At 35.8% G+C, this 72,089-nt stretch overlaps 4 protein-coding genes and 1 long non-coding RNA gene across 5 annotated transcripts; 3 read left to right on the forward strand and 2 right to left on the reverse strand.

Moving 5' to 3' along the window:
• Window positions 1-26,174: 26,174 nt before the first annotated feature.
• On the reverse strand, window positions 26,175-27,775 carry LOC113692517 (uncharacterized). Its single transcript, XM_027210938.2, has 3 exons — window positions 27,279-27,775; window positions 26,802-26,949; window positions 26,175-26,415 (listed from the first exon to the last, which is right to left on the reverse strand). The coding sequence occupies exons 1-3, from the start codon at window positions 27,666-27,668 to the stop codon at window positions 26,180-26,182; spliced, it is 774 nt and encodes a 257-aa protein (XP_027066739.1). The 5' UTR covers window positions 27,669-27,775; the 3' UTR covers window positions 26,175-26,179.
• Window positions 27,776-28,834: 1,059 nt separating this feature from the next.
• Window positions 28,835-37,058, forward strand: LOC113691881 (protein PLANT CADMIUM RESISTANCE 10). Its single transcript, XM_027210208.2, has 4 exons — window positions 28,835-29,194; window positions 29,572-29,798; window positions 31,820-32,046; window positions 36,721-37,058. Exons 2-4 carry the CDS (start codon window positions 29,591-29,593, stop codon window positions 36,883-36,885), a joined length of 600 nt encoding a protein of 199 aa, XP_027066009.1. The 5' UTR covers window positions 28,835-29,194; window positions 29,572-29,590; the 3' UTR covers window positions 36,886-37,058.
• A 138-nt stretch (window positions 37,059-37,196) lies between these two features.
• On the forward strand, window positions 37,197-41,229 carry LOC113696812 (heavy metal-associated isoprenylated plant protein 45-like). Its single transcript, XM_072053835.1, has 3 exons — window positions 37,197-38,183; window positions 38,757-38,871; window positions 40,592-41,229. Exons 1-3 carry the CDS (start codon window positions 38,088-38,090, stop codon window positions 40,909-40,911), a joined length of 531 nt encoding a protein of 176 aa, XP_071909936.1. The 5' UTR covers window positions 37,197-38,087; the 3' UTR covers window positions 40,912-41,229.
• A 5,621-nt stretch (window positions 41,230-46,850) lies between these two features.
• On the forward strand, window positions 46,851-47,468 carry LOC113693236 (uncharacterized). The gene has a single exon (XM_027211799.1). It carries the CDS (start codon window positions 46,851-46,853, stop codon window positions 47,466-47,468), a length of 618 nt encoding a protein of 205 aa, XP_027067600.1.
• Window positions 47,469-58,358: 10,890 nt separating this feature from the next.
• LOC140008090 (uncharacterized) lies at window positions 58,359-61,153 on the reverse strand. Its single transcript, XR_011815498.1, has 3 exons — window positions 60,830-61,153; window positions 59,270-59,358; window positions 58,359-58,600 (listed from the first exon to the last, which is right to left on the reverse strand). It is a non-coding gene; the product is annotated as an uncharacterized lncRNA (long non-coding RNA).
• Between the last annotated feature and the right edge of the window lie 10,936 nt (window positions 61,154-72,089).

Below are 72,089 nucleotides of genomic sequence, written 5' to 3' on the forward strand. Positions count from 1 at the left end.
TAACAACAGGCACCATGACATAACTGATAACTGTTACAAATATTGCTTGTTTATTTGTTACCAACCTTATATATGGTCTATGTTTTAATTTTCTCTAGTATCCTTTGTATAAGTTTTGCCCAAATATCTATCGGATTTGATGCATTAATTCTTGTTCCACTTGCCTTTTTAACATCAATTTTCTTTGTGTTCAAGTCCTCGGAAAAGTAATAAATTTTGTTTTGTTCCGTTGGCTTTGTGACAAGCATTTCTATGCTTGAACCAAAAGAAGAATAAGACTAGTGTTGTGAGGTTGCCCATTTTTCCTCTCTATACTACTATTTTTTTTTATAGATTGGAAGGTTTGGGATGTTATTTAAAGCTTCAAGGTGGTCATTTATGGAGGGTTTAGGATTTTGTGAAACCATTATGCACAATTCTCCTCTCTGCTAAGTGCTAAATACTCAATAGTTTGGTTTTGACCTTTTTTTTCAGACTTATTATGCAAAGGGTTATTCCATGGTGATCTTTCATGTTCTCTTTTCAAATTAAGGGTTGCTTGTCAAATATCTTCTGCCTTTTATGTCCCATCTGAATTTTTTCACTCTTGAATATGATGATACATGTCTTGTACACAGAAATACAAGGCTTGTAATCAATGAAACAATGGGAAAATGAGAAAATGAGTTGGCATTTAGTTTGTTAGAAAGGGTAAATCCTAAGTATTGCATATTCTCCCGATCTCTTGCAGACTGAAAGTTTAATCTTGAAATACCAGCTCCTCAGGCCTACAAGTCCTCTCTTACCCATCCAAACAATTGCAAACACAAAAGGATGCTTTTTCTTTTTGCTTTTGGATTTATGGATGCTGGGTTTTGTACAATGAAGGATAAGAAAATCCCAGAACCCAATGTCGACTTTGATTCTGACAACTACAAAAAGCTTTCGAATGACTAATTTAAATAAGTGATTTTATGTATATCAGTTATCCTCTTAATGTGGATCTACAAGATCTAGAAGCATCTGTATATTCACATTAACGGTGTGTTTGTTTGGATGTAAAATGTTTTTCTGAAAAAATTTTTCAAAATTTTTCGCATTTGGTAATTGTAGGGGGTGAGCCCTCCCACTAGAAACCTATTGGGGATTTGTCACCTCGGCACCGTCTTGGATTTAAGAGCCTCCGGTGTCTTGGAGAGCCTCCCCAGGATTCGAACCCTATAACTCAAGTGGTACTAGGATTCAATTTTAAAACCCCTTATCCAAAGGGACCAAGGTTCGAACTTGAGCTTTCTTTTTGAGCAAAACTATATCGTTTTGTTTGTAAGTTGCTTTAAGTTTTCCTCACATTCATCCCCAATGCCCTAATAGCTGTTCTAATTTGACATTTCAATTTTTTCAATTTAAAAGAATACAAAATTATAAGCATTAATAGTTAGTTTGTGATATATTATTTTGACACTCACCTTTTTTTGTCTTGATAAAGTATTTAACATGACACTTATAAACAGGTGTTGTTATAGGTGTGTCAGGATAGGCATTTTTTCTTGTAGTGCTTATTATGTTGCTACTCCATTAATTCTTGTTCTAATTAGTATTATATCCCTAGAGTTTAATCTTGCAATGAATTAAAATGCACTTAAACACTTAAGTTACAAAGAAACAAATAAACACGAAAGCAAATTGCAATCAACGTACTCAAACTGCTAAATAGAGTTCAAGGAAATTGGTTAAATTCTCATGTCCTTACACTCTCCTCACCTTAAAAGATTTAGGTCCTCGAAATTCTCACCTATGCTTGTAAAAGTTCTGGATATACCAACGATAATATCCCGCTAAACCCACGAAACTACTAATTTTAGTAGGGTTTTTTGGCGATTTTAATCTACATTTTGATCTTGTTGATGTATATAAGTTTGAATGTCATGATAGTTGATGGTACAAAAATGTTAAATGTTGGAGTTTTTTTATTGCTTGAGGTTATGGTAATAAGTCCTGACGAGAGCTAAGCAGATGGCCCGCTAAACCTTAGGGTTCGTGTGACAGCCCCACCTCACCCTAAGGCAAACCAAAGGGTTCGGCGGACCGCCTATCCGGTTCTCGCCGGGATTATGAATCCGGAACAGATGAAAACCCTACCAAACGCTCCAAAGAACTTCGAGACATAAACATTTAGAACCCAATTGAGCCAATCTAGAATATGCAATAACTCTTTGGTACAACGCTCCCACAAAAGCAAAGCGAAATGGAAGGGTCGCTACCACGTCACAAGCCAACCAAGTACAAGTAAACTTTGTTTGCCATGAAAGAAAGTACATTCCGGAATACATATGTCACATAAACATGAGAGAACATTTTAAATATGCATATTAGTAAGTTTACAAATCCAAAAGGAAACATTGTATTAAGATACATTTAGGGTCTCCAAATTGTCGAGGAGCTATACCCAAAAGAACAAAAGAATTTCTAACTAACTCAACTCATTTTTCAAAACATTGAAGTTCCAAAAGATGGTTCCCTGTAAGGAAAACAAGGATAACGGAACGGGGTGAGTTAAAAGCTCAATGAAGTACCAACAGTATAAACAGTAGAATCAGTAGAATTCATGAGAAAGCACTTTGGAGGCACATATTCATATCAAATACGAGAAATGAATGGACATCACAATGTAAAGGATACAGGTGGCTCTCAGGAGCCAAATCCCTGTTGCCATACTTGATCCAGTCTCGTTGACTCTCCGTTAACGTTCAAATACAAGAACCAGTCCCGTAGAACACCACTTTAATGCCAAAACCCCGTTCACCAAATATACCCCTTACCGGGCCTGAACGCCAAACAGGAACAGGAATGGTAATACTCGAGTATACCGGAAATTTAGAGTCTCCAATACCTATAGATTCCCCAGGAACAAGCACCCATGGATTGTCAATTTCCTCGACCAAGCCCTTGCTGGCTCGATTCAATTAACTCCCCATGAGGTTGAGCTCAGGTTTAACAGGAAGGTCGTTGGATACACTTCCAAACGACATCATAACAAGTGCAAGTAACAAGTTCAAGAACATAACAAGTACAAGTAATAGATTTCAATTCATTCAGTACAGGCAAGAGAACGAGTATGATAAAGTACACCCTCGTCTTATACAAGATAAACAGTCAGGAAAGACATTCAAATAGCAATTTGCAAGTACAGAAAATCAGTTTAGCAATAATTCAGGAGAGTGGTGCACTCACCAGTTCAAGTACAGATACTTCAAAAGTTTTCACGCCAAAGTGGCTTTAATCGCCAAGAAACCCTAAAAGAACTAAAGTAAAACAATTGAAGGTTCCACATCCAAAATCGAGTAAACAGAATGCACAAGTGAGGCTTGACTACTCGTCGTATGCCTCGCCAAATAATTACTAATGCAAGGGTGCAAAACATGATATTTGGGAACAAAAAGGTAACATGAAGACCTAGGGCTCAAACAACCCAAAAGCCCTTCAGTTCTACCAAAAGGCAACTCAAACTTAAAGGAACCAAACGACCTAGAAAATTGGACAGCATTCCCCCTAAATTTGCTTACTTTTCCAACCATCAAGGCTTCCTTTTTTCCTCAATCAATCCCAAAGTCACACACAAAATAATTTCATTTCAATAGTCGTTCAATAGGCTCCAAGCAGTACAAGTACAAATTCAAGCTAGGGAAAAGTCCGGAAAGGAAAACAGGTTTGACGTTATTTTGCATAACGGACACAACTGAGGCTACGCTTATTGGATTGGAATGAAATTTATACCATTTCGAAGCTACGATAAAGGCCTACAACTTTGATGAAGACTACTCAGTCCAGTTCGTAGTGTAGCTAGGTCAAATGTGCAATATACAAAACTAGAATCTCACAAATAGGTTGGCTAACTGCACTATGGTTAGACGTCAATAACTCAGGCTACCAAAATCCAATTGAGGTGTATCTTATGGCGTTTCGAAGCCAAGACATATACCTATATTTCTTATGAAGACCTCCAAAGCCAAATCATGCATTTTTATGGTCAAAAATGGAAATTTCCACGAAAACAGAAATCTGGGCTTGAAACAGGGTGCATGGGCAGCTAAGGGTATTTCGGTCATTTCACATGCTACCATACTCAGATCGAGTTGAAATTTTTCAGGCAGCTATTTAACACCATTTTCTACAACTTTCATGTTTTAACCTAAGCCTGATTCGGTCTCTAACATGCCCAAATAAATCCGATCAGAACAGGGAAAATGTAAACCCTAAACCTAGAATTTGCTCACCAAACCAGAAATTTTCTACAACCAAACATATCCAACATATACCAACTTCATTTTACACCATAATAGGCTATCATACCATGAGTAAACCATAAAATACTATATAAAACAGAAAAATCCTCAATTAATAGAAAAATTAGACAACTCAACCATAACTTATGAAATAACCCACAAAATGACATGCTTCACCACTAAAACCCTTAATTGATCATTATTATCATAAAAGGGAAGATATCTAGACCACTCACCTTTGCAATTCCAAGAAACAAGATGGCTAGAGCTTGTTCTTCACAAATGGCTCCACTAAAGGCCTTAAACTAGCTTATCAACTCACTTTTGTGGAGGAATTTGGAATTTAAATGGTAGGTTTGTAAGATTCAAGCAAGAAAGGTAGGAAAATTGAAGAAGCTTTCTCTCTTCTTTTCTCTCTAGTTGCTCAGCCAAGAAGCTTAGAAATGAAGATGGTTTTTGGTCAAAATTGTTTTAGTAAAGGTGAAGAAAGACTAGTCAAATGTCCACCACCCAATGAAAATGCAACATGTGGCTCTCTCAAGCTTATCTCATTTCTTTTGTCTTCCAAGACTTAATTAACTAGCTAACCTCTAATTGTCTCCTAACACCTTGTAAAATAATATCACTTAATACAAAACCCCAACAAGTTGTCAAAAATATATCGCATTTACCGCACTAGCGGGTCCCACGTCCATAATACACTTCAAAATTGACCCGAACTAACTTATACTAGAAAAATGTTTTAAAAAACTATATTCACTTATAAAATATCTAGAAAATTAAGGTAGTAAAATAAAATAAGAAAAATGCATGTAAAGGAACAGAATTAAAGGGTAGAAATTAAGAAAAATTTTACGAGTCCTCATAGTTCGCTCTAGGGAAAGATGGGGTCATCATAGAAGTTAGACCGATTCCACCAAAGTTCCAAACATCTTAATTAAGCATCCAATGGGTGATTAGCACCAAAACTGTAATTGAAGAAATCCCGCATGGTGATGGTATCATGCCTATGCAATTTAACTACACAAAGTTTGCTGATTTGGTGAAGTATATGGATGACAAATCTAAATCTGTTGGTTGGTCCTTGCACAGATTGCAACCATTTTCCTCTCATTTTCAGCAATAGCTTTTATATTTAATTTCTTTTGTGTCTCCAAGTGGTCATCAATGCGCTAGAAAGAGGAACTATTAACAAAAATGCAAGACAGTTAATTGTTTAGAAGTTTGTCCTTCTCAATGAAGAGTAAGAACTCCATTTTTTGTATCAAGCAAAATTTAGCACTAACTCTATCTCTTTTTGATTGTTTATAAGCTTACACTTCATGGCAATTAAACATTGTTTCAAAATTAGATCATAGACAGTGTTATTATCCTTGTGGGATGATTTGGCTAATGAGGGATAACAGCTTTTATCCAATCTTCATAACTATCCCGTGCTTGTTGCTCGTAGAATAAAAGTGAACAATTATAATGGTTTGTTTCTGTTTTTCATTTTAACATCATTATAACTCAGCCTTTTATATTTGTCTAATACAACTTTAATAGTTTTCTCCACCTATTTAGAAGTTGCACTGGGCACTTGGTTTGATTTTGCTGTACTTGTTCACCCTACCTATACTAGAAGCAAGAGAGCTCAAAAATTGCTGCAATATGATTACACTAATTCTCTTTTATATGACATAAAATGATACATAAAAAAACTGCTATGCATACAGTTTACTATAATTCTATTTTTGTCCAGGGCTCTGAGGAACTCTAAGTTAATTGTAAACATTATTGGAAAGAGAGATTACAATAAGTATAATCCTCAGCTCTCACTCAAATTAGATCAGAAAGTCACTTGAATTTGTAATGTTTAGCCAACATAAAAGGTGATTAAAACATTAATTCTTGAGCCAAATTTCATGCCTTCGTCCATGATGGCAATCTTTTTTTGGCTTATGTTTTTTTAATCTTTTAGACGATATGGGTCAAAGTACGAATCTCTTTTAAGCACGTATTCTAGAAATATTGGTACATGAGCTGTGAAAACTGTTGTAGAGCTATAGCTGCAGATTATCAAGTTGAGTTTACTTGTAACTCATGCAAAGAAAAGCATCCTGTTGTGCCTAGGCACTCAATAATAGATAATCAATTTGTAGTTTACTATGAGTCATATCGAACTCTACTATGATTAATAGCCAACTTCTTATATAATATGATCATGTTTATAGATGTTGCTTTAATCTTGATTTAATAGATGACACTAGAGTCATACCAGCTTTGATATTTGGAGAACAAGCAGAAAACCTTTTAACTTTTACTACCCTTGAGCAATGCAGCATTTCAATAGGGTTCTATCTTTCTAAATTTTATTAGTGATGAGTTTCTGTAGTTTTTTTTAACCTTCTTTTCCTTCCTTTTAACAGAATGTCGTGCTTCCTCTTCAATTTGTACCTGAGCAGTTAAAATCAAAGACATTTTTGGTCCATATAAAGCCAATGCAAGCACAGTTAGCTTATGCAAGGCAATGCTATACAATTATATACTACTTTGAAGTTAATGAGGGGTGCCAGTTTAGCTGAGTTAATTGACAAAGGGAAAAATACTTCTCATTGCTTAGTAACCAGTCGAAACCCATTCAAGTTACGACTCTAGGTACTCAACACATACTTTTATAATACACAAGTCTCTTTTAGTGTAAACACATTATATGATAGGTAGATTCTGTTTCTGTGTCAGAGGCAAGTAGCTCTTCAAAGGTTCTCCTTCGACTTGCTAAAAGGTTTGAGGAGTTAGAAAATGTTGAAGTAGCTGAATCCAAAGATGCAAACAACTCTGCCAAGAAGCCAAAACTAGCCTAAGTCACTCTTAATTAGTTTTTGTACCACTCAAACTCGTGTAATTTGTGAGTGGCATAGTGGCCTACATTTTGCAAGGTCACCTTGAACTGCTCAACAACCTCATTCATGTATTTATGAAACTTTTGCTTTTGTCTATGAACACTGTCCGCACCACTGTTGCCACAGCAGCTTTTGACAAGAATGATGAACATTGTGAAGTAGTAATTGTGTATTAGATTTAATATTCTGCACGTATTTTTCAATTGTCCTTCTTTGCCGCCCAAATATCTTTATTAGTCACAATTTAAATTTTTGTTTGTATGTAACTCATTGCTCAGATCTTGCACCTACCACAGTCAACTATAATTACTCCATGGCCCAACTCACATTCAAAATATTTACATCCTTTGCATTAACAATATAACTATGTCAAATTCAATAAAGGCTGAAACCTAGAAATTTATGCTTACTCAGCCCTGCTTTACACAATATGTTGGGAACTTTGTTCAATACAGATACAATATACAATAGACAGAGCAAATATACAACCGTTTATGTCTCACTGTTATTCAATCTTTTCACTGCAACTGTCCTTACTAGATAGCTTTGAATCTGTGATGCTATAGCTCCTTAGTTGGCATAATAGTGACAGATAGAAGACTACACTGAAGAAAAATAAATGTTTAAAAAGTTCACCTATTGGTCGCACATTCTTTATATATAAACACTCTATTGTGAACAAATTTTCTATCCCAGCTGAGAAATATTCAATGTTAGGAAAATAATCATGAGCTGCATCACTGTAGATAGGTAACTTTATTCTTTCAATTTTCATTTGTTTTACAAAATCTAACAGGATTTATACACATATATTCTTCTTATTATATCAATTTTCTTTTTTTGATCTTCTCTTCTCAATCTAATGCTAGAAAATTTAGCCATCCCTCATTTAACAGACAACAAATCCATGGCCTGTTGTTTTGTATTAAAATGTAATCACTGGGGACAGGCATATCTTTGCATTTCATGTAACCTCAATAGCTGATGTAGTAATATATAATATACTTATATATATTTGACATTACCTTTTCTATTCCTCAAGCTCAGATTTTGCCTTTTGAGTTTCAACTAATGCTTAGTCAACACCAATGTAGTATAATCATTCTCAATTACTGAACCTAAAGATGGCCTATCACAGTCACTAATCATTAATTTGTAGATGGATAGGATGAACACTGCCATAAAAATATCACGAAGAAACATGACATATTGTTCCTTTGACACAATGGCAATCTCATCTTTGATGTCATCCAATTTTGTGAGCTTTAGAAACAAGTCTACTTACGTTGCATAGTTCCATTGCCAGATCTATTGCAAGATGGTGTTGAACAGACACAAGGCCAGTGTTGCGCTCCATTTTTTAAAATAAAAGGAGAAAGGAGTGTTTAAAAATATTTTTTTGATTTTAGAAAATAAAGAAAAAGGGCTTAAAATAGGACATATAAAATGCAATGGTTCAGACGCAAAATTTAGTCTAAAAGGACTTTTTAAGAAAAATAGGAATCGCCACTTGATATTGAGTTTAGATTTACCAAGTCACCCAATATATATTTTAAATAAAAAAATAAAACCCTTTCTAAACAACTCCAAGTCTTTGAAAACAAGATAAAAGAATTCGAGAGTCATGTTTGAAAAAATGGAAGGCAAAGATTTGATCTAAAGCATTCTTTCAACCTAGTCAAGATTAGTTGCGAGATTTAGTCAAAAATTTTTCTAGTCTAACCTATAAAACTTATCACATTTTGGATGCTTTTATATGGATGCAAATCTAGCTCTAAGGGGTATCGAAAGGGACGAAATGTCTCTTCAAAATTTAATTGGTGCAAATCACATTAATTGTGAAATTCAAAAATAATTTTTTGAAGAGGTCGGGAAAAATACAAAAGATGAGACTCAACAAAAAAAAAGAAATTATAGTATATAGATAAATATACTTAATCTAGAAGAGGAAAATGCAACATAACACGTATAGGAGACTAAAATTCGTGACTCAATTTTCCTTCTTATAGAGGGGTAATAGTGTGTTAAGACTAAAAAGCTATACTCGCTCATTTCCCATATTTGAAGGGTGACTCTTCTAATTGAGACAAGCAAATGGACTAACCTATTTCTAATTTCCTAAAATGAAATGCAATTCTAAATGATATGATCCAAACATATAAAGGATAAGGGAATAATAGTAGGGAAAAATCATGCAAATGATAAAAAATCTTAAAAATAGAAAAAAAAATCCATGAGATGCAATACGTGTCACACCAAAGCATGAATCTAGTGTATTGATGGCCTAAAGGGTAGCATTGGACTAACCCATTTCTACAAGTCTTCATTAGCATTGTACTAGTGAGAAATCGAGAACAAAGACCACAACTGCTTTGGACTAGCATGGTGATGCTATACATTTTTGTAAATAAATAAATTAAACATATAAAACATAATTAAAGCAAATAAACATATAAAACATATAGCATGTCGAGCACATAACATGTAAGTATAAATCTAGATGCAAAAACCCTAAAGCAAAACGAATAAAATACATAAGCATACAAGCATGCAAACAAATAAAAACTAACTATTATATTGAGGACCCTAACTACAATCTAAAAAGAGGAATTTTGAAAATAATAAACCTATTTATTACAGTTATTTAACTAATTACATTTTTGGCAAAATAAAATCTATCTATTACATGGTCTAACTAAATACATTTCTTAGGTACCTATCCATTACAATTTGGCATTTTAAATGCCTTCCAAATAATCATAAAAAATGAAATAAAATAAATAAAAACTTGAAATGAATAAAATGAGTAAATAAAAGAAAAAACACTCAAAACATGCAATCACACATAAAAAACACATAGGAGTATATAAAAGAACTTAAAATAATAATAGAAGGTACTTCTCTTGAAGTGGTGGTAGAATTTGCCCTATTTATACTCTAAAATCAACAAAATAATCAAGGTACCAATTTAATTAATAAGAAAATGTAAACATATAGCAAATTCACTTTATTTATTTCAAAAAAATAAGAATAAACATAAAATTCCTAAAATTTACTAATTAAATGCATTTAAATGAAGCATGATTAACAATTAAAGAAGAAAAACAATTATACTTAAGAAATCGAAACCATTAGGGACTCAATTGCAAAAAATTGAAAAGATAAAGTTCAGGTGCCAAAATTGAATAAAATTGACAAAGTTGAATAGAAGATAAAGTTGAATAAAAGATAAAGTTCAGGGACCAAAATGAAAGAAATTCAAAATTTTATAGCCACAGTAAAATCACTCGAAAGATCAGGGACCGGATTACAAATTTTGTTTCTGGTTTTGCAAGAAAACAATGCGGGCCTATTCTATTTTATTTTTTATTAGGCCGAATCTATATTATTTCTTGGGCCATAATGTGACAGCCCCACCTCCCCTTAGGGCGTATCTAAAGATTTGGCAGACTGCATGCCCAACTCTTATCAGGACTCAGTCACAATTCATGAAATTTACAAATGATAACCTCAAAGTAAAAGCGATATTAAGTACAACCTTCAATATATACACTCATGGACCTCCAATATCCACACAATCTATGATACAACTAAGGAGTCAAACTTGCAATAAAATCAAACCAAACAAATTGGCTAGACATCTATGAAGTGCTCGCGTGAGCAACTAACGAACTTAGATGAAATCTAGACGTTCCTCAATTCAATCTCTTATGTTCTCATCCCTGTAAGGAAAACAAATTTGCACGGAATCAGCTAAAAGTCCAATGAGATTCCAAGAAAAACAGGCAAGATCATACGCCAGATATCAAGAAACAAGTCAAACCCAAATAGATCATGACCCAGTATATAGTTAAGCAAATAGCTAGATAGATCATACAAAAGTATACAGCAAAGAATACATTCATGGCAAAAGATATAAATTGCTCTCAGGAGCAAGTTTCACTATAGCTTGATCAAGGTCTGTTGACTCCCCGTCAACCATGAATTTTAATGTCCGTAGATCATCACTTTACACCAATTTCTGTCCACCAAACATATCACTTACCGGGCCCGAACACTAAAGAAGTACCCAAGGTTCATTGATCTCCTTGACCAAGCCTTGCCTGCTCAGTTCGACCAACCAGCTCTGGGTTGGATTTATAGTCCCAGATATTCAGTAATTCAGGATCTGACTTATAGCCTCAAGTATTCAGTATTCAGGAGTGGAGTCGTTGGCTGTCATTCAATACTCACGCAATAATAATTGGAGACGTTAGTTGTCACTTAACGCTTCGTATTCAATAATATCAGTGTTCAAGTGATGAATTTCAGTCCAGAATAAATAGGTTAGGAACTTGTCCTTTACCTAAGGTTGTCCAACTTACCCGACCGCTCTGAAGCTGGTCAAAAGTAAGAGGTCCAATGAGGGCTCAGTCCAGCCGTTACCGATCTACATTCACGCATACACATGAGTAACTCTAGATTCCACTTACCTGACGTCTCGGATAAGGTCCAAGGCCTAGTTCAACTATTACAAGAGAAATGTAACTGGTCTACAATTCAACCGCTACAAGAGAAATGTAGCCAGTCTACTATTCAACCGCCACAAGAGAAATACAACCGGTCTACAGTTTAACTGCTGCAAGAAGAATGCAGCCGATCTACAATCATACACATAAACATGCAAGTCCGCATGCAGGATCAATTAATTCAAATTCATGGAGGTCGAGGGCGAATAAGGACACACTCGCTTCGCCATAATCAAGTCATAAATAATGTCCAGCAATTCATCTTCTCAAGCATTCCAAGTATTTCAAGTCAATATACAGGTCACATACAAATCAAGTCACTTGTTCATACATAAATATGATATCAAGTATTTAGTCAAGTCAGGTCAATTGAGTACACATAAGAGCACACCCGCCTAAACAGGCTTAAGTCACAAATAAGCTTAGTATATCATGTTTCAAATATTTCAAGTATTTCAAATCCAAATAGTTGAAAATGGGGTGGGTATGAAAACTTGATCAAACAAGAAAATTGGAGGAAAACTGTAGAAATCATAAATTCCTTCAGCAAATCTGGCCACAAACCCGGCCAAATATTGACTGGATTCAAGGTCGGATTGACAGGGAAGGCAGAAAACAATTTGATTGCTTACTGCCTTGAATCCGACCAGTGGCCGGATTCTGGCCACATTTCAGTTATAACAAAATGGCCAGTACATATTTTAACAAAATATCAAAGTTTAGTCGAGTTAGGTCAAGTGCAATAAAGTACACACTTGCCTATGCGACGATAAATCAAGTACCAAGCAATTTCTAGTAACAGTGAGCATGTAACACACACCCCAAGCACACAAGAAAGTCGGTGGGATAACCACCCGAGTGGCCAACAAGTCAAGTGCAAGTAAAGCAATTCATTTCATATCAATATCAAGAAGTTAACTACAAAGGATCGAGTATGATAAAGTACATTCTCATCCCAAAGGTTATCAATTCAAGAGCAATTACTTTAATCAATCAAGTATGCCATTCAAACAACGAGACATTCCACGTAAATATTTTCATGCACTCAGAACACTCACCAATCACTTGCAACCCTTCACTTTAACCCTGGTTTGTCCTCTTGAATTCTCTCGAATCTTGTGATCACATACTATATTAAAAGGCTAGCAATACAAAATCGAAATGCATGAAGAAATTAAGATTCCAAAGCTTCACTTCCTTTCATTTAGACCTCAATTCCATCCATAAACCAAACTCAAAATAGTTTACCAACTCCAATCTTAAAGTTGGTAAGGAAAGTAAGAACGGTTCTAGGAAAACAGAATTTTTTCAGTTTTGCATGTGCTATTTGAAAAATCATAACTCAAGCTTCCTAAGTCCAAAATTTATAAACTTTATACTGTCGAAAAATAGATTCAAAGTACAATTTCCCAGAAGACATATTTGTAAGATTCTATTCACAAGTCAGTCAAATTCTAGTCTCAATATACTGCTTCATCTAGTAGAAAGACAGAACAGGTATGGAAATTCAGTCAAATTTGAAAAATCACAGATATTCATAAGAATTGAGAAAAATTATGAAATTTTCAGGGTTGAAAGTACTATGAATATAGTTTCAAACGCAGCACCTCCCCTTGTTTTCTTTAGTTTTCCATCCAAACTCAATACCAAATTTCATCTCAATTTAACCTCAGTCACAATCACAAGTCATAAGCTATCAATACACTTGTTTAAGGCCACAATACCATACAAATATAGTAGATGTATAGCTCAAATACGAACCACAATAAAGCTGAAAATTGGAAACCCTAAGTAGAAAATTTCAACTACAAGTTGGAATTTTTCTTAAACAAGCCAAACTAACATATAAAAGTTGGATAATTGACATAGCAAAGCTACTAGATCATAGCCAAACTCAACTCATCATATCAAGGCTGAAAATTTGCACCAAAAGCTGAAATTTGCCAACCACAACTTAGACCATGAAGTTTTCCATATAAACTACCAAAATCCAACTCTAAAACCACTAGTATGCAAAGATTAAAAGTAAAAGAAGTTTCTTGTCTTAAATACCTTGAAACCCCAAGAAAAAATGGAAACCAAATGCTTCTCTTCCAAGAATCTCTCCACTAAAGCCTTTGATGTTCCTTGAATATCACTTTTTATGGTTTGGATTGTAAACTTAGGGTGAAATCTTGAAGACTCAAGCAAGGATTCAAGTTGGAATTTGAGTTTTCTTTCTCTCCTCTCTCTCATGGAGGTTCGACCATGGAGGGAAGAAAATGGAAGAGTGTTGGTCAAAATTTGTTTTCATTCAAGAGGTAAGAAAGTCTTTGGTCAAGATCAAAGATCTAAGAATTTGATGACAAGTGGTTAGCCAAGGTTAATCCTCATCACGTTGTCTTCCAATCACTAAAACATCTAGCCAACCTCTAATTATTTTTTAGCACCTTACAAAATAATATCCCTTTATGCAAAACTCCTTTTAATCTTGAAAAATTTATCGCAATTACCGCATTAGCGGGTCCCACTTCCATAATGCACTTCAAACTTAACATGTGCTAACTTATACAAGAAAAATAATTTAAAAACTTGACTCACTTATAAAAATATCTAGAAAATTAAGATAATAAAGTAAAGCAAATAAAATGTGCTCAAAGAAGTAAGATAAAATAAAGATATTTTTCGGGTCCTCACACATAACACTTTCGGCCCAAGCCAGAAAAACAAATCATCTTATTAACAAAAAAAAATGGTTTAACTCACTTGTTTTTATTAAACAAAAGCCAACAAAAGATGTTGGGTTTACATATTAAAGTCCATATACAAACCCAAGCAAATAAAACTATTAGCCCATTAAATCAAACTCACTCACATGTTCCTAAAATTATCTTGATTAAATAATCTAAATCCAACAAATTTCAATCAAAGTCTCAATTATACTCCAGAAACCAGAATTAATTCACTGTCGATATGCATAAAACATATAAAAGGAATCAAGACTTGAAAAGTTAAAAAACAAATCATCCATTTTCACAATTTTTGGGCATTAGTGTAATTATACCAAACTTGGGAGGCAAAAATGCAAATATTCATTACCATCGTCCAAACTCATGCGAAATCAGCGAACTAATGAAGACTCTTAAGTGTTTAATCAGCCAAGAAAACATTCAAATGAAGCACCAAAAAAAAGACTATTCAATCTTGCATAAAGGGTAAAAACAAAATTTTTGACCAAAAAATAAACATAAAATCATGCAACCTCTAAACACCAACACAAGATTCAAACACCCAAATGCAAGATTCTGGAACCCAACACAAGCTTTTGTAATATGAATCTAAACTAACAAGCTGCCCAAAAGAAGTAAAAAGTAAAAAATGAAAACGTGCATGACAAAGGCAAGACTTTGAATCTCATGGCTAATGAATTTAAATGTAGATCTATAAGCTTGTATCCAAAGGAAACATGAGTAAAGGTTACCTTTGATGCTTGTCAAGCATGGCAAAGTCCCATGAAGTGTGCAAATTTCAAAAACGAAAGAATCTCAAATGGCTACTACCAGCGTCAAGAACTGCCAAAGTAGCAAATTCAAACTTGGATTTGAGGGTGTTGGTGCTGTTTTTCTTGAAACCACTCAACACAAAAGTTTCTCCACTACGATTGAAGAAGGTGGAAAAACAAAGAAATTGCCTCGAAGATCTCAGTTGAAGCTAGAAAGTAATGATGAATAGGGGCTGATAGCCCTGGACCTGATTTCTGCAGAAAAAAGTTCCCCTAATCGAATTAATAACCAAGGAGAAAATAAAGTTCGAACGTGGCTGGTTCCCCCAACTTTATCCAGAATTTTCTGCAAAAATAAAATGTTTTTCTTTCCTTGCTTTTTCCTCACCCCAGATTTTTTGTGCCGCCGAATTTCGTCACCTCCTTCTCTTGCCCTAAAGACTATTCCTTAGCCTTTTAAATGAAACAAAACTCATTAAACCCTAAGAAAAATGGCTGAGATGAAACCAGGATTTTGTGCCCATATTTGGTCCATTTGATCTTGCTTTGCCAGCTGTTGCTTGAGAGATTTTGGGGTAGTGATGTGTCCCATACTAGCCAATCTTTGGATGGAAAGAAATTGGAAGCAAAATTGGATTTGAATTGCATCAAAAGTCTCTGTACTGTGCTGGTTCACAACATGAAGAAGAAATCTGCACGCGTACTATGCACGTGCATGTGGAGCAGCATTTTTTTTTACAAAAAACATGGGGATAATGGGCTTCTTTTTTTTTTTTAACTTCTTGTCCAAACTTTTGTTAGGTCTTGGCTTGGGCTTTTGGGGAGATTTTTTATTAGGTCTTGGGAAGATTTTTGATTGGGTTTAAAATAAAACAAAACCTATTATATTTTCACTTTCTTTCTCATACAAAATAAAATAAAATGATTATTTAAACAATAATAAAGACATAATAAAAATTAACAAAATTTTTGGAAAAAGTTTGGTGTCTACAGCCAGTGTATGCTTCATTTTACTCTATGTATCCATTTGTGCTCTTTTTATTCTTAATACACCATCTGTTGAATAAGTGCAGCTTGTGCATAGTAAATGGTTATCCAACAGCTCGTAGCTGTATCAATGAAACTAGATTTAATCCAAAATCTAATTGATTCTGTTTTCTTTTATCAGATTTTTTCTTCAGCTACTCCCAACACATTGGCAAGCTAACTTTACACAACCTCTTTTTGCCACTATTGCTCCATTTCTTTTAACTGAATCTATTTTTTACTTCTACGATCTAATTTTCATTAATCATTATAAAAAATTCCAAGGTTTGTCGATCACTACGTCAATGGTGACGTGACTCCAACTCTTCTCATCAAGATAGGAAACAAAGCTACCGAAATTGGTGTTAAAGGGAAAAAGTTGAAAAAAAATTGGAGAAGTTTCATCCTCGAGCATGGACTGCAACATAATGAAATCATTGTATTTATTACTGAATCAAAGACAACCTTTACGATTTTAATCTTTGATGATAACAGAGTCGAGAAAATATTTTTGTGGTATTACACCTTTCATGTTTCTTCTGATGGTTAGAGTTCTAATCAACTCATGTAGCCTGTATTCGTTATACACTAGTGCAATATTCCATGATGCTAAATCAAGCGCCTATGTTCCAAAATATACTCAATTTGCAAATTGCTAGAGGAAACCAGGGATATCCAACTTGCTTCCTATCTTCTCATTCGTTCTATTTTGCTAACAAATATACTAGCCATATTTCTCCTTTTTTGTGTATTTTGTTTCTGATACCTATAAAGATGAAACATTTTGATTATCTTCATTATTTTTTATCTTGAACCATTTCCTATCCAATTTTTCCTACTTTATATTATGCTGAGACTTTTAGCTATGCACATTTCCTTACTACATCGATTATTTTAATTGCTCAGCAAAATTCTAAGCACATAATCGCATATTCAAGTTATTATATTCAACTATAGCACATACCATATCTATTTAAATGTCTGGGCACATGTGAAATCCACACTATGCATTTGCATGGTGTTCCCCTCCTAATATAGATGAAATCCATGATCGTATTTCATCATTTGTATAGAAGATGAAACCCATGGTCGTATGGGCTACACACCACTTCAATAGGGATGATTTTGACATGTTGATATATCCCATATTTCTCAAAATATTTTAGGTGAAATAGGATTTTGAAAAAGTTTAGGAACTTCTAGCATACTTTACCCATAATCTAAAATTTTAGATTACTTTTAGTTTAAAATTTTAGGCTATAAGAGCCCGGTGCAACCCAATGAGTACAAACAAATTCACAATGATGCACAAAGATATATCAAATTTAAGCACAATAAAGAAAACTTAATTAAAGAGAAAAAATAAGAAATGCAAACCAAATATCAAACCAATAGCCTCTTCAATTGATGGCGATGCTAACCAAGATGTACAAGTGAAGGCTCACTCCTTCCTCACCCCAAATACTCTTTGGTTGAGGCAAGGAGTTTTACAACTATTCTAGTTAACCCTCAACAACCTACACTTGAAAGATCACTCACCCAATTAAGAACTATTTTATACAAATGAGGCAACTTTCACCAAGGTTTTACCACTCCAAGTGATTGGTTCACCTTCACCAAGGTTTTACTACTCCAAGAGAGTAACCTTCACTTGAGCAACCTCACAACCCAACTTCCCCAACCCCTTATACAACCAACAAAGAATCTTTCTACTCAAAAATCTCACTTGTAAGCTTGTATTTTGTGTTGGCAAAAGTCTCTTGTCTTCTTGTGCTTTGGGGTTTTTATAGAAGGTGAGAAATGGCTCCAAAAGGCTCTCCAACGGTCAAATATTAAATGCTGGCAAAACTAGCCGTTGGCCTGTCGGACGTCCGACAGGTGCCTGTCGGACGTCCGAACCCTGCGTCCGAACGTAGGCAGAGAGTCATCAAATCTTTGCGAAATTTCTCGGACGTCCGATGCGATCGATGTGCGTCCGAGGCGTGCGTCCGATCCTTTCGGACGTCCGATGCTTCCTCACGAGCGTCCGACAGAGTTTCCTTCTTGATGTTCTTCATCCTTTCGGACGTCCGATAGTTTCCTTTTGGCCGTCCGACATGAGTGACCTGATTTTCCTTCTTCATTTGGTTGGTTTTCTTTCCTTGACACCATTGAACCTGATTCTAACAAATTTCTCACATAAAAACATTAGACCAAATCTACATTTTGGTTTGTTAATCATCAAAACCAAGGATTGATCGACCAAGGTCAACAATCTCCCCCTTTTTGATGATGACAAACAAAATGAAGATTTCTTTTATCAAATAAGTTCAAATAAAGCTCCCCCTTAGAAAGTGCCAACATGCAAAGAAATTTCAATAAATCCTACTCCCCCTTTTGGCATCAATCAAAAAGCAAACTCCCCCTTTATTTTTCAAGTCAAGACCATAATAGGGTCCTTGGGAGTTATTACAACATGATCTAGCAATCCACATGGATTTCATACCTTTTCTCATATTTTTCTTTACATAGCAATCATTTTGCATGTGTCCAAATTGGCAACAAAAGTGACACATGATAGAAGTATTTTGCACATAAGTGGATTTAATGCAACTAATTTTCTTAGCAAACTTATTTGTGCCTTGAAAAGATTTGCTTTCTTTTGTTTGAGAAAACTTTTGTTTTTCATTTTGGAGAATCTCGTTCAAGTCATTAATTCTTTTCTTTAACAAATTTTGTTCCTCCAACATTTTTTCATAAAACTTTGTTTTCTCTTCCAACTTCCTTTTCAAATTATTTTTGCAATCAAAAACACCTTTTTGATTTTTTAAATCATCATTTTCCATTCTCAAACATTTGTTTTCTTGAAAAAGTTTGGAGTTTTCTTCCAACAAATCATTTATTTTTATTTTCAAATCTTTATTTTTAGCATAAGATTTTTTCAAACTTTTATGCATTTTAATCATAAGAGTTTTCACATCATCATCTTCATTATCTTCATCACAAGAAGAGTGATAAGAACTTACCTCATCTTCTCCAACGGCCATTAGTGCCATTTGGGCCAACTCTTCTTTTTCTCTTTTTGAATTGCATTCATCCCATGTAATTTTGCAATCTCCTCTTGAACATCTCTTGTTGAAGATCTTCTTGAAACTTTTGATGTGAGGAGTTATATCATTGTCCACTTCCATGATTTCATTACCCATGAAGGATGGGTTATCCCCCACTTGAGATGCTTTAAAAGCTATGCCTCTCTTATACATTCTTGCATTTTCTTCCTCTTGCACTTTGAATTCCAGCTTTAATTCATAAGAGGTTAGGGTATCCACAAGAGATTCAATGGACATAGAATTTAAATCCTTTGCCTCTTCTATAGCATTTATTTTGTTTTCCCATTCTTTTGGCAAGGCATTCAAAATCTTTCTATTTTTCTCACCCAAAAAATATTCTTTTCCAAGCAATTTAAGATCTTCAATAATGTCACAAAATCTACTACACATCTTATCAACATTTTCAAGAGGATGCATTTTGAAAAATTCATATTGAGAAACAAGTAAAGATTTCTTTTGTTCTTTAATATCTTGATTACCTTCATGAAATACACACAATTTATCCCAAATATCTTTAGCTGATTTACAACCTTTAATCCTACTAGATTCATTTACATCTAATGCATTGTACAATATACACATGGTATTGGCATTCAAAGAAAGGTATCTCTTGTCTTTTTCATTCAATTCTTGTCTAGTCTTTAATCTACTCAAATTGGTGATAGAGTCAACTATTCTAGCTTCATAAGGACCATCTTCTACCACATACCATAATTCAATGTAAACAGATTGTAAGAAAATCATCATTCTTTGTTTCCACATGCTAAAATGAGAACCATTAAACATAGGTGGTCTATCAATAGATTGCCCTTCTAAAAAAGAAACTTTTATGGTTGCCATGATCTTTACTCTAAGCGGTTAAGCTTGATCAAAAGAGACCAAGCTCTGATACCAATTATAAGAGCCCGGTGCAACCCAATGAGTACAAACAAATTCACAATAATGCACAAAGATATATCAAATTTAAGCACAATAAAGAAAACTTAATTAAAGAGAAAAAATAAGAAATGCAAACCAAATATCAAACCAATAGCCTCTTCAATTGATGGCGATGCTAACCAAGATGTACAAGTGAAGGCTCACTCCTTCCTCACCCCAAATACTCTTTGGTTGAGCCAAGGAGTTTTACAACTATTCTAGTTAACCCTCAACAACCTACACTTGAAAGATCACTCACCCAATTAAGAACTATTTTATACAAATGAGGCAACTTTCACCAAGGTTTTACCACTCCAAGTGATTGGTTCACCTTCACCAAGGTTTTACTACTCCAAGAGAGTAACCTTCACTTGAGCAACCTCACAACCCAACTTCCCCAACCCCTTATACAACCAACAAAGAATCTTTCTACTCAAAAATCTCACTTGTAAGCTTGTATTTTGTGTTGGCAAAAGTCTCTTGTCTTCTTGTGCTTTGGGGTTTTTATAGAAGGTGAGAAATGGCTCCAAAAGGCTCTCCAACGGTCAAATATTAAATGCTGGCAAAACTAGCCGTTGGCCTGTCGGACGTCCGACAGGTGCCTGTCGGACGTCCGAACCCTGCGTCCGAACGTAGGCAGAGAGTCATCAAATCTTTGCGAAATTTCTCGGACGTCCGATGCGATCGATGTGCGTCCGAGGCGTGCGTCCGATCCTTCCGGACGTCCGATGCTTCCTCACGAGCGTCCGACAGAGTTTCCTTCTTGATGTTCTTCATCCTTTCGGACGTCCGATAGTTTCCTTTTGGCCGTCCGACATGAGTGACCTGATTTTCCTTCTTCATTTGGTTGGTTTTCTTTCCTTGACACCATTGAACCTGATTCTAACAAATTTCTCACATAAAAACATTAGACCAAATCTACATTTTTGTTTGTTAATCATCAAAACCAAGGATTGATCGACCAAGGTCAACATAGGCACAATACGTTCTTCAAGAGTGCGATAGTTTTTCTATTAGGGCAGGGAGTCATGAGTCTTGTAACAACTTCATAGCCTCTTTTATGTGCGTGCATACGTTGAATACAACTTAGATTAAAAAAAAAAATTTAGACGCAATACAATATGATCGTAAAAAACACTCAAGCAATTGAGTGAGTTTTCTTTGGTCCAAACAACCCAATGTTACCATTAAATATCTAGATTGAGGAATTTGATGAAAGATTTGAAATCCTCCTAAATCCCTAGATTAGTTAGGAGGTATTTAGATTTGTAAATCAAAATTTATTCTAGTGTCTAAAGTGTATTCAGACAATTGGTAAATTATGAATCTATATATCTATTGAGCAATCCAAATAACTAAAGCATTAAGAGGTTGAATTCAAAATTTTCGTCAAATTTCTCAATCTAAACGAAGTTTCAAATATTTAAGAAATGCATATTCTTTAAACAATGAGGGGGCATAACTGTGACAGCCCCACCTCACCCTAAAGCGAACCAAAAGGTTCGGCGGATCGCCTGTCCAACTCTCGCCAGGACTACGAAATCGAATCTCACAACCCCTATAGTACGCGCGACAGGACCCAAAGAAAACAAACAATCGGAGACTGCTAAGGTGAAAACATGCTTACCAAACCATACTTATACATATATTTACATCGGAGTCTTTAACTAAACTAAAGTACAAGCCAAAATATTCATACACTTAAAAATACGATTCAGGTTTTGGTTGCAAAAGAGTTTAACAAAATACTAATTACACTAACTCGACCCTTTCTTCCAAGATCATGGATTCAAAGTGTGCCCCTGAAAAAAAAAACAAAGATAACGGGAAGGGGGGGAGCTTACGCTCAATGAGGTACCAAACATATAGCAGTAAAATCATGGGATTTCACGTTTAACCAATCAGGTATACAGGCCAGGTATAAAGTAAAGCAGTTAGACTCAATTATTCAAATCGGAAGGATACAGGTGGCTCTCAGGAGCCAGATTTCCATTGCAGTACTTGGTCCAAACCCGTTGACTCTCCGTCAACGTATATAGAACCAACATGTCCGTAGACCCCACTTTACGCCAAATTCCGTCCACCATACATACCCCTTACCGGGTCCGAATATCTCAACAAAAACAGAAGTGGTAATACTTGAGTGTACCGGAATCAAGAGTCTCAATACCCAAAAATTTCTAGAAACAGACTACCGTGGTTCGTTATCTAATCGACCTGGCCCTTGCTGGCTCAACTCGAGTAACTTAACCACAGGATTTGAGGTCAGAGGTCACAGAAAGGTCGTTGGATTCAACTCTCCAAACGACGTCAGAACAAATACAGATACAAATAACAGATTCAAATTCACATAGTAAATTGGCATAAGAACAGACAAGAGAACGAGTGTGATAAAGTACACTCTCGTTTCAAACAGAATAAACAGATAGTACAGTCATTCATATCACAGATTGCATGTACAGAAACCAAGTTAAACAACAAGTGAGGGGAGTGGTACACTCACAGTTCAAGTACAGGTACTTCAAAATTTTCACTCAAAGTGGCCTTAATCACCGTGAAATCCTAAGAATAACAAAGGTAAAGCAGTTAAAGTTTCCATATCCAACATCGAGTAAACAGGATGCACAAGTGAGGCTCGATTACTAGTCGGGTGCCTCTCTAAGTTATATACTAGTACAAAAGAATAAAAATGGGATTTTGAACAAATGGATAACAGTTGGTACAAGGGTTACAAACAACCCCAAACTCCCCCTCATTCTACCACAATGCAACTCCAACTTAAAGGAATCAAATGGCTTAGAAAATTTCTCCTAAATTTCCTTATTTTTCCAGCGATCATGACTTCATTTTTCCTCAAATTAGCCCCAATGTCACAAATAAAATAATCTCATTTTAATAGCCATTCAATAGGTTCAATGTTGTACAAGTACAAAATCAAGCTAAGAAAATGTCCGAAAATGAAGTTTGAGTCATAAAACAAAAGACAAATTTGACGTCACCTAGCGTATCGGACACAACCGAAGTTACGCTTATCGAATTGGTGTGCAATTTATACCATTTTGAAGCTAAGATAAAAGCTACAACTTTAATGAAGACCACTCAGTCCAGTTCGTAGTGTAACTAGATCAAAATTTCAAATTACAGAACCAGAGTCTCACAATCAGGCTAGTTAACTGCACTATGCCTAAACAATAATAACTCAAGGTACCGAAGTTCAATTGAGGCGTTTTTAGGGCCGTTGGAAAGCTAAAACATAGCACTACAACTTCTGTGTTTTGGCCAAATGCTAATTCAGTACGGATCAGGGTGAACAGATGCAGTCAAATTGGTGAAATGTCAACACTGTCCACAGAGTTCTACCTATGGCAGTTAGGGGTATTTTTGTCTTTTCGTATGATACAGTAATCGGATTGAGCTGAAATTTTACAGGCAGTTATAAAACATCATTTTCTACAACTTTTATGTTTTAATCTAAGGTTGATTCGGCCTCCATCATGGCCGAACAGAACCGGGCAGAACAGGGTAAGATGAAACCCTAAACTGGAATTTCCGCACAAATTCTGAAATTTTCCGCAAATAACTATAATTAACACACCTAAGTTCCACTTTAGACCATATCAAACCATCATCCATAGCCAACCAACAATTATTATATAAAATCAGAAAAATCACTAATAAAATCAGAAATTTGTCAAACTCTACTAAAAATCATGAAATCTTCCACAAAACAACTTATTTAGCTAACACAAGTCACTAATAAACCATTATTAGGAACAAAGAGTGAGTTTCCAAGAAAAATACCTTGACACCTCAAGAAAGGTAGTAACTTAGGGGTTCCTCTTTCAAAACAACTCCACCAATCACTTTAATCCTTCTTAGCAAGGAGTTTTTATTGAGTGATTTGAGATGTTAATGGTTGGAACTCAACATTTGAACATGAAGTGAAGTGGCAAAATGAAGGGTTTTCTCTCTTTTCTCTCTCAATGTGGTCAGCCAAGAAGGAAGAAGAAATTGGGAAATTTTGGTCAAATTTTTGGTATTTAGTAAAGGTAAGAAAGTTAGGCAAATCCAACTTTGAATAGAAAAGTGACACTTGGCACCTTAGGGTTTCATTCTCATCCTTTGTCTACCAATGGTAATTTATCTAGTTAGCTTCTAATTGTCTTCTAGCACTTCGTAAAATAATAACACTTAGCACAAAAATCACTTAATCACCAAAATTTTATCGCACTAGCGGGCCCCACGTCTATAATGCGTTTCAACTTTAACGTACACCAACTTATACTAGGAAAATGATTTAAAACTGTACTTGCTTATAAAAATACATAGAAACTTTAATATTTTAAAGGCAAGTATAAAAAGGCAGTCAAAAATACAATAACGCCTAGAAAATGTGAAAATTTTCGAGTTCTCACAATAACAAACCATCAGACCATGCCCACCCACCTTGGCCATCAACCTTGTTATCACACTTTTATTCATTCTAAGAATTCTCTTGGGAATCAATCTGAGCAGATGTTGTATGTTTAGCTGAAAAGAGCACTAAGTAATATTTTTTTCCATAAAATGCAGATTTCATTAACAAATTATTGGAAATCATCCAACATGGTTTGATTTACATCACTGTCCTAGTGGTAGGTTAAATATGCACTATAAATTACATATTTACAATTTAACAAATACAATAGATCCGAAATATTCTGAATAGATCTGAAAAATACAAGAAATATATAGATTGCAAAATACATGTTGCAATCCACAAATCTACTGATCAACGGTTTTAAACTCCAATAGTAATGATAGGATCTATCAAAACAGATCCAAGATACAAAAAAATTTTAGATCTGACAATTAGATCCAACATAAATTTAGATCTAACAACAAAAAAAAAGTAAAAAATACAAAAATCTCCATAAGAATCCCTAGGAGAATAGAAAATTCTCACTAAAAATTCTAATATGTGGTTTTAAACTCCAATAGTGATGATAAGATCTATCGAAACAGATCCAAGATCCAAAAAAATTTTAGATTTGACAATTAGATCCAACATAAATTTAGATCTAACAACAAAAAAAGTAAAAAATACAAAAAACTCCATAAGAATCCCTAGAGAATAGAAAATTCTCACTAGAAATTCTTCGGAGAAATGGAAAACTCTCACTAAGAAAATTTAGAAGAAACTTTATTAGAGAAAAACAAACAAAAAGAAGCGAGATTCATGGGAGGGTGACCATGGTGTAGTCTCCATCCCTAAGGGAGAGAAGAGAAGAGCTGGAGAGAATTGAGAACAAGAGTTACTAAGTAATATATTTCATTATTGTGATTTACTACAAAAATTAATTATAAGTTGAAGACAAATAAAAAGAAAATTAGATATGTGAAATTTTTTGTAGCATCTTAACCCAAAAAAAAAAAAATATGGCTGAAGACCAAAGAAATTAGACAACAGAAGAAGAGAGGCCACGCATTAAACACAATGAAAGCCTTTTCCTGATGAAATTGGGTTGTGCAAAAAAATCGTAAACCAGAAAAGAAGGCACTTAATCTTTTTAGCTATTTCTCTTGGTGAAATTGGGCTGTGTTAAAATTCTAAACCGAGTTGGTCAGTATATTAAACTTTAAACCAAAAGAAATTCTAAAATTTTAACTTACGAGTAAAGTAGGTCAGAGGTTACCAAATTATTACAAAATAAAATTAGTATTATTGTATACACGCTGAATTGGCACTTAAGAATTACACATGGTATATAAATGCCGCATGGAAAGAAAATGATTTTAGCTCATCCTGATTGTAAATAGCTGCTATGACTTACAGGAAGGGTTGAGTTGGGTTGGGTTAAATGATAAAATGTGAGAGATTATAAACAAGAGATCTTAAATTCAAAATCTCCCTGCTTCAAATAAAAAAAAAAAAAAAAAAAACAGGCGCTGCGATGACTTGCCATATGAAAGTAAATGATGTAAACCTCATATCACTTTGTGAAACTAGGAGATAAACATATAACTAATTTGGCTAATAATTGGTGTCTAAGTTCATAAGATCATCTTCTGATGCCTGCAGAATTGGAAGTCTTATTCGAATTTGACCATTAAAACCACGATTCCGCTCTGGGCAGAAAACAATGTAGTTGGAGTTGTCTAATTGGTTAGTGCTTTGCACACGATAGAGGGGCTGACCAGCAGCATAACCACCAAGAAGCTGGTATGATCTTTCCGATTGATCCATTGTAATGCATAAATCCTCAGTACCTACAAACATATCCCCATTAGGTAGATGAAAATTTAGGGACATCTACCCAAAAGGAACAAGGAAATTGAACAAAAAAAGTTTTCTATACATAAAGATTATTTGGTTATCGGCAGCAATTTACATTAAATCTAAAACATAGGAATGTGTACAGCAGAACGTTGTGAATAAATGAGGTACATAACATAATGGAAGGGACTTCTGTCTAGTGTTAAAAAAAAAATACTATACCTCAATTAGTGTTATTTTTTGTCATTATAAGTCAATGAATATCGTCAAATTTGAAAAATAAAAAGGACGTATTTACAAAGAAAAAAAAATAAAGGGACGTATTTAAAAAAAAATAAAGGGAGAAAAACATAGCTTTCAATTTTTGGATTAGACTTACAGGCAGCGAGCTCTAACTGAGTTTGGTAGATAAAATCCAATACTCCAGATATGTCTTTCTCAAACATATGAAACGGTCCATCCTCGAAGTTCATTTTTCTCAGCTTACACAGTCCCTCTCCCAACTCCATCATAGCTCCCCTGTGGTTCTAAGAAAGGGAAAAATTTTTTGTTGAGTAATTTATTAAATGAAGAAATTTGCATTACCTTAAAGTATTGTATTTAATATCTCAATTGTACTTTCCTACTATTCAATTTGAGAAGAAGTACATAACAAAATGACAAACAAATACTATTAGAATGAGTTGAACTCAGCAAATTGTACATTAGAGTCAATCTTAACTGCCGAATTCCACATGTCAAAATAGTAGTCATTTTTTTTCTTAATAATACCATATTTGTAGTAATCATCACAATTTATTGTGTTGATTTCTCATTTAAGAACATACAGAGTGTAGCAATAATTGTTAAATATTACCTGATTAAAAAGATGATGGAAACCTACAGCACATTGCAAAATGCCATGCACAAGAGTTCTGGTGGGCTCTTGGGACTTGTTCCAAAGGGATTCAAGAACATCATGGCATCTATAATATTCCTTCTTGTTGAAGAGCTCAACTGCTTCTTGAAAGCTACAACAATCAACATCTTCTTCTTCTTCTTCAGTGGTAAATCTTCCCCAAGATGAATACCGATAAGATGCAGTTTTGTGATGTGAAAACAGCATATTTTCATGCTGACAATTAGTAGTAACTTTTTTGTTGAAAAATGAAGTACTGGGATTAGGGCAAAGAGTTGGTTTGGTTGGTGATGAAAAGGAGGAGGATGGACTAGTGAATGATGGTAGAGAGGTTGAAAGAATTGCCATTTGCTATTGTGGCTGAGGAGGAGTAATTCTTACTCCTTTTCTTTGATTTGTTCCTATAGGTTTTGCATTGCCTTGAATGAGTTCTGGTGGTGGAGATTCCAGCTGGGCTGGCCTAAGATATTTCTGAAATGTTGTAATTTAGTTAGTCATTTCTAGTATTTTGGTCTTTGGAAAAAAACACACTTATAGTCCTTCACGTCTGAGATTTCTACGTTTTTTGTCTTGCATGTTTTATGCATTGGATACTTTGATCCCTAACATTTTCAAAAGCATAGCATTTCAGTCTTAAACTCATTTCCTTTATTGTACTTGCACATTATTCGACAAATATTTCAGGGTAAAGAGGGAAATATAATAAGGATGATATTTTTGGTTCACTTTTTTAATTCTATCCTTAAATATTAGTCATGCGATGTGAGCGAGTGCTTTTTTTTTTTTGGATACAAGGCTCTAATAAATTGTCTAATTATATACACTTTAAAGTTAAACCAACAAATGTAACACTATTGTCAGTACTATTGAGTTATCATATTGTTAAAATTTTTTCACATTCCAATGGAGTATCTTGGCCAATCTCTAACACTCAAAATTTGGAATTTTTCCAAATTCCAAGTTCCAATTTCTGACACTCAAAATTCAAATGGAAGGATCAATAGTTTCTTTTTTCTTTTTGGGGTTAATTCCACTTTATCCCCCAAACTTTGGACGATTACCCACTTTAGTTCTTAAACTTCAAAATGAGACACTTAAGTCCCTAAACTTATAAATACCTCCCAATTAAGAAAAATTGTTAACAGAACCTTGAATGCCGTGGTGGTCGAAGTGTCCCATTTTATAAGAGTTTAGGGATTTAAGTGTCCCATTTTATAAGTTTAGGGACTTAAGTGTCCAAATTTATAAGTTTTAGGGACTCAAATGTCCCATTTTGAAATTTAGGGACTAAAGTAGATAATCGTCCAAAGTTTAAGGGAACAAAGTAAAATTAACCCTTTCTTTTGGATAATCAATGTTTGACAATTGTTAAATAACCCAGCTTATACTTTTCAAGCCAAAAATGGTGAGTCTTGATTATCAAAGAAAACAAGGGACTGAAATACATCACATTTTGAAAATGAGGGACCAAAATTGGTAATCTCACAGTGTAAGGTGCCATCTTCCCTTCAACTCTTACCCAATTGAAAATACATCTCCACACAAGTTCATCAACAGCCCCCGAAAAAACCATTACAGAAAATAAAATAAAATAAAACAAAATCATAAACAACCCAAGCAAAAAAAAAAAAAAAAAAAGGGGGGGGGGGGACTCTCCCATTTGCCATTTGCCATTTCCCATTTCCCAAAACGATTCGGTTCTGCTTTCTCTGTTTCCGTTTCGTCCGGTTAATCATCAACTACACATATATACTGAGGTGCAGTTAATTGTATTTTGCCTTGAGCTTATGCTTTTATGAGGTTCAGGAAAAGGGTTGTTCTGGAATCGCCTCGAGATTGAATATCTAGGTTGGCTGAAAATGTACTAATTTCAGGTATTTATTCTATTTCCAATTCAAAATTTTCGTTTTATGTTTGTATTCGGATTGGATTATTATAAGCGTTTGGCCCTCATGATCTTTTTGTATAATGGTTTTTTTCTTTGGATGTCGTTCTTTTTGGTCGGTGAAAAAGAGTACCAAATCGTTTTACTGATTTTTTTTTTCAATTGTTGTAATGGGTATTAATTGAGTTAATTTTGAAGCAATTCTTGTTTTGACTGTCTGATTGTTGTTATAGTAATAAAACTATAGAAAAGCTTGCGCATTGCACAATTTTTGAGTTGTTTGTTGTGAAGGGCATTTTTAGTGCTTTCCATGTGATTATTGTTATTATTATTGGTTATGTTATGGATTGATTTGGTGGGCTTTAGTGGTGAGAAGGAAGTTGCAATGAAGGAAAAAAGAGGGAGTTATGTTCCACCAAGTTATATACCCCTGGAGCAGGCGGAGCGGTCAGATTCAGAAGCAGAGAAAGATGGAGATGAAGTGGTGGATGTTGGCGGCCCCAGTCAGACAACGAAAACTCAAAGTGAGAGTTCTGGCGTGCCACAGCAGTGGTCCTCTGGAATCTGTGCTTGTTGTGATGATCTGCAAAGCTGTAAGCAGATTTCTGCCTCCTTTTTGGTTTCATGTTGATTTTTCAGTAATTACCCCTCTCATAGACGGAAAAAAGAAAGAGATAAGGACAAGAAAAGGGGAGGAAGATGCAATTGCTATGTTTGTTTGATATTTGTTCGGTTTTGACATGTATTTGTATGGTATTGGCTTGGGGAAGAGGTATTTCTTGTGATATAAGCTGTTCTATTTCTATTCCATGTTTCCTAAGAATGATGCATATTATCTGGATCTTTTTGCCTAAGATGTAAGCTGCTCATGGTCCTAACATCACTGCCAGACGTGGAATTGTAATTCTTGTCATATCTGATTGAGGCACAAACTATTTGGACAAACATTAGTATTGATCATTATGAGTGGGAGTTTTTCCTTTGGCAGAAAGCTCTTTACCTAAAAGCCATGACAGGGGATAATATGCACCACTATTAGAAAGAAATGTTTGCATTTTAGAAAGATGGAGGACCCAAAATTATATAAGAGTAAACTATTTAGGGAGTCCTTCAACTATTTCAGTTGTCTCAAATTAGTCCCTCATCTATTTCATCTCAAATTGGTGCCTTAACAATGAAAAGTGCTAGATTTTGATCCTTGGGTCTATTTCCACAGTTAGATCTGTCCAATTTTGCCCTTACATGCATCAGTTGTAACGGTGGAGATTGACTGATGGATCAAAATTTGATGCTTTTTCTTGTTTAGGGACCATTTTGAGACTTGAAATAAATGAGGGGCCTCTTTGAGACAATTGGAATAGTTTAAGGGCTCCCTAGATAGTTTACCAAAGTATAAATTGGAGCGGTTCAAGATTTACATTTCTCTGGGATGAGGATTTGCTTGACAACTTGCCTTAGTTGGTGTGAAGTACTCAAATGTGGCTTATTTGGCATTAACTGGCATATGGATGAGAAATCTGATTATGTTAGTGGTGAACGAGCACATCTTGAAGATGGTTAATATGCACCGAGCTCAACCAGTTAGTATGATGGTAATGATTTATGATGTGGTGGGCTTAATACTTTATTATGCGGCAACACAACGCTTATATAGTCTTCTCAATCAGTTCAACTTTGAATCCTGCATACATTAGACAAAATAAAATGCGTAAGAAAATGATAACAAAATAATATGCGAAGAAAACACATATATCTCCTTTCTTTTAGTATCTGATAACATAATCCATACGCGTGTCTAAAGTAATATACTTGGCTTATTGTTCAAACCCCCTGGATTGATTTCTGCTCTTAGAGTTTTCATTGACAAGGCCCTAAACACTGCTAGTTGCGGTTATGATTCCTGTTGAGCACCTTTTGTTTACATCAAATATTATTTGTTCAGTAGTATGTTGCTTTTCTATAAAGAAGCTGAAAACAACAAAAAATTCTCTGTATTTCTGTATTGGAGATTACTGTGCATGCAATTTCACATCACTAGCAATGCTGTTCTTCAATTTTTCTGGAAGTTCAACATGGCAGAGGAATGTAATTAGGGTTTGAGTTTTAGATTCCTCTATCACTGAACCGTGATTGAAGGTTTTGTGCAATTACATCGAGAAAATATGCAGTTACATGCTCTGTGTAAACCAGTCATTTAATAAGTGGACTGATCTGGGTTTTGGGCATTAAGATTATCAGGATCAAGTTCAAAGGTTGATTTCCTTTTCAGATAAAAGTTTTTGCTAAATTCTGTTGACTGGAAAATTATCAGCTTATTTAAAAGTTTAAATTATCAGGAAAAGTAGTGGTTCATTGATTTATACCGTAAGAACTCTTTGTGAGCTATGAGTTTTGGCTACACATTTCACCTAAGCTTAAGCTATTAAATTGGAAACCAATGTATTCTCTTCTATGCTCAAAACCATTTTAACGTCAAATCTCGATATCATTATCTCGTGAGTGACTTGAGATGTGCCTTTTATTTAATTGATTCAGTCAAAATCAGACTCCTAGTATTTTGTTGGCTCTGATAATTGATCCTAATGAACTAATATCAAGTATTGTTTCTGGTCAGGTTTCATTGGGCTCGTTTGTCCTTGCTTTCTTTTTGGGAAGAATGCAGAGTTTTTGGGTTCAGGAACTTTTATGGGGTCATGCATGACTCATTTTATCTTATGGGGTCTTGTCAATACTCTCTGTTGCTTTCTGACTGATGGTGTTCTTCTGGGTTTGCCTGGATGCTTTGTTTCTTGTTATGCATGTGGCTATCGGAGGACATTAAGGTCCAAATACAATCTGCAGGTATTGAGAGTGGTGCTTTTGCTTTGTAATTATTTTCATTATATATCTGTCATGCTTTGTAATTTTCCGCTGTTTATGTTTTAGATTGCATCATAACTTTATGTTCATGGAGTACCTTCCAAGTGATTTTTATTCCCAATTCCTCCCTCTGAACGAATAACAAGAGCAAGTTCAGAGTTTTAACTGCTAGTAAGCGTTCATCCTTTATGTGCTTAGTTCATCATTCACTTGATATTGTTAATTCATGACAGCTTCCCTAGACTAGAAATACAAGATTGATGAAGTAGGTAAGCAAGTATCAAGTACAATAAATGTTGGAACAGCTTTAGGAAGCAAGAACTGAAGCTTCCTTGGAATTGATCCTAATGATGGCAAAAAGCTCCACTTTCACTTGGACTAAGAAGTTTTTGGGGTCAAAAGGAAGAATATTCTCGGTCCAAAATCCGAAAATCAATTTTTTTTCTTCTAAGTTAAGGTTGCTTTTGATACCTACCATTGGCATTTTATCATAAGCTTAATAAATTTGTTACAAATGATTCTAACTTTGCGCTGAAGTTGGACAAAATAATTTGATCTCCAAGAATTAATACTCTAGATATAGAAACTGGAGAATGCTCTGAATTTCTGTTCTTCTAAGTTAAAATTGCTTTTGATACATATTATTGGCATTTTATCATAAGCTTATTAAATTTGTTATAAATGATTCTAATTTTGCTCTGAAGTTGGACACAATAGTTTGATCTCCAAGAATTAATACTTTAGATATGGAGACTGGAGAATGCTCTGAATTTCATTGCGCTGTGATACAGCATTAAGGAAAGATGTCATATAGGAATTAACTGAGTTAAATTCAAGAAATACTGGGACCAGTTATGACAAACCAAGATTAAAAACTACTTCAAAGTAGCTGACTTGAAGTTAAGGCTATATTTTTCCCTAAGAAAAAGACCATTGAAAGTTTTGGAATCTTTTACGCACTACATTTTTGTTGTTCTCTTCTTCACTAGTGTAGTTGTGGAGAGTTATTGTGTTATGGCTTGTAGTGTGAGAAGAATAGTGCTGATGGTGGAAGTTTTGTACAATTAACATGTCAACGATTAACATGTCCTTGATTTGGAAAGGAAAACAACATTTTTCTGGCTTTGATATGTCTATCATGACATGTATATTAGTAGATTAGTCGACTGAAGCCTATTCATCTGTACAATTCAATTCTAGAAAATTGATGTGGATGAACAGGGTAATAGCTCGTTGAAGTGTATTGATGACGCTCAACTTTTCAGGAGTGGACCATTTTGGTGATCATAAGATAATTTATTGTTTGATTTTTCTGTGGATGATATATGGACTTTGGGCTTGCCAAGATTTGTCAGTTGATTCTCTTGTTTTTTTCGCCAGATTAACTGTTTCCTTTTCCTGCTTTTACATGATTTGAGAGCTTGTTTATTGTATAGTAGTTCGTTTACCTTTAGTAGTCATAGGTATGCCTGCAACTTAATAGTTATTGGAGTTGGTGCTGTACCAATGATGCTAATGGACTCTGCTAGACTCAAATTTTATCCTTTTCTGTCATATGACGCCCTTTGATGCTCTTTCTCTAATTTTTAAAAGTTGAAAGATGAAATTAGAACTCAAGCTTCTGTAAATTCTTGTCTGTTGAAGGCTGAATATTTATTTTTTAACCTACTCTCTACGAATTGTAAACTAGTATTCGGTGTGCAGAAATGATTTACGATCCTTGAGTAATCAGATAGACCTCAAGCACTTTGTAGTCGAGGCACATCTTAGACCCAACATAAGTATGCAATATGTTGACACATGGTAGACTTAGGTGTTAATTGGAGGCATGGGCATTTAAATTGGTAATCTCCCTCTACAAGATCAAATAGCAAAAGTTTTATACTATGTAAGCATATCAATATGGGCATTCAATCATACATGTGACCTGAGAAATGTTTATTCCAAAAGCGTGATATCAATCAGATCTAAGGACTGCTACATTGCGTAATTGCTGTTTTTGAGCATCATCACTAAAGCATTCAACTTGCAGATTATGTTTAGGCTACTTTGCAAATGCTTTTGTTTTCCAGGGGTCTTTAAAAGTGAACATTATGTCAGTATTTTTAGCTGGTGGATGCATTAAAAAGTTATTAGCATCATTTTGGTGAAAAGCCTGTCTAACTGTCTTCCTTTGTTGATGATCAAACTTTCAGCATCTATTCTAGGCAATAATATGAAAGCCTTAGGTTCTCTCTAGACAATTGGTGATCAGTTGTATGATTAGATATCCAATTGCACTCTCCCATTTAATATGCTGGGTGATTTAGGAATTCACTTGTTTTATTATGAATAGCAGGTCTGCTGTTGTCATAGCCATCGCAATCCCCATGTTTTGAACCTCATATAAGCTTTATTATACTTGTTGAGTTATGAGTGGATAGCTTGATTGAGATACTTCCAACACCTCTCAATGGACATTCTGTTTTATCATCCTTTGCGTGCTGAATGCTTGGTTTGGTACAGCAGATGTAGGCCATAGATACCCAATGAGAAATGAACATAGCAGGCAAGTTATATATTAGAGCAGATTAGAGTATTGCATATGGTTATTAGACGATGTTGTAAGAGAAATTTTTGGGGTTGCATTTTTGCATTGAAGATGTTACCTTAGGACCAGACGCACGCATTTTCATGTAGCATTATTTTCTGGGCAGTAGGGGATTGTGATCGACATCAAGATGCACATTACACTTAAATAATACATTCACATGCACTAGTTTTGAGCTTTTTGTGATTTTTGAACAAGCTTGTCTGCCAGTGTAAGGTTACTTACCTAGTAAAATACATGACTTATGAATCATCTGCTTTTTCATAAATTAGGTTTACAGGTTGATTTTGTCATTTTCAAGTTCAGTTAGCTGATCTTACTGATATTCCTATGCCTGTGAATTTAACAAAGCTTGCTTTCCTGAAGCCTTGTTTTGATTGACTTTTAAATGTTGTACCAAGTGTACTATTGAGTCCTTGTTTCATTTGGCTGTTTAAATTTGTAACAAGTCTTAAATGTCCTGAAGCCTTGTTTTGATTGACTACTTAAAGTTACCACTACCATGATCCTGTCAATGCTAAATATTCTTGGGAATTTCTGTCTGCCATGCCATCTGCCAAAGCGATGTAGTAGTTGGAAGCATGTTCTGATAAGATTTGGTTTTAGAATTGTTATGTATAGAAAGTTTAGAATCTGGAAAATGGCATTTTAGAATCTGAGATAGAAGAGCAAGAGAAGGAGAAGAAGCTCTAGAATTTCACCTACATTTCTCTAGGATTAACCACGTAAGGTGAAGTCGCTTTCATTTCTCAAAGAAAGCAGAAGACAATAACCTAAACAATCCCTATCACATTGCTTCTCTATTACTGAGCTATTACAACTTCTATATGGAGAAAGGTTCTTGTAGGCTAATATTTCTTAAGGAGTAAGGATACATTTTAACTAAGCAAACCTGGCAACAAAGAAAGTTAAAAGCTTGAAGATGCATAAAGCCAACTTGGTTTGACAACATGAGGAGGCAGCTACCAGGTTTCACTGTCCAATGCATATTTTTGACTCCTAGAAACTCTGATGTCCGAAACTACAAATTAATACAAATAATACATTTAAATAAACATTAAACACATTGGTAGTAACCGCTAACAAAATCCAGTTCCATGATTTGCTGGGATTTTCATAGCAAAAAGAAGTTTGTCGTGTTCTTATTTATCTTTGCTCTGCTTTTGGCATATTTGAAAATGGAAAAGGTGATGCTGAGAGATACCCCTTGAGACACGGCATTTGCATGTTATTGCAACCAAAAATGCTTTCAATTTTTTTGCAGCCTTTTAAAGAGTGTGTTGAAAACTGAAGCTAACAAGAATAGTCTTTTTTGTTTTCCCACTTTTGTATTTTGGAGCTTAAATAATTGCAATTTTGTTTGTCTATGAAAATGTGAATATAGGCCAGATATCTTCCTTAGGGGCTTGCCAGAGTATTTTTGTTCTCTTAGTTGCATCTGTTGTCTTTTAATTATGATTTAGTTTGTAACATCACTTACTGTCTGTCTTGCAACTTGAATGTCTTTATGGGATCTCATATGGTGTTACTATCAGAAGTTGAAAAGGCATTAAGTAAAACTTTTAGATGCCATGATAACTCTTTGAATGTGTTAACCTGCGTTTGGGTAAAGCTAGTAGTTGTGGATCAAGTTCTAAAATAGCAATATTCTTTCATGTCTAATATTTTTTCTTATAAAAAGGTAATGATTTCCTTGCTTTAGACGAAAAAAGAAAAGATGAGCTTGTTATTTAAGATTAGTAGAGTAACAATTTCAGTTTAGATATGTCAAGAGCTAGCATTACATCATATTCAACCGACATTGGAAATTGTTGGGCTTCTTAGTGTGTTTCACTCTTATATGTCTCTGGTTGCTTTGAGATGTTGGAAAAATATCTGATATTGGTGTTCTTGATTTTTAGTAGTCTCTGGTTCCTAAACAGAGAAGGTGGTGAGTCTATTATCCTTACCATGTTCTCTGATTGTCTAAGCTCCATGGGCTAGTTATTATACCTTTGATCGTAGCCATGTCTCTTCTTCGAGACCCTGATTCTGTACTTTATAACATCCTTGAATGTTTGATGCAGGAAGCCCCCTGTGGAGACTTCATCACCCATTTTTTCTGCCACCTGTGTGCTATATGTCAGGAATACAGAGAGATAAGCGAAAGGTCTGGTTGTGCAAATCCCACTGACGTAGGTTTAGTAGAAGTGACTGCCCCTGCACATCAAACGATGAATCAACAACCTTAAACTAATATGTATCTGCAATGCAATAGATACAGCTGGTGAGCATGTATCTGCAACGCATAGATACCACTTTCCACAGCATGTTTTGCACTTCTTTTTTTCCTATTGCTGTGTTGTGTAAATTCTCGATGATCCTTCTGCCGGATAATTGTTATCCAGCTTTGTTTTGCTCTACAGATGTCACACATGTTCAGAGTATGTGTTCGTCGGATGGTATAAGATAATCTTTCAGTGAGAACCTTACTCCAAATTAGACGATCCAAACAACAAAGGGTGAAAATTACCCCATAAAAAAATAGAAAAATGAAAATGGGCATATGATGGTGTCTGTTCTTTATTTTTTTTTTCAATTGAAAAAAAAAAAGAGAGCTTATTGCAATACCTATGCAAAGAGGAAATTATACAACTGGTGAGCATGTATAGCAAAACCCCTTTGGTAAAGAAAGTTTGGTTTCCAACTTGGGATTCTGGAACTGATATATGTTCCATATTCCCAGAATCTACGTTTATGTCACAATCTGAAGCTGCATAATAGTCTTGTGTGATTGTAAAATGGTATCAGTTCCTTTTGGCCGGTGCTTCTGTCAGCCCCACAAAGTAAGGCCATGACCATCCCCGTCACCCTCATCTTCATCGTGGATTATGCATTTGTGCTCTTGAGGGCAGCTGCCCACCTCTCACATTTCTGGATTTGTTTGTGAGAGTGTGTGTGTGTGTGTGTGTTTGTATGCGTTTTTTTTTTATTTTTTTATTTTTTTGGTGGGAGGTTTAGGAACTTGGGATTACGGATTTGCATACCAAGTTGCAAAAGCAAGTCAGAAATAGAAGTACAAGTTGAAGCAAAGATAGCAGAATGGAGATCCATCATCATTGATGAATAAATTGTTGTATGAAAAGCAAAAACATAAGAGAAAAACTCCAAAACTTTTTAGCTTGCCGGTTGTCACTACTTGACTCAAGATAGGTTATCAGAATAAGAATTTACCATATCATTTAATTGAGAAATAAAAAGGGTGCCTCTGAAAACAGGTTCTCATAGAATCTTAGCCAGCTTATATTACAAGCTTCCCAACAACTGCAAGAGCATCTTCATACATGATGCGAACCTAACTGATGAGATCAAAAGTTTATGCCAACTTGAGTAATGCTATCAATTCACAAATATTGATCATTTTCACTTTCTTTTGTTATATACTTCTCACAAAATGAACTTTGAACATTCTGATATCTATCTGGAGCTGCATATCATCACAATGTTTGGTGGTTGCTTCAAGCAGACTGATATACCTAATGCAATGTGTGTAAGTTGTAACTGTTTTCTTTTTTAATTCTTCAAATATTTATACACACACACACAACATCCATACATACATACACTTAGATAATGAGTTCAAGCGAACTCAAAACTATCCACACATTGCATGAATTATTGGTTGAGGCACACACCCCTTAGATATTTGTTGAAATAAAACTACCAATTTAAAGTATTTTTATTTGGACATTTTAGCCTTGGATGAGATGGTTAATTTAGCAAGTGGTTTTTTTTTTGTGGTAAATTATTTGGAGTAAAATTGGCATTAAAAAGAAGTGACAAAAGAATTTGCACCATAACAATGCTCATGCTTTATCTATAGTATAGATATAGATTGTTGTAGCATTATAAAAAAGATTTGCACAATTGGCATGGTTGGTATGAATTTAATGTGGATGGATATGGATCCAGTCCATCTTGGAATGGCTGATTGTTGTTTGTTTATATCATTGAGGTGCGTTAAAAATGGAAATTTTTTTTTTTTTTTGTTGTTGTGGTGGTAAATTCAAGAGATTATCTACACAACTAATCTCGTGTTCTTGGTTTCCCATTTGGTGGATAGACTGTGGAACTTTTGGTTCATATGGATTGCGATGGATGTGAGAAAAGGATACGAAGAGCAATCTCAAAATTGCATGGCAAGATATTTTCCAAATTGTCCAACCCTCAACCATGCGGTTTGATGATTCTTTATTTCATATAGATTTAGAAAGATAACTTACAATCACCTTAGTTTCTTTGTTATCTGAATTATATCCATTTTTCTTAAGATTTTTAGAAATTTCATTAACTAATATGTCAGTAAAAAAATGATGATAAAAAGGTCTCTCAGAAGAAAATGAAACGTTTCAATTTGTATTTTTGCTTTGGCTTCTGCAAATTATGTATTTTTAGTGTTTGAACATAATATTTTATGTGTTGAATTTTCTATTTAAAATTTTGTTGGATTCTACTTATTTAGATAAGGTTGTTTTCTTTGTCATGATTCCAATTCTTATGTGCCTTTTTGAATTATTTAACTTAATTATGTAACATAAGTTAAATCACTTCTCGAAAAAAAAAAGTTCAAGACTAATGGGTCCCAATAATTAAATAAAATTTTTTTCTATGAAAAAAGGATAAGCATACAACAAAAAAAAAATAAAAAAATATAATTGGATTCAGTATGAAAGCTCTAAAATTTCCGCTCACCTATTTAATTGCGTTTACATTTTTACTCTATTTTTATCCAAATGTCATTGCTTATCATGTAGGTGCCAAATAGAGGATTCCATATAATACACCGTACTTTTGCGGCTTTCATATTTAATCCTATCATGCGCATTGGAATATGCCTCTAAATTAATTAACATCAGCTTGGATTATGCCTAATGCTTTTCACTTAATCACTAGTCGTTGACATAGATTTCTAGACTAGTAAATACAACTACTGATATATGAAAACTCAGTTCAAAACCATATGTTTTTTTCTTAATTTTTTTAACAGGAGAGAGATAGGATTTATGAAGCAGAACGGGAAAAAGGAAATTTGAATCAAGTCGTATAAATTGTGGGGCTCAACCTTAGTTATCAGTTTAAGACCATGTGAATGAATGGTATGGAAAAGAAGGTATTGAGTGGTTTTCACGAGTGAGAGGCTAGTTTTTCTTGTAGGAGAGCGAAACTTTAAAACTTAAAATTATAGCCTTTTATGAAAGCTATTTGTTAAAAGCATTTGACTGAAAATAATACACTGCGCATAATATGGAGCAATATAATTACTAGTTGTATTAGCCACAAAATCTACATCAGCCCTCAGCTTTCCATAATCCTTTCAGGCGCTTCATAATCATTAATTATGGCATTTAGCTTTCACATGTTGGACATGCGTAGGACCAATATTAGAATACTAGTTTTGCTTTTATTCTTTTTCATGTATTAGTTCATCAAAAAGTTCAAAATATTAAAAAACAGATTAATTTGTCATTTGTTTTTAATTTGTCATTTAGTTCACTCTCATTTTTTCAAATCTGGGATTAATTTCTATGGTATACGTTTATAGGATGTCGATGGGTGCGGCAAAGAGAATCAAAATATTGTCATTTCTTTTTTTTTTTTTTGGGATAGAAAGAATAAATTGTTAATTGTCACGAGTACAAAGTCACGTGCTATAACAAATTGCAAGATTTGCAATCTACACAAAGCATGTGCATTTTATTTAAGGTGAATCTTAGATGCACTGATAGCATATACACCATCACAGTTGAATCATGAACATATCTAAAATTGAATTTCAAGTTCAATTTATATTAGTTATCACTCATTCAAAACTGACAGGATGTATATAAGATTAATCTGTTTGTTTATCATTTCTTTTTGTGATTTAATTTCAGAAGGATTACTTTCAAATTAATGCAGGCGTTGATAGCTTTGATGTAGACATGGATAAGCAAAAAGTCACAGTTGTCGGGTATGTAGATAGAAGGAAGGTCCTAAAGGTTGTAAGGAGAACAGGGAGAAAAGCAGAGTTTTGGCCATTTCCATATGATAGTGAGTACTATCCCTATGCAGCCGAGTACTTGGATGAATCAACTTACTCATCCACATACAACTATTACATGCATGGTTATAATGAGAGCATGCATGGGTATTTCCCTGATCTCCCTTACTCAACACTTGATGACAAATTTGCTTATAGCTTCAGTGAGGAAAATGTCCATGCATGCAGCATCATGTGATTATTTTAAAACCTATGTTACTCAGACTCGACTATCAAGTCCCGCTGACACAGCTACTATATAGTGCAAAATGAAGAGTCGGACATGAATACAGCGACTAAGTGAAGAATTTCAGTAGTATAGTTTAGAACCATTGGTCACTGAGCAATACAATTTACAACTACGCGAATAAATGTGTATGATCGAAGGTACTTGGATTTTAGATATATGGAACTATGAATCTCTGATAGGATTAATAATAAATGGAAAATAAAGAAGAAGATTTATCAAAGAGTAATGAAAGTCGAGGTGCAGGATGCCTAGCACTGTTGAATATGATTTTGTTACTGCAAGAATGTATGCACGAATACAACGACAATCCAACAGTGGCTGCTAAGGGTCAATAATGCGATCAGCTTGGATATGTCAAATACATTTCAAGCCTTTATTATCTGCACAATTGTTCTAGGTCGCCTATTAGTTACCTATATATATATATATATAATTTTTAACGTTGTTGTAAGTACAATGAATACAACCAAAAGAAATAGGAAATTGTCGTGCAATATTTAGTTGATAAGAGTTGAATAATGCATGTGCCAGAAAGATGTACATTTCACTTGCCTTTGCTCTTAATAACACTTTATTATGCATTTTTTTTAAGTCATATGCAGTTTGTGTGATGTAGTTTGTTGATTTTGACTCATCAAATGTGGATCTGAGAAATAACTTGCTTCTTAGTGCCTTTTGGACCATATTTAAAAAGTTATAAGCATCCTCACTAGACAATGGAAAGGGTAAATCCATAGTCCATTCACTTAATGCCCTTGATTTCTTCATGACGTAGTTAATAATGATATTGTAATTTGAAAACATTTCTTCACACATAATTATTCACGAAAAAGGCTAATCTAATTCCCAAGCTTCTCTTGGTTCAGAAAATAAAAAGAAGATCGAAAGGAAAAAAGGAAAGACCCTTCATGAATCTCTGTGGAAAATCGTCCAAGGGTAATAAGCTCAGACATACTGAGAACAGAAAAAGTACCCTCAGGCTGTATGCTAGAACCTTACAATTACAACATCTATCCACTTCTTGTAATTGAAACACACTACATCTACACATTATTGACAGCTATAATTTATTTAAATTCTCCATTATTACCCAAATCACCTTTTCTTATCCATCATGGTTCAAATACTATGACTTCTTCTATAAAACAAACAAGAATGAAGGCAATGAATGTGGATTTAAAATAGGCAGTGTGTCAAAAGATTAAATTTATCAGTGTAATGTAAAAAAAAATTTCTCTCAAAGTAAGCAAGAGATGCCTAGTCCACAAATAAAATGTAAGTTAGACCCATCCTTTTTTTACGCACCAATTTCTTATTATAGCAAAAACACTTTTAAAATTGGTTACGAATTGTAATGAAACAAGAGGCTAGGAATTGCAGGAGGAAAGAAGGCGTGAAGTAAAACTAAAGGAAAACGTGATCGAGCATGAAATGGAGTAGAGAAGACGTGAACTGAGAAGGACGGTCATCAGCAGTGCACTAGGAGGGCAAAGGCGTGAAAGCAAAAAAGAGGAAGGCACGAGGATAGCGGGAGGCGTGAACAGAAAGCACGCCTTTTCTGGGTTCATGCCATTCTTGTTGTTGGTTGCACCAGCCATCCCAGAAGATTCCTTCTCACATGCACTACCGATTCATTAGCAAGTGGGAGGAGTTAGTTAGATTAGCTTCCTATAAAAAGGGTGATCATGTAATTGCTAGCTATCAGATTGTATTTTCGAATTTTGTAATCAAAAGGGAGAATATCCTTTTGGTTTCTTCCCCAAGTTTCTTCCTGCATTCTTCTTCCCCTTCTTCCTTTTCCCGCCATTTGCATTTCTATACTTTTTGAAGATTCTTTAATAAAAGTAAAGTTGATTTACGAATTCAATCCAGCTTAAGTCCAGATTATATTTTCAGATTAATTCCAATTATTTCCATTCCTGCACATTTTCCAGTTCTGTACCACAACAGTGGTATCAGAGCTCGATCACGAGCCATAGGGATGACAAAAAACCAGGATGAAGCATTGAGAAGAGATGTGGTGGAACTAGGGTGCGTGGTCGGGACTTTTTCCAACAAAAATGATGGAATGGAGCAGGCCATCCGAACAATGGAATTCAGACAGGATGCTACTGAAAAGTTACTCAAAGGGCTGGATCAGAAGTACGAAGGGATGATGAACATGATGGCTCAACTCATGGCCAAGGTCAGTGATCGTGGGAAGGAGCTAGAAGGAAGCAGCAGCTCAAAGGGAGAGGATAGGCCAAACGAATCCAGGTTGGAATTGCAGAAGGAAATAGTCAGCAAAAGAGATACCAGAATCAGTGGAAGGCTGCCTAAAATGGATCTGCCAATTTTCGATGGTGATAACCCAAGAGAATGGATCAGGAAGGCTAATAAATATTTCAAAATAAATGAGATAGAGGAGAACATGAAAGCTGAGGTGGCTGAACTCTATTTCAGGGACAGAGCTGATATCTGGTTCCATGGAGTCTTCCATGGGAGGGAGACCATTTCCTGGTCAGAGTTGTCTACTGCTCTGAGTATCAGATTTGGAGAAGGAAGTCCAGAAGAAGCCATTGAAGAATTCAACAAGTTGGTGCAGACTGGATCCGTAGCTGAATACCTCGAAAAATTCGAGATGCTTAAAGCCCTGGTAATGCCATCTTTACCTCACTTGTCTGATTCATATTACAAAGCATGCTTCATGAGTGGGCTGAAGGAGGAGATAGTCAATATGGTTAAGATGTCCAAGGCTGAAACCTTGGCTGTTGCTATTGAAATGGCAAAACTCCAAGAGAAAAAACCTCAAAGCTATTCAAAAAATACAGAAACCTGTCAGTACTAGTCTCAGTAACCAAAGAACCCCCAGTAAAATAGCACCAAGCCACAGATGGAACCAAAACTACCCCAAACATACCAACAAAATCCATGACCAGAAAACAACCAACCAGAGCCAGTTCAAAAGAATATCACCCACAGAATTCAACCTAAGGAGAGAGAAGGGATTATGTTATAAATGCGCTGAGCCTTATACCTTGGGCCACGTATGCAAACAATCACATGTGCATTTCTTGTTGGCTGAGGAGTCTGAGTCTATGGAGGAAGCTAAAGAACCAGAGGAAGAGGTTTATTGTGATTGCATTAATGGAGAGCTGTCAGATGAACACATAGAGGTATCTATCCATGCCTTGGCTGGGGGAACCAAACACAGGACTATAAAATTGAAAGGTCTGGTTAAGGGGAGAAAGGTTACTGCACTGATAGACAGTGGCAGTACCCACTGTTTCCTGGATGAGCAGCTGGCCAGAGAGTTAAAATTATGTACTCAGGGACCAAACTTAGTAGTCAATGTAGCCAATGGAGAAAAGGTGGATTCCAAGGGATTGGATAAACCCCTGCAGTGGGAAATGCAGGGACACCAATTCCAACATGCCTTCAATACTTTAAGGTTGGGTGGGGTTGTGACATGATCCTTGGGGTGGATTGGTTAGCAAAACACAGTCCTATAGAGTTCAATTTCAGGGAATTCAATATAAAAATCCATCAGGGGAAACAAGAAGTTGTGCTGATGGGGGAGGGTATCAACACCAAACTGAAGGGTCTCAAGGGAGGAAGGTTGGCAAAGTGGCTGAGAAAGCAGACCTATGGGGTGGTTGCTCAACTGGTGGCAGTAGAAGAAGAAGGAAATGCAGGGCAGCTGCCTGCTGAGATCAGACAGGTACTGGATCAATACAAGGATGTCTTTGAGGAGCCTAAGGGAATGCCTCCAACCAGGGGCCATGAACACTAGATTGTCCTCAAGGAAGGGGCCAAGCCTTTTCAAGTAAGGCCTTACAGGTGCCCCTACATCCAGAAGACAAAAATTGAGAGATTGGTAAAGGAGATGCTGGAACTAGGCATCATACAGCCTAGCAGTAGCCCTTTTGCCTCACCAGTACTACTAGTTAAGAAGAAAGATGGGACATGGAGATTCTGTGTAGATTACAGGCAACTAAATGAGCTAACAGTAAAAAACAAGTTTCCCATGCCTCTGATTGAGGAGTTGATAGACGAATTGCATGGAGCCAAGTTCTTCACTAAAATTGACCTGAGAGCAGGTTACTTTCAAATCAGAGTCAAAGAGGAGGACATTTCAAAAATAGCCTTCAGAACTCACCAAGGGCTCTACGAATTCAAGGTTATGCCATTTGGTCTAACCAATGCCCTAGCAACCTTTCAAAGCTTGATGAACCAGGTCTTCCAAGAACAGATGAGGAAACATGTGCTAGTGTTCTTTGATGACATCCTGGTCTACAGTCCAACACTAGAGGAGCATGTGAAGCATGTAGATGGAGTAATGAGTATTTTAAGACAGCACCAGCTGTATGCCAAGATGAGCAAATGTTCTTTTGCACAGCAGCAGGTGGAGTACTTGGGGCACATAATATCAGCAAATGGAGTTCAGGCTAACCCCAAGAAGATAGAATGCATGGAAAACTGGTCCAACCCAACTAATATCAAGCAGCTAAGGGGATTTATGGGGTTGACAGGTTACTACAGAAGGTTTGTCAAAGGCTATGGAGCCATAGCAAGGCCTCTGACAGACCTGCTGAAGAAGGATAACTTCCACTGGGGGGGAGGACTCAGAACAGGCCTTCCAGAAGCTGAAGAAGGCCATGTGCAGCACCCCTGTCTTAGCAGTACCTGACTTCACCCAACCATTCATTATTGAGACAGATGCATGCTACACTGGCATAGGGGCGGTACTGATGCAAAACAGGAGACCTATTTCCTATCTCAGTCAAGCTTTGGGACAAAAGAACATGGAACTATCAATTTATGAGAAAGAGTTGCTAGCATTAGTAACTGCGGTGACCAAATGGAGGCACTACCTAGAAGGACATCATTTCATCATACATACTGACCACCAGAGTTTAAAGTACCTACTGGATCAGAGGATTACTACCCCTCTCCAGCAGAAATGGCTCACTAAGCTGCTAGGATTGAGCTACGAGATTCACTACAAAAAAGGAAAAGATAACCTGGCTGCAGATGCACTATCTAGACAGGGCAGAGAAGAAGTGGGAGAGTGCACTGCCATTTCCTGTGCAGTGCCTGTGTGGATCAAAGAAGTAATAGAAAGCTATAAAGGGGATGAGTGGGCTCAGAAGACCATATCCCTGGTGCTTCTGACTCCTACACTAGCTCCAGATTACTCCTACCAGGATGGCATCCTCAGATACAAGAAGAGGCTAGCCATAGGAGAGCAAGGTGACACCAAGAAGAAACTCATTACTGCACTACATGACTCCCAACTGGGAGGGCATTCAGGCATCCAAGCCAGCTACTTGAGGGCCAAGCAGCTGTTCTACTGGCCAGGAATGTACAGAGAGATCAAGAAGGCAGTTCTGGAGTGTGATACTTGTAGGAAGTGCAAGGATGAACATGTAGCCTACCCAGGATTGCTACAGCCACTCCCTATCCCTCAACACTCCTGGAGCCATGTTACCATGGATTTTATTGAAGGGTTACCACGATCAGAAGGAAAGGATACCATAATGGTCGTGGTAGATAGATTCACCAAATACTCTCACTTCATCAGCTTGGCACACCCTTTTGATGCTCCTAAGGTGGCCAGACTTTTTATTGACTATGTCAGTAAACTTCATGGGATTCCTCAAAGCATGCTCTCAGACAGGGACAAGGTATTTGTTAGCCAATTTCGGGGGGAGTTGTTCAGTATGATGGGGGCCAAGTTAAACTACAGCACAGCTTACCACCCTCAGACTGATGGCCAGATTGAGAGAGTAAACCAGGTGCTTGAAATGTACCTCAGATGTCTAACTCATGTGGAACCTAAGAGATGAAATCAGTGGTTATCCTTAGCAGAATGGTGGTACAACACCTCACACCACACGGCCATTCAAATGACTCCTTTTGAAGCATTATATGGTTTCTCACCTCCACAACTGGCTCTAGGACCCTACCTGCAGTCCAGGGTAGATGCAGTAGGAGAATACATCAGGGAAAGGCAACAATTGGATAACATGTTGAAACAGAACCTGAAGCAGGCTCAGGAAAGGATGAAGAAGTATGCTAATGAGAGGAGGAGTGAAAGGGAGTTCAGTGTGGGTGATTGGGTGTACCTACGGCTACAACCTTATAGACAGAGTTCAGTGGCTCTGAGGGGAAATACTAAGCTATCAGCAAGGTATTTTGGCCCATACCAGATAGAGGAAAGGATTGGAGGTGTAGCCTACAGGCTGAGTTTGCCAAAATCTTCAAGGGTCCACCCAGTCTTTCATGTATCTTTGCTCAAAAGGAAAGTAGGGAACAAAGTCACTCCTATCCTCCAATTACCAGAGATAAACGAGAAGGGTCACTGGAGAGTGGAGCCAGAGGTAGTTTTGGGCAGAAGGATGGTAAAAAAGAAGAATGCTGCGGTAACTCAGTGGCTGATCCACTGGTGGGGAACTGACCCTACAGAAGCTACCTGGGAGGATGCTGAGGAGATCAAAGCACAGTTCCCTACGTTTCAATCTTGAGGACAAGATTTGTAGTCAAGGGGGAGGTATTGTAATGAAACAAGAGGCTAGGAATTGCAGGAGGAAAGAAGGCGTGAAGTAAAACTAAAGGAAAACGTGATCGAGCATGAAATGGAGTAGAGAAGACGTGAACTGAGAAGGACGGTCATCAGTAGTGCACTAGGAGAGCAAAGGCGTGAAAGCAAAAAAGAGGAAGGCACGAGGATAGCGGGAGACGTGAACAGAAAGCACGCCTTTTCTGGGTTCATGCCATTCTTGTTGTTGGTTGCACCAGCCATTCCAGAAGATTCCTTCTCACATGCACTACCGATTCATTAGCAAGTGGGAGGAGTTAGTTAGATTAGCTTCCTATAAAAAGGGTGATCATGTAATTGCTAGCTATTAGATTGTATTTTTGAATTTTGTAATCAAAAGGGAGAATATCCTTTTGGTTTCTTCCCCAAGTTTCTTCCTGCATTCTTCTTCCCCTTCTTCCTTTTCCCGCCATTTCCATTTCTGTACTTTTTGAAGATTCTTCAATAAAAGTAAAGTTGATTTACGAATTCAATCCAGCTTAAGTCCAGATTATATTTTCAGATTAATTCCAATTATTTCCATTCTTGCACATTTTCCAGTTCTGTAACACAACACTAATGTTAGGATAAATTAACTCAAGGCCCTTGCACTTTCAGCTGGAACATAGTTCATGAAACTTATAATTTGTTAATTTTCAAATTGCAGATCATATCATCACCGTGATAGTAAGGCATCCAAGCGAAAGTTCAATACCTTAATGTATGAGTTTTCTAAACTGAAAGATAAAATATGATCTAAAGCAATACTAATTAGAGTTTTCTCAAGCAAAGAAAAAAAAATATTACTAGCAAAAGTTAAAGGACTGCCTGCAAAGATTGATTTGTCAGTAATTGCGAGGAAGGACCGAAACATATATTGAGCACTCAACAGGATCTGGTGCTATACACTTCCTACATTTATTAGATACAAAAAACAGCAAGTCAAAAATCACTAAAACATATTTTGTGATAAATGTTTTATCCTTTAACTAATGTAATCATATATGGCATATTTGGTACCATAATCATAAATATTAAACCCTTCAAGCCAAGATTGTTAGTTGTTACTAATCCAACTAGTGGATAAATATTTCAATATATATATACATACATATATATATATTCCCAACACCCATCCTGCAGCCAATTATGAGGCATAGGATTCGAACACTAAATCTAACAGTGGGGAAGACTCTAAGAACATGTTATTTGACTATCAAAAGAAAATGTTGTAGCAAATTTTTTGTCTAATGAATTGAAAGTAAATTACAATAATAGTTTATAAACATAAATTATAACATTTTTGGTACATATTTAAACTTATATGATGACATTGGATATACAATTGTGAATAATACATAACATTGAATATAATCATTTTCATTAGATGTCTACTTTTATTTTTTTAACGTGCTAAAGTATTAAAGATATTTGCCTTGTATTTTTTTGGCCTTGTAAAATAGTAATCCTAATAATTTTTTCCAAATCATGTCTTACCAAAAACATTTTTGGAGATTAAATAGCTTTTCTATTATTCAACAAAATTCACTTCTATTCTAAGAAAAAAAAATATTAGCTTTTATTCTATGAAACTTGGAAAGATTTACTTTTAACATGCAGTTTTAGATTTTCGAAACTAAATGAATAAGTTCTTTTTTTTAACACTATAGAAAGTGAAATTTCATTTTATTTTTTTAGTCAAGATTGATTTAATTATTTTGGTCTTTATTAAGTTAAATTAAAAATATTTGTACTTGCAAATTGGGCCAATATTATATGGACTTTCAAATCAAGTCAAGGGTGATGCAATCTGATATTAATTAAAATAGATTTATTAATCATTAATTCATAGTAGACTATTGAGGCCAACCTATTGTTAAAATCCAGATTAGATGGATTTTTTGAGTTACAAGTCACTCAAGGTGTTTGGAAGATTCTAGAGTTTCTTGAAGAACAATCCATGATTCTTCTAGACAGTTTCCTTTTAAGCCAATAAACTCCATTATTTGGCCATAAATCTCAAAGAAATTGTGTCGAGTTCTTTCAATCAACACGAATCGTGTGAATCTAGTATTGAGTAAGTTTTCTCCTTGAAATTCAAATCAAATTCAACATGGAATCAAGTGTCTTTTGGGGGTTTAAGTTACACAAGTTGAGGTTCCTCTAGAGTAAGGATTCTATTTTTATTAGAAGCGTCTAAAAGGTTTGAATGGATGAGCCTAGTGGCATTAAGTTGCTCAGAAAACTTTTTAACATTCAACTTGAGGTTCAAAGTGAGCAGTTGACTTAGTTTGGCGCCAGGGATAGTTTCGGGAAAGACATCAGACAGTTGTGTCCCCTTTCTCCAAATAAGTGGAGAGAAACCAAGATTCTTTATGAAAAAGAATTGGTGCTTCTACCCTTTGATGGAAGAAGGGGCTTTGATGAACAGTTCATGGGTCTGATGTTTGCTTCCACTTTTGCATGCGAAGTAAAACCAACTTGGAACGTGGCTAGAAACTTTCATAAGGAAATAGAAGCGGAATAGATCCAATGAATAGGGGATTCCTATAACTCTACAAAGGTTGAAAAAAACCTAGGATGGACCAAATAGCATTACGAATGACTTGGGTTATCTGAATAGCCCAAAAGGATAGGATTTGAGATAAGAAAGAGGAAATTGGAAGGCAAAGACCTGCCACAAATTGATCTCTATAAATGGCGACATATCTTGGAGGAGGTCGGCATGCGATCTCAAAAGGGCGAGCTACCCGAGTATTGAACTGTGGAGGGATAGAATAAGCCGTGGCAAGCTAGTTGACCTCCTCCTGGTCTAGGATGGAGGGGATGGTGTGAATCTCCCTGAACTCGATTTCCCTTGGCTGATCAGGGCCAAAGGGACCTTACTACTAGGAGCATCCCCTGCTCCTTTAAGAGTTACCTCTTGGATTGGAGCTAGGAAGGTTGCCTCGAGATTTTGAGGGATGTGTTCAGGAGAATTCAAAACGTTAATAGGAGAAAAAGGATTAGGGATATACTTTGAATCAAAAGATGAAGTAGAAGATGAAGTAGAAGAAGAACGAACTTCTATGGGAACGGATGGTCAAACTGTCTTATGTCTAGGTGCCAAAGTGGTGATATCAGAATGCTTAGAAGAAGACATAAAAAACAAAGAAAGGAGAACTTACTAGTGATAGCGGAAGAGTGACTTGAACAAAAAAACTTTCCTAAAGGAAGGTGAACTGCCAAAAACAATCGCTTGAACAGACTGAAGAGAAGATGAGGAAGTTTTGAGTGAAAACAAAAGGAGAAGAAGGAAGGAAAATGACAAAGTGCCCTTTGTTTATAGGGGACCACTAGAGCAAAAAGATGAAAAGCTTTTTGAATTTGAATTGAAAGGCAGTTATTGTTAGTAACGGACGTGACAGTTGATAAGATACATGTATCTTATCTTAGAATTCAAAACGTTAGGAGTAATAATGGTGTAAGGCCCGAAGACAACTTAAAAGGAGGGGTGAATTAGGTTATCCACACAAACCAAGCAAATAAAACAAGTTTTTACCCAATAACCACACTACAACTAATTGCACAAATTCACAAATATAATGCAAGTGAAGAGCAATAAAGATTGCACAATTAAGTAACAAAAACTGAAAAGAAAGAGATAGAAATCCAAACCAAAACTTTCAAGTTTCTTTCAAACTTGAAGTTAACTTCAATCCAATAGCTTCTTCAATGATGGTGTTGCAAATAACATGCAAATAACATTGTACATAAGAAAGATCACTCTTTAGTTAAGTCAAAGAGTTTTACAAAACTCCTAGTTAACCCTCTATTCTACAATTGATTGCCAACTAACCAACCAACTAAGAGCTATTATACAAGTGAGGCTCATCTTCACAAGGTTTTACTTCTCCTTAATGAGAAACCTCACTAACCCAAGAACTTTCCCAACACCTATACAATAGTCAAAGTATGTTTCTACCCAAAAAATCGCTCTTGAAAGCTTGTCTCTTATGTAGGTAAAAGTCTTATCTTCTTCTCATGCTTGGAGGTATTTATAGATGGTGAAATTATACCCCAAAAGCTTCGACAACGGTCAAAAAACTAGCCGTTAGAAAACTAACCGTTGGACTTGTCGAACATTCGAATTAGTTGTGTAGGACATCCGATCCAATTGTTCTGCATCTGTTAGCTTGCATTTGATAGAGAACAGAATATTCAAGTTTCAACCCTTTTTATGCCGGATGGTTGATAGAAGGAATGAGTGTTCGATCGAATTGTCCGATGAATATTTGCTGATTGTCGGACGTTCGATACTTTGCTAAGCGTCTAATCCTTGTGTCTGATAAGTAGATTTCTTTTTTAATCCTTCTTGATTTGTTATCCTCCTTTTTTCAATTTGCAAGATACTTGTCCCTAATCATTTCTCATATAAAAACATCATTTCAAATCATCATTTTATTTCATTATCATCAAAACCAAGGATTGATCAACCTATGTCTTCAAATGGCAGTTACATGCACCCTCAACCAAACTCACACGTGCCTCTGAAAACCAAGATTGCATTCATTTGGTACAACCAAAAATCTAGTCTTGAGGAGAGCAGGCTATTGTAGAGGCAAAAAGTCACCATGGATGTGTCATGGCTGAGCCAACCAATTCGATTGCTTCTCGACCAAAAGGAGGGAGGATAAAGTTTGGTTCTGAACTCTTAGGGATAAGTTTAAGGCGTGAATCCAATATTTCCAGGACTTTACCCCTAACAACCTAATAAACCTTTAATTATCTGGTGGAGTGGTTATTGTGAAACAAAGTGATATGCCTAACTTTCCTATCACTTATCGGATAAGGCTCTATAAATAACAAGGAGTTAGATCACGAAAGATATGCAGAAGAAACATGATGTGACACGAACTCCGTTGAAGACGAAACCCGTGAATCCCTCGCACGATCTAGACAACTAGCACTGAAGGTTTGACAGTGGAAAAACTTGACCCTAATAATCCTATGAGTTACGAACAATATTTATACGATCTCAACCCGTAACTAATCGAATTAATGAACCAAATTTGTAGGTATAAGAACGCCACAATCAAGGAGGTACTTGATTGATAAGTTCGGATCGAATAACTTAAGAAAAACTCTCAAGTATTCAAAGGAAACTCTCTTGGACAAAAGAAAGTGATTAACTCACCATTGTTATTGTGAAATCTGATTAACTGAAAATATTGGAGAAAACTAGGCTATTTATAGCCTTACATAGATTCAAAACCTAATGTGCTTTGGAATTGTCTAGAAATCCTAATGTGATTTGGAATCACTTATTTTCCTAAAATTAATAACAAGAAGTCGGCCCATCTTGAGACACAATCTGGCCGAATTAACTAAAGCGAATAAACAACTAAATTAGCAAGGTAATTAATATTAAAACTCTTGCTTAACAACACCAAATAAATGACACAAATTGAAACTCGAATAACTTGAGCATGTGAAATCTTCATGGACTAGAGTGGGGGATTCGGATCATATCATTCCCCTCCTCTTGAAAGCGATTTGTTCGCAAATCGACGGTGCGCTTAAAGGACATTAATGTTGGAAATAGATGAATGACTATGAGCCATGTTGCATGTCGTTTGGTCAACCTCACAATGCTCTCGAATAAAGACATCCTCTAAGACAGGAAACATCTCGTATAAAGCTTATGGGAATTCCAGGTGGCACTCCAAAGCTCTCTAATTAGCTCTTTGTCATGGAATGTTAAATTTGGACCTACACAACAAATAATACAATTAGTATATATAAGTTTAAAACTCCTCAACCACTTACCATTGGCAACCACCAGATAAGGATCTTCATAATGATGCTCAATTAGCTTAGAAAAATTTCGAATCTGGTTATGCGAAGTGACAAAATTCTCCACAAGCTGTTGTTGGTTTGGGTCATCTTGCACGAATAGAACTAGGTCGTAATAGGTAGCTTGAACACCTTCAATTTGAACAACAAAATCAGAATGTAATGAACCAGATAATTGTCTAAGATAGGTCGAAACATCATTATCGAAATAATAAGGATGGTTAGAACAAGTTTCAAGTGTAGAAACTCCCTTTGAAACTTCATTATTCCTCCAACAAGCAAATCAGGGTCACGACTGAAATTGAACATCAATGGCTAGCAAAGAGACACAACCCTTAAGATGCAAACTCCATGAAAAGTGTGATATTCTCCAATGGATGTCGGAATAGAACATGTCATGATCAACTCAATTTCTCCTTGCTTAACTTGCATAAAAGTAGAAACACTAAACACATAAAGGTTAAGTTTGTTAGTACAATCATAAGCTCTCCTAACATTATTGACTTTGGCAATAAGTGACTGCTTTTCCTCAAGAGCCAATTTACTTACGGCAGTTTTTCCCTCATGTTAACTTTGGCCTCGCCCTTTTTCTTTTCCCTCGAGTTTTTCCCTTTCTCATTCTCACTCAATTCTTGCTCGAGTTCACTTAAATCTTTTGATTGTTCATTCTCATTTTGCACTTCACTCTTCTCAACTTGCTCTATCTCCTGGCCATTTTGCTCAAATTGATGTTTCAGATATGCTAAGTCAACAAACAGTTGCTTCGAATCAAGCGACACAAGCCTGGTACAACAGCAATTAAATATGAAGGAATACTTATTAGTATATCCATCGTATTTGACTTCTCGTTTAAACACCCACCATTGTCCCAACAGCACATGTGTCACTTGAATGGGAACTACATCACACAACACTTTATCCACGTATTGGCCAATACGAAAAGGAACAAGTGTGTTCTTAGTAACCTAAATATCACCACTAGCACTTTGCAACTTGTAAGGTCGAAGATGATCAATGGTTGGAAGATTCAATTTCTCAACCAAGATAGTACTTGCGGGGTTAATTTCACAACCCTTATCAATGGCTAAGCTGCAAACTCTATCCTTGATGTGGCAACGACTATAGAACCAATCATTTTTTTGAGCTTTGACGATGTCCAATTGCTCAGTTATCTCACGCAATGCCATAACATTTACTCCTTTAGGCACAAGATGGTGAAGCTCTAGTTGAGCATTCGTTTGTCTTATACTTATATTACCTGCAAAACTCAACAAACGTTAGTAAAAAATGCCTCATTCACTCCCTTAAGTGTTTCACTTACCCTCGTGTATCACTCAAGTGTTTTAAAACACTCTAATGTTCTCATCAATCACTTATCAAATCACTTGATTGCTTCCTTTGAAGAAGTCAAAATTTTCTCCAAGAAATTCAACCAAACTTCACTCAAGTTTCACCCAAAATGTGGCATGTTAATGGCTGGAATTTGAGGGTTGATTAGACTGTTATTGTGACTCAAAAAGGCTGACAAAACACTCCGAAAAATGACCAGATTTTAGTCCACAAAGGTAACTCAAGTTTTGGTAGTGTTTGACCTTGACAAGGACTCAATTTGGAAACTAACAAATTGAATCCTAGACTGACTTGGGCTCTTTTGGGTACTTCTAAACACGAAAATATCCTGGAAAGAGACTCAAAAACACTAATTTATAAAGCTGGACAGATTACAAATTTCAACTAAACAAGAATCAAAAGTGGCAGAAATTTTGGATCCTAGAGTGACTCTACCCAATTTGCACTTGGCTGGAATTTAGGGATTCAAACAAGGCTTCTTGGATTTGTTTTGGGAAGATAAGGCTGCTGATTCTCAAGCTTTTCACGTGTATGAACAGGCAGCAAAAATCTGAATTTGTAATTGGAGTGTGACTAGGATTCCCAAGTCAAGTTGCTTCCCTTATTTGATGGATCTGAATCTGGTTTCCTTTTCTCTTCCTTTTTTTTAATGCAACCAGATTTGTTTCCTCTTTTTTTTTTCTTTAATTCAGATCAAGGCTTAAGAATCAAGAATTCGGTTGAAAGATTGCATAAGAACAGCCACTATTCAAGAACAAGAATGAGGGTTTGTTCAATTTCAAGATGTGGTCAATTTGTCTTCAAGAATTTCAAGAACCAACCCAATACTTCAAAATTTCACCGAAGAATTTCCAGAAAATTAAAGATATTATCAAGATTTCCAAGAACAAAGGTAAACAGCCTCGTTTTAGTGCAAGACACAAAAATTCCCAACATCCTTTGTCAAGAAACCCTGGTGAGCACTTCGGATTTCAAGAACAAAAATACCGACTAGATTTTTTTTTTACTCTAAACCAACACAAGATTTCAAGAGCAATGTAACAAGACACCAAAACAAGAAAGAAACACAAGTTATGCAAAACAAATTTTTTTTTTGGATTAACAATGTCACTATAGTACTTCGGATGAACAGTAACGACGCGGTGAATAGTGTCACTGCAGTAGTGATGAAACAGTAACGATGCTACAGTACTTTTTTTTTGGCGTAAGAATCTGATTTGAAAGTGACAAGAAGATTCAACTCAACACAAAAAAAAGAAGGATATAACCTGGTAGTTGTCGACTAACTCTGATTACCAACTGATGTGACACAAACTCCGTTGAAGACGAAACCCGTGAATCACTCGCACGATCTAGACAACTAACACTGAAGGTTTGGCAGCGGAAAAACTTGACCCTAATAATCCTATGAGTTATGAACAATATTGATACGATTTCAACCCGTAACTAATCGAATTAATGAACCAAATTTGTAGGTAGAAGAACGCCACAATCAAGGAGGTACTTGATTGATAAGTTCGGATCGAATAACTTAAGAAAAACTCTCAAGTATTCAAAGGAAACTCTCTTGGACAAGAGAAAGTGATTAACTCACCATTGTTATTGTAAAATCTGATTAACTGAAAATATTGGAGAAGAATAGGCTATTTATATATAGCCTTACATAGACTCAAAACCCAATGTGCTTTGGAATTGTCTAGAAATCCTAATGTGATTTGGAATCACTTATTTTCCTAAAATTAATAACAAGACGTCGGCCCATCTTGAGACACAATCTAGCCAAATTAACTAAAGCAAATAAACAACTAAATTAGCAAGGTAATTAACATTAAAACCCTTGCTTAACAATACCAAATAAATGACACAACTTGAAACTTGAATAATTTGAGCATGTGAAATCTTCATGGACTAGAGTGGGGGATTTGGATCATATCAAAACATATACAATTATTATTCTTAGTCAAAGGGGCTCTTAACTGACTTGAGCATCAAAATTATAGTGGAGAATTAGTTTCGTATTTCGTCTTTCTTATAGGTCAGCTCACCCTATTCAGTTATTTAGGGATAATCTTGAAATAATGCCAATATTCAGTTTGGTTCAACTCTTTTCCAGTTCTTTCAATTCTGTGTATTCACCGTTTATACAAAATATAAGGCTTTCAATTGGGACATCTATCAAAGCACCTATACTGGTAAAAAAAATGACCACCAAGAATGATAGACATGTTAAGATCTTCTTTTATGTCGAGAACAACAAAATCCATAAGGATAATAAACTTATCAACTTTAATAAATACATTTTCAACTATACCAAATAGATGTTTAATAGATCTATTTGCTAGTTACAAAAACTACTTAGATGATCCTTAACTTGGGAGAAAGTTTAGGATGTCAAAAACTAAGCAATTCTAGGCTGTCCAACAAAATTTTGCTCCCTTGTCCATATTAGTGCTAGTAAAACACAGTGGCCCTGAATTCCAAAATTGAAACAATCCCTTTTCAAAAATAAAGTGAAAATAGATTGAAAAGGGCTTGTAATTTAGGGTTTCTCAAAGTGATTTTCTAATTTGGGAAAGAAGAAGATCCACTTTACAAATGCGTTGGATCATTTTTTAAGTCAAATGGGTTAGATTAATTTGTGCAATTCAAACGGGTCAAGTTAGTTGGGTTTTTCTAATTGACTATCTCACAAGAATATGTTTGCCAAACACATAGACTAGTGTCCTCTCTTATGTTAATCAAGACGAGGGCCAAATAAAAGAGGCCACTCAGACTATTTTATTGATGGGCCAATTTTGGACATTTTAAATGTGTTAATTAGAAGGCAATAATAACTTGGGCCAAAAATAATTGATGGACCTATTAAGTTATCAGATAAATACACTAAATTTATTTAACATGCTAAAATGTACATATTTTATTGCAGGTGCAATATTTAGATATTAAAATTACAAGGCCCAAACCAAATTATAGTTACAAAATTCATTTTGTACTACCATGGCCCATGCATCATTTGGGCAAGCCCAAAAAATATCTTAAAGAAATCCAATTTTAGTACCTTAACCCAATATTATCAAAAATACCTAAGACCAACTTCTAAAAGCCTAAAATTTTTCCAAACCCAAAAAAAAAAGCTCAATTAATAGATGGGCCTAGTCCTACCTAAGCCTAAACTTAGATCCAACCCAATTTCTTATGAGCCAATTGACAAAAAAAATAATAAATAAGTAATAAATTTAAATATATCCACATATATAACAAATAAATAAATGAATAACATAAAATCATTTCACAAATAATTAATTAAAGCAATCCTTCATATAGACACTAAATTTTTGCTAATTTTTAATTTTTTTGAAATTTTCATCTATTTATGATTTATTTATTTTATGCATTTTAATGTGTGTTTTGTTTTTTTGCAAGTTTACCAAAAAGAAAACAAGAAAAATGGGAAAGAGAAAAAGAAAGAAAAATCAATAAAAGAAAAGAAAAAAAGAAGAAAAAAAGAAAATCCAAAAATCACCCTTTAATAATTTTTCCTAACTAATACTGTGACGACCCCACTTCTCCCAAGGGCGAACCCTAGAGTATCGGCGGGCCGCCTGCCTAACTCGCGCCAGGACTCGAAACTTAAAACAATAAAAGCCAGAAAATCCAAAAGAGTACTATACATATATATGCAATCCCAAAAGAGTTATAAGTACATTCCCCAAAAGTACCTGCTCAAACTATTACATCCTTATAATTACAGCCAAAACCAAAAGGTAGACCCTAAGAAGGGTCCTTATACAAACCACCACAATAAAAACAAACATCCTAATTGTCCGCTATTACAAGCAAGTCTAACTATACTATACTAGTGTAAGTGCCCAAACGTACCCGCGTCGGCCCCTGCTAAGGAAAACAAAAAGAATGGGGTAAGCTAAAAGCTTAGTAAGTAAACAGGGGCAAAAGCGTAAATTTCACGTAACACCAATTACACAGTAAGAGTAAAGCAAAAGCAGAAAAGTAACATCACATAATAAGGATACGGGTGGCTCCAAAGCCAAGTCATTTGCCATGCGTGATCTCCTGTCGACACTCCGTCGACCATAAATAAGGTCCGTAGAACTTCACTTGTACACCCACCGACACCTTATCACCCTCACTGGCCAGTCACCTCACAAACTTGCCCAGGCGAACGAAATCACAAACTTGAGCTTGAGTCACAAGCTCGGGTCACAAAATTGGTCCACATACTCAGCGAACCGGGTTCACAAACTTGGTGACCTCAAACCAAGTTGGACTGACTTCGACCAAGCCCTAACCGGCTCGAATAGTCCCTCTAGGTATTGAGTTCAACCTCAAACTCACAAAATTCACAAAATTATTCAAAAGTCACCCTGAGCCACCAACTCAAGGGTTTTAGTTCCAAAATTGCTCATATACATAAGCCATGTACAAATATGTGCGCAAATTAGGGTTTAGGTCGAGCGCGATAAAGTACACTCTCGCCTAGGTACCCTTTTTACGCATAACGAAACACATAAACAACTAACACATAAGAGCGGCCTGAATACTTACTCAAAATACCAACAGTAGTATAAAGGCGGAATTCACTTTGTGTGTTGGCTAATAGTGGGCCCCACCGGCACCGCCTAGCTCACCACTGTCTGAAATCGAAGATTATGTCACAATATATCACAAACGGCAACTAACGTACTTGAAATAAGCCAAACGGCAAAATTGGCACGCGAAAGTGCGGAAACGGCAAAACGGCCGCACACGTCCGCGCGGAACGGCAAACGGAAATGGCCAAATCGGCCATCTCAAACCGTTTTGGTCAAAAATTAGGCTAGGAGTGTCGGATCAAAGTGGGTGAGACACCGTTTCGAAGCTAAGAGAAAGGGCTACAATTTTAGTGAAGACATTTCAACCCAGATCTCACTAGGTATAGGTCAAAAATGCACAAAATAGTGCCAGCTGTTTCATTGCGGGTTACCAAACAGGCCCTGTTTGCAAGACCGTAACTCACGGCACAGAAATCGAAATTCAGAAATTCCAAAGGCATTAGAAAGCTGAAACATAAGGCTAAAACTTTCATGTTTTGGCCAAGACCTGAATCTATTAAGAACAGAACAAAATTCGAGTGCCAAAGTACCCGTCAGAACTGTCCAAAAACCGGGCAGTTCTGACGATCGATATCGTTTCGATCATAACCGGAGCTACGGAACTCGGTTTTCGACGTACTTTATACCATTTCGAAGCTGAGACCAAGATCTAAATTTCTTATGAAGGAGTTGACACCCAGATCGAATGGGATCAAAACCGAAAAATCACGGCAGAAGCTAAACTAGAAAAACGCGCAGAATCAAAGGGTCAAAACAGGCTTGAGCATTTGTCGATAACTCAGGCTACGCTAATCCGATGGACCTGAAATTTTGTAGGCATACTCAGGACTTACAAGGCTACAACTTTCATGTTTTGAGGAATTCCTAAATCCGTATATAGCATTAAGAAAAATGGAGCTCAAGTTCAGGTTCTGGGTTGCCCTGTTTACCCATTTTGCCGGTTTCAAATGTCGCAAACATATGGTTCGTTTTCATGGTTCTTATGCAGGTTTTTCAACCACTTTTGTACCAAATAAACACACATATACTACCATCTAAATGGCCTACAAATGGTCCGAAATTCCCCTCCCAAATCAAAACCAAATTACCAAATACTAACCATAACACCTAACCTAACTTCATATGCACCCATCAACTTACCCTAACATCCAACTAACCAAACCCTAACTCTATAGCCATAAGTTCAACTAAACTAACCTCATGGAGTCTAGGGTTTCTTAACCCTAATCAGAATTTTGCTAGAAACCAACCAATCAAGTGAGGCAATTTATCAAACACAACCACTTCAAGGCAATTTCCCAATCAAACCAACTAAGGAAGCATTAAAACAAGAAACCCAAATTTTCTCTCTCTTGACCGAAATTTCCAGCAGCATAAATCACCAAAAGTTAACCATAAAACTTCCATAAAACATCAAATTCACCATATAAATCCATAATCATAACATATCACATCATTTCCATGGCTTAAAGATCAAAACCCCAAAAGTTTATCTTTCAAGTAAGAGGCATACCTTCAATTAAGCTTTGTAGATGATTAACCTTCACTAATCAAGCACCCAAGTTGTTGCTCCAAGATTCAAACCCAAGATGGAAGCTAAAACTTGAAGATTTTTGAAGAAATTTTCTCACTTTCTCTCTTCAAGGTGGCCGGCCCTCTCTCTCAAATTTCTCTTCAATTTTTGTTTTGTTTTTGTTTTGTTTTGTCTTGTTTCTTATAAGTTGTAAGACAACATATAGTCAAAGCTTTGGGAGATATTTCTTATAGCTAACCAATCACAAAAATGCTTTATTTGTTGTTTAAACCCTTGCACTTTAACTTTCTCTTTCTTACACAATTTCCCTCACACATTTGATAATCTTTCAATTTACTCCATAAGTCATAACTTAATCTCTTTTAAAACATGTAATCACACTTAATTACTTCACTAATCACTTTCTCATCTTAATCACTTACACTTAAACATACTTTATCCCACATAAAAGTAATTAAACAAGAACCTTTTTGTCAAGGGCAAAATTAGGGATTTTGCTCACTTAGGGTTTCTACCCTTCTTAAACTTAATTAACCTATACAAAATGGATTAAATCCTGTACTTACCCACACTAAGGCACACATTAACATAACTAACTTTAATCACCACTTGAACTTGTAACTAATATAGAACTAGGGTTTAAATCTTAATCCCTACTTAGAGTTTTCGAAATACTCCCAAACCCAAACGTTACCGCCTAACTAGTGAATATATCAACGTAGAACGGACCGGGGTCTCACAAATACACTATTCACTCCACTACACACTCAACCTCCTCTTTCTTTTCTCTTGCTCAAGACACAACTTTTCCCCACAATCTTCCTCTCTCACCCTCGGCCCTCCTCTTTCCCAAACTAACCCACAATAAAACTCACCAACTGCAACTCCTTCGGCTCTCTCTCTGCCTCTCTCAATTTCACTCACACACTTACATCCATTCCAACAAAATACTGACCACTAACAACTCTCTTATCTCAACTACCAGCTCTTGGGCTGATGGCTACCACCAAGCTCTTAAGGCTTTGGTGGGGTGGGAGGTAAGGGTTCAAACCTTGGCTCTCACCAAAATGCCACTTGTGGCTCTTCAACAAATTCATATTAGTGTGTAGTGCACTCGTCTGATCCGGTGATGGTTCTGTCCCCATCGGCCCCCCGTATGCTCAGTTGAACCTGCCCCCGTAGTTAGAGTAGGAATAGGAGTAGGGATGATGATTGACAAAAAAAATAACTCTCCTATCTCAGCTCTCTCTCTCTCTACTCCTACTCTCCCACAAATCAAACAAAAAAAAAAAAAAACAAAGAAAAGGGAAAAGACAAGGTCAGAGGAGGAAGAGAAAGAAATCACTGGTGGTTTAGGCCAACATCGCCGCTATCTCCGGAAATCACCATTTGCCATCGTAATTGATCAATCTCGCTACCATAAAGCGTCGGTGAAGTTTCCTTCTCCTATATACAGCTTTGATTAAGAGTTTATGCTAGATCTTCCATTGGCCTATGTTTTCATTTTCTTTGTTTATTGGTTTCAATTGGATAGTTTTTTACATCAACATTGAATTTTCTTTCTCTTCCTTGCAATGAATATGTTGGCCTGAATCTATTCAAATTTTCATGGGATGTGCAAGCCATAATCATGCCTACCACATGTTTGGAAAATGTCCAAGTGAAAAATGAATTAAATTGGTGAATTTGGAGTATATGCTTTGCCAAAAATAGATATCTATTAACTAGTTCATGGCCTAGAGATTCTTTTATCCAAAAAAAGCAATAAATGAGTTTCTTAAAATTAGGGGCTATTTTGTTTTAATTTATCATTTTGTTGTTTTTTTTTGTTAAACTAAGGTCATAGTTCTATTATAGAAGTCACGGGGACTGTTTTGGTATAAATTTTATAATTTGTGGGGAAGATTTGGGTGATTTTAAAAAAATAAAATTGTGACTGTAATTGTCAATTTGACCCCTTCTCATGCATTTTTTTTTTTGAAAAAGCAAACCCTAAAATGGATTCTATGCAAAAAATTGAGTAGGGAAGTGTATTTTGACCAATTTTTATGATCGGAGAGGTCACCGGCAAAGAAGAAGAAAAAAGGAGAGAAGACGAAAGAAAACAAAAAGAAAGAAAAAAAAAAAGAAAAAGAGCTGGGCTTGTTTCTTTAATTTTGTTTGGGCTAGATTTTGTTTTTCATTTGGGCTTTCGCCTGGGCTTTGGGGTTAAGTCCAATATTTCCATTATATTTAAGTTTGTTTTAATTTTCATTTGGCCTTGTTTTTGTTTTAATGAAAATGGCCTACATTTTTCTTTTGGATTAGAGTAGTCCGGCCCAAGGAAAAAAAAAAAGTGGGTCCAATTTTGTTTCTTATCTTTTGCTCAAAACAGATGCCAAATTTGCAATCTGGCCCCGCCTCGACTTTTGAGTAATTATATTGTAATCCAAAAATTTTAAATTTCTTTTATTTAGACCCTTAATTTAATTTCATTTTGACCCCAAAAGCTTTCTAATTTTTACAATTTGTGTGACGCCCCCACTTCCCCTTAAGGCGAACCAAAGGGTATCCGTAGAACGCCTGCCCAACTCTCGCCAGGACTCACATCCACAATTCAAAAGCTCGAAATACTTCAAATAACATCAATATATAATTAAAGTACTTCAAAATATTACATGCTTACAATTGGTTAGCTTTCAAACTTAATACAATCCAAGAGAATATGTACTACAACCATCCGCTATAAATACGACTTAAAGTTTTCAAAAGAAAACAATCTAGTACCATTCACGAGCACTCTTGGCCTCGAACCCTGTTAAAGAAAACAAAAACGTGGAATGAGCTACACAATCCAGTGAGGTTCCAAGACATTTTAGTAGTTCTAATAAATCAAGTAATTTAAGCATACCACATGTATGGTTCAAGGTTGCATATTTGGCACCTTGACATGAGATAGTTATCATTGTACGAGTAATTTGAGCATAACATAAGCATGGTTCAAGGTTTCACATTGGCACATTTACAATAAGACAGTTTTCATGATACAGAAATAAACACATACTGAAGGATACGGTGTTCCAGTAGAACCATTTCGGTCAACTTCACTTTATAACTCCTTGTCCTCTCGGTTTGTCTGGCCATCACTTTATCCCTCCAGTGGTAGTACTCGAGTATACCGAAACGGTGTCCCATAGTTCCAACCTACCCGACCGAGCCCAATCCTGGCTCGAGTAGGTTAGTAACAAAGGGCAGGGCTCAGTTCAGCTTAGAGCTTACAACATGCACAAGTAATCATGTAAATTGGTGTACGGTAAAAATTTATCATTTTAGTAGGTCGAGTGAGGTATACACTCGCCTTAAAACAGTGGCTGATTTCATATGATCAATTATCATTAACACTTAACACTTAAACACATAAGCAATATGCAGTAATTTCATATGAACATGTAATTTACGATAATCAAATAATCAAGTAAGCAGGTAATTAAGTAAATCGGTAAACGATAAGTAATCACGGTTAACGGTAAATAGTAAACAGTAATAGTTCACAGTTAATTTGAAGACATTTATCATTTTAGTAAGTCGAGTGCGATAAAGTACATACTCGCCTTAAAATGGTGGAAAGTTCATAGAAGCAATTATCGGTAGCACTTAACAGTTAAACACATAATGACCATGGAGTAAACATGTCATAAAACTATACAAATCACGTACTCCTATATGGAACACTCACCTATTCAAAACAAGTGAGTAAGTACTTAAACAAGTGTTTAAGCGTCGGTTTCGAGTTCCTCTTGAAGATACCCTTGAGTGCCTGAGCAAAAAATAACGAACTATTACACATTATCACTTAAAATCCCTAATTACCAAGGAAGATTGCACTCATATACAATCTAAGAAGATATCCTAGAATGAAACTTAATTGTTCGCAAATCGAGGCTCGAAGTGGGTTTTAATAATACAAGGAAAATCTGATTTTTATCTTGAAATCAAGTGTCAAACGGTCAAGCAATCTTGAAGGAAAAAGGTGAGTTCTAAAAACTCAATTTCCTTTAAGTTTGAAAATTTCAGTTTTGACAAGTAATTTTTGAAAAATCGTATCTCATTCTCTGTAAGTCCAAAATTAGAAAACTTTGTACCATTGGAAAATACTTCCAAAGTACTAAAAGTTTTTAAAAGGCATTTTTCCATGATTCCAAATTGAAGACATTCAAATTTCGATTTCAAGTTTCTAATTTGAACTCCCTAGACCGCTTTGGAGTTGGTTTTCGGCAAACTTCGAAAATTTGGCAAAATTCACGAAATGTGAACTAGTCTCTCCAATTTGAAACTAAATTAGAGTTACAATTAAAGTTTAAAGCAAAACAAACAGAACAAGAATCGAAGTTTTGGGCGCTAAGATATAGCAGCTCAAATTTGGCTAAAAATTCCTCATTGATCAAGAATTTCCATATTTGAAACATAAATTTTGGGACTTCAGTTGGGCATTGAAATAGACTTCGAATGGCACCAAATTTGGTATTATTACTCTACCATATATGGGCTATTCCTATGTCAAATTTCATATAAAATTCGTTCGGGAAGTCAGTTAACAAAGCTACTAAAGTTCCAAGAATTTCCAAAGCAAATCTGCCTTGTACTACAGTTTTCCTTTTTCAAACATTTGGCCAATGAAATCTTCTCAAACATGGTTCATTTATGAAGACAAGGTCTAATAAACATCCAAGATGTGTTTGATAGGTGATTAGCACCAAGGATTTCAAATAACAAGTCCCAAATCAAGATTAGCTATAAATCAGTCTAGAATTAGGGTTTTCTTTCACAAAGATAGCTCTGAAATCCAGTCACAACTCACACAATTCAACTCGGAATTGAACGTGGTCAGTGGCATTGGAAACTACATTCATAAGGTTACAATTTCTCAGAAGGAATCATTTTAAAATTCTGTCCACAACTAGCTCATATTTGAGCAACAAATGTGGCTCAAAACAGGACTTCCAGTACAGACGAGAAACAGAACAGGCAACTTTACAAGGTTGGTACAGCTCACTCAAGTGGAATCAAAAAATTCATTTTATACCATTGAAAAACTGGAAGTGTCTAGTTTCTAATGCCACAAATTGCACTCGATTTTGACGCCGGAACAAAGAGTTAGGGCCAAAACAAAACCACTGCCAGAGAGACTCCGGTTACGTTTCCAGTTTTGCTACATTTTCGAAATCTCAACTTTTGGCCAACCAATTTGGATGATTTTTGGTGAAAAATTTCCACACAACCCACACAACATATTTACATCAAAATTAAGTCAATTGAACCATAAAAAGTGCACTAATGGTCATGGTAAAATAGGGGTAGAATCGCCACTTTTGCACATCTCACTTCCTTTGAGTTTTCTTTCACAACACAACTTATTTTCACTGGATTAAGCACTAATCCAACACAAATAACATCAAATCTCATCAAATCAATTCATCAAGCCAATGCAGGATTTCATAAAACCCACTCATAAGATTTTCAATAATATAAAACTACTCACATGAATCTATGAGTTCTCACAAGTACAATACAACTTATATAAACCAAGATTCAAGAGGTTGATCATCACTTACTTCCTTAGATGACTAGAGCAGAAATTTTCGGTCACTTTAAGCTCAAGAAAACCATGAGAAACAAGCTCCTTGCCTAGCTTAAATTGGTCTCCAAGTGGTTTGCAAGTTGTGTGTAAATTTTGGAGTGATTTGATGAAGAAATGAAGTAAGAAAGTGAAGAGCTTTGGTTCCTTCTTTCTCCTCTTGGATGGCCGGCTGCTATGAGTGAAGAGAGAGAGAGAGTGTGTGTTTGCTGAAAATGAAGCTTCCTTGAGAAGCTTAAGTGTGTGGCCAAAAATGTTTCAAAAGTCAACTAGGAATAATGCGCGTTCGCGCGCGTTTTGTGCCCGATTCTTCTCGGGTTCGTTTTACTTATATACTAAACCTCCAATGCACTTTCTTAAACATTATAATTATTCACTCTTAATAGCCTAGAACAAATTCCTTAAATCTCCAATTAATTTGTACCAGCGCGTCTTCCGGAAAACTTTTGACGCGCGCACGGTATACGCTTAATTTTAACTCGCTCATATCTAATTTCTCAATTAACTTTTCTTAGTCTACTACTGGTCATTCTTAATTATCCAAGACTAATGTACTCTCGGATCGAACATAGTCTCGAAAAATGTGTACTCCTTATTTCTCGCTAAACGAGCTCTAGAAAAATTAATTTTACTAACGAGACGTGTTAAAAATATAATTGAGACATTATTCCATGTAAATAAGTTTAAAATGATTGAAATAAATTATTCAGAGAAAATGGGTGAGTAAATAATTAAATAAACCAGCAAAATAAAATAAAATAAAAATAAGAAAATTCGGGTCCTCACAAACTTCCCTCCTTAAAAAGAATTTCATTCTCGAAATTCATACCTTCCATAATCTCAGATAACCCTAAATCTTGTTGTGTGATCATTTCATATGTTCTTGCAGATGCCACTGGTCGGTTTTCTCCTCCATTGACTCGTCGAGGGATAGTTTTATTTTCTTGTGTAGTAGTTGTTTCTCGTCGATACCTCTTTGGACAGTCGTGAACTTTATGGTTGGTACTCCCACATCCCATACACTTTTACCCCTTTAGCCAGCAGTTTTCTTCGGTATGATTCGTCCTTCTACAATATCCACAGGTCGGATGAGACATTGTGTGACGCCCCACTTCTCCCTAAGGCGCACCAAAGGGTATCCGTGGGACGACTGCCTAACTCTCGCTAGGACTCAAGGAAAAAAAACGTTCAACCTTAAAGCGATACTAGATACCACAATCAAATTAGTACAAATACATATAGTGCGGAAGCGTTCAATATCCATCTATTATCCAACCCGCACGTCGGGCGTTCATAATACAACTTAAATTCAAAAATATACATCACATATATCCGAATGATACATTAAACTTCCAAAAGTACAATCATAAAGGGGTCAAGCCAAAATACACTTGAAACCCTAAAATAAAATATATCCAAAAGGATATTTCTCCGCGCTTACTCCATTTCCAGTCCTGTTAAGGAAAACAAAACTACAGGGTGAGCAAAACGCTCGTGAGGCCAAGGACACACATGCAAGCATGTAGTTCAAGTAACAATCCCAATTACAAGCCAAGAAATAATATGTTTCAATAATTAACAATTTACCGGAAAGTAAACGGAAACAATTCAAGGATATAGGAGCTCTCAGGAGCTATATTCCACTTGCACGATCAATAACCTCCACGAATTGACAATCCGTCAATCGGGTAGGTTTTGTCCGTAGAACTCCACTTAACCTGTCCCCTTTCACCTTACATACCCCTGTATCGGGCCCGCCTGTCATTTGTTTGTGGCGATACTACTCGAGTATGCCAAGCAAGACTTCTCATTAGGTCAAGCTTATATATCTCATGGCTCGCCAAGGTTCCCGACCAAGCCCATGCCGACTCGAGTCCAAGGTCAGCCAATGAGATGTGGGCGTCCCCATGTGCAATTGTGTGTCGAGAAGATTCACTCCAACGACGTATGCAGCCATAGCATACCATATCATGTATTAAGCATTGATATGTACAAGCAATCGATGTATCCAAGCAATTGATATATTCAAGCAATTTGAGCATGAGTTAAATCATTTCGAATGAGAACGAGTGCGATAAAGTACACACTCGACTCTATTCCCAAAATCTCAAGTAACAATAACAAGTAATCACGTATCGAATTCACAGGAGTTCAAGTACACACACTTGACACTCACCAAGTAAAACGAGAAGAAAAAGGGCACTCGAAGTTTAAGCGTCCACTACGAGATCCTATTGAGGGTCCTCGTGTGCGCCTGAGCAAATAATAGTGAAGCATCACTCATATATCCCAATTATCAAGGAAGATTGTACACTAGTACAATCTAAGAAAATTTCATGAAATCGAACCTCAATTACTCGTAAATCGAGGTTCAATTAGAGTTTCTTAAAGTACAAGAGCGATCGAGTTTTCATTTTGGAAAATCAAGTATAACACGTTCAAGTAATATCGAAGGAATAAGGAGTGCTTGAAAACTCCCTTCCTTTGGAATTCGAAAAATTTTCAGTTTTGATATGATATTTTGAAAATCGTATCTCACATTCTACATGTCAAAAATTGGAAAACTTGGTACCGTTGGAAACCTCTTTGAAAGTACTAAAAGTTCTTAGAAGATACTTTTCCATGAATCTAAGTGGAAGGTATTCAAAAATGGGCTTAAAGTTGCTGTTCCAAAACACTCAGAATTGAGCCGGGGTTGGTTTTTCGCTAACTTTGAAAATTCGGCAAAATTCACACGTTGTGTGCTAGCCTCTGAAATTTGTAACTCAATTAGAGTTGCAAGTAAGGTTTATAACAGACAAAGTAGATCAAGGATCGGAGTTTCGAGCACCGATATACGGTAGTTCAAAATTGGGGAAAATTCGAGACTGTTGAACAAATTTCAGATTTGGGTTTCCGACTTTGGATCTTTAGTTAAGTGTCGAAACGGACTTGGATTGGTATCAAATTAAGCAGTATAATACTCCTATATGAAGGGTATCTCTCTATCAAATTTCATGAAAAAATACCTTCGGGAAGGTAGTCAACTATCCAACCAAAATTTTGAAAAAATTCTCAAGGCATAACTGCCTTGAATTTCTTGTTCCTCATTTCCAAACATTTGGCCAAGGAAATCCTCCAAACATGGTTCATTTCTGCAGGAAAGGCCTAAGGAACATACATGGTACATTTAGTAGGTGTTTAACACCACGGAACTCAATTAGCAAAACCACTCCAAGTCTTATCTCAAATCAGTCCAAAAGTTGGGGGTTTTCAAGAACAGGGCAGTCTCCGTATTTTGATCATAACTCACTCAATTCAACTCGGAATTGAGCATGGTTGATAGTGTTGAAAAATACATTCATAGGGCTAAAATTTCACAAAGGAAAACGTTTTGAAATTCAGTTCTCAACTAGCTCGAAATCGAATTTCAAATCACAGCTTCTGTATTTCATTCCAGCAGAACAGAGAAACAGAACAGCTGAGTTCAAAAGAGTGGTGCGGCTCACACACATGGAACTAGAATGTGCATTTTATACTGTTGAAAATATGGGAATGCCTAGTTTCAAATGCCGCTGACGGCACTTGATTTTGACATCGGAGCACGGAGTTATGGACGAAATACGAACACTGGTCTGAGCATTACGGGAACAGTTTCCAAATTACTAGCTTTGGGAAGTAAATTCATTTGACCAACCAAAACTCAATATTTTTCAATGAAAAATTTTTATACAACTACTACAACATGTAAAAAACACAATCAAGCCATTAAATCCTCAAATATTTGCATTAAAGTGGCCGAACAAAGCAGGGGTAAAATGGTCAGATTTGGCCTTTGCACCCATCATGAGTTTCCACCAATAATCCACTGGTTTAAGCACTAATCCAACATTATAAACATCATCAAGCATGAGATCAACCTCCAAGACAAGGGTGGGAGTTCATAGAGCCCACATTCCACTTTTTCCAACAACAACAACAACCCATATGAAAATAAGAGCTTAAAGGTATACTAGAACTTCCAAAAATCGAAATTAGAAAGTTTGATCTTTACTTACTCTAGTTGATGTCCAAAGCAGTGATTTTCCCCTTTGCTCCAGAAAAACCGTGAGTTTTAGCTCCCTTTTGCAGCTCAAAGTGGTGTCCAAGTGTAGAACTAAGTGTATGTGAAATTTGGTGTGAATCTATGAAGGTTTGGTGCAAGAATTTGGAGATGAAAAAATTTGAGAAGCCTTGGTTGTTTTTGCTGCTGCTAGTTCGGTCAAATGAGAAGGAAAAAGGAGTGTTTGCTGATGACAAAGCTTCCGTGAGAAGCTTAGTAAATTTTGGTTTTAAGTGTACAAAAGTCAACTCTCCAATAGTGCGCGTACGCGCGCGTTTTGTGCTCGATTCCTCTTGCATTTGTTTCACTAGTGCACTAAACCTCTAGTACACTTATATTCATATAAATATTATTCACTCTTAATTATCCCAAAATAATGGTCTAAAGTCCCTCAATTAAGCGCGCGCGTGAAAACGCGTATTTCCAATTTAAACGCGATAAAGCGAAACCTCCAAGAATTTCTTATCACGATAGTACTAATAACTATCATTTGAGTATTTAAACATAAAATTACCTATTTTAGAACTATTATACAAGTCTCCAATTTTCAAACTTATTGTACTCTCAATCGGTTAAAATTTCCAAACACATTTTCGCTATTTTCACTAAACGAGCTTCCAAAAAATTAATTTTTGAAACAAGTCACTTTAAAAATATAATGAAGCTATAATTTCATGTATTTAGGTCTAATAAGAATAAAAAATAATATTCGGGGTAAAAATCCAAATAGATAATTAATTGAGCCAAAACTAGGGGTTTAAAATAATAATTTTGCGAGTTCTCACGTGAATTGAGTATTAATTTCTCAATTAAATTTTCTTAATCTATTACTGATCGTTCTTAATTCTCCAATATTAATACACTCCCGATTCAAGTAGAGCCTAGAAAACGTGCACCCGTCGTTCCGGACTAAACAAATTTTCGAAAAGCGAATTTTTCAACAAAACGCTTTAAAAATATAAAGAGGCATCGTTCCATATAAATGGATTTAAAATGGCCGAAATAAATAATTTGAAAAAATGAGTGAATAATCATTTAAATATTCCAGGAATATTCTATAAAAAAAAAGAAAATTTCCGGGTCCTCACACATTGCGACTTGACTTGCCTGCGAGGTTTTCTTTGATTGTATCTGTCCTATTGGAGCTCTTCGTGACGTAGTCCCTTCTGATTCCTTTATCATGAGTGGTGAAGGAAGTAATAGTCTTACTCCATCCACTCCTTTTCTAAATTTGGGTGGTGGTTCAATTTCTCTTAGTCTATTATCGGATGCATCTCTTTTCTTCGTTTGAAAGGCCCTCAGTTGGGATTTTGTGCTTTCCACCCTTTGCACTTTCTCGAGAGCGTCACTAAATGTTTCAATCCATGCTGCAGCAAGGGCATCTTGGATTTCTAAATTTAATCCTTGGATAAACCGTCTTATTCTCTTCCGTTCCGTAGCCACTAATTCTGGAGCATATGTAGATAATTTCGTGAATCGTATTTCGAAGAAATTTCTCATTGAACTCTCGTACAAAGTTTATCCAAGTCCTTGGAGTTTGGTCC

Source organism: Coffea arabica, chromosome 6c (genome assembly GCF_036785885.1).
Source record: "Coffea arabica cultivar ET-39 chromosome 6c, Coffea Arabica ET-39 HiFi, whole genome shotgun sequence".
NCBI classification, from domain to species: Eukaryota; Viridiplantae; Streptophyta; class Magnoliopsida; order Gentianales; family Rubiaceae; genus Coffea; species Coffea arabica.

What these genes read in the sequence shown, in the direction of transcription:
- LOC113692517 (XM_027210938.2), bottom strand. Translation starts at nt 27,668, where the DNA reads ATGGCAATTCTTTCAACCTCTCTACCATCATTCACTAGTCCATCCTCC. An exon ending in TCCATCATCTTTTTAATCAG is followed by an intron (nt 26,950 to 27,278) that starts GTAATATTTAAC and finishes TCCCTTTCTTAG; the next exon opens with AACCACAGGGGAGCTATGAT. An exon ending in TCAGTTAGAGCTCGCTGCCT is followed by an intron (nt 26,416 to 26,801) that starts GTAAGTCTAATC and finishes ATATGTTTGTAG; the next exon opens with GTACTGAGGATTTATGCATT.
- LOC113691881 (XM_027210208.2), top strand. Translation starts at nt 29,591, where the DNA reads ATGAAGGAAAAAAGAGGGAGTTATGTTCCACCAAGTTATATACCCCTG. An exon ending in TTGTGATGATCTGCAAAGCT is followed by an intron (nt 29,799 to 31,819) that starts GTAAGCAGATTT and finishes GTTTCTGGTCAG; the next exon opens with GTTTCATTGGGCTCGTTTGT. An exon ending in GGTCCAAATACAATCTGCAG is followed by an intron (nt 32,047 to 36,720) that starts GTATTGAGAGTG and finishes TGTTTGATGCAG; the next exon opens with GAAGCCCCCTGTGGAGACTT.
- LOC113696812 (XM_072053835.1), top strand. Translation starts at nt 38,088, where the DNA reads ATGAACTTTGAACATTCTGATATCTATCTGGAGCTGCATATCATCACA. An exon ending in ATATACCTAATGCAATGTGT is followed by an intron (nt 38,184 to 38,756) that starts GTAAGTTGTAAC and finishes TTTGGTGGATAG; the next exon opens with ACTGTGGAACTTTTGGTTCA. An exon ending in GTCCAACCCTCAACCATGCG is followed by an intron (nt 38,872 to 40,591) that starts GTTTGATGATTC and finishes AAATTAATGCAG; the next exon opens with GCGTTGATAGCTTTGATGTA.
- LOC113693236 (XM_027211799.1), top strand. Translation starts at nt 46,851, where the DNA reads ATGACTCCTTTTGAAGCATTATATGGTTTCTCACCTCCACAACTGGCT.